At 42.0% G+C, this 72,089-nt stretch overlaps 3 protein-coding genes across 3 annotated transcripts; 2 read left to right on the forward strand and 1 right to left on the reverse strand.

Moving 5' to 3' along the window:
* The first annotated feature begins 16,841 nt into the window (after positions 1–16,841).
* LOC126443028 (uncharacterized) lies at positions 16,842–18,880 on the forward strand. Its single transcript, XM_050090875.1, has 3 exons — positions 16,842–16,946; positions 17,150–17,275; positions 18,425–18,880. Exons 1-3 carry the CDS (start codon positions 16,938–16,940, stop codon positions 18,878–18,880), a joined length of 591 nt encoding a protein of 196 aa, XP_049946832.1. The 5' UTR covers positions 16,842–16,937.
* Positions 18,881–28,328: 9,448 nt separating this feature from the next.
* Positions 28,329–29,268, reverse strand: LOC126443029 (uncharacterized). Its single transcript, XM_050090876.1, has 4 exons — positions 29,136–29,268; positions 28,893–29,027; positions 28,644–28,791; positions 28,329–28,559 (listed from the first exon to the last, which is right to left on the reverse strand). Exons 1-4 carry the CDS (start codon positions 29,153–29,155, stop codon positions 28,329–28,331), a joined length of 534 nt encoding a protein of 177 aa, XP_049946833.1. The 5' UTR covers positions 29,156–29,268.
* Positions 29,269–55,393: 26,125 nt separating this feature from the next.
* LOC126443045 (uncharacterized) lies at positions 55,394–59,312 on the forward strand. Its single transcript, XM_050090888.1, has 3 exons — positions 55,394–57,226; positions 57,302–57,465; positions 58,721–59,312. Exons 1-3 carry the CDS (start codon positions 57,046–57,048, stop codon positions 58,772–58,774), a joined length of 399 nt encoding a protein of 132 aa, XP_049946845.1. The 5' UTR covers positions 55,394–57,045; the 3' UTR covers positions 58,775–59,312.
* Positions 59,313–72,089: the final 12,777 nt, after the last annotated feature.

Genomic DNA, 72,089 nt, shown 5'->3' on the forward strand with positions numbered 1-72,089 from the left:
AACTCGCAAAAAATGCAAGGGCAAAGCCGTTTCAGTAGGTTAAACATAGTGACTTATAAACTGGATTTATGTTAAGTAATTGTTAATGAAGTTGAATACCTATTTAGATGTAAGTAATGCTCTTTTTGAAATTAAAGTTCTGATGGTAGCGTACAGCCAGCGCAAACAGTTGAAAATAATTAGCACCTAATAGCACAAGGGCAAGAATTTATTTGGAGACTGCTGTAGGATATACTATCAAGTACTGTATGTGGGTTGTTTATAATGCAAAAGGTGAACGTTGAATCCTTACAGAATCTGTTCCACATACAAGTGTCGTACTATCTTCTCACTTGTGAAACTTTGCAGATCTATCCGATTGCACAATTGAAGGTTTTAAACACACGTCCCCGTTCTTCCACGAGGAAGTCGTTTTGCTAGCAAGTCCAAAGTTGGCAGCAGTGCAAGTCGAGATGCACTCCACTTTGCAGCGCTGGAGTCGTGGCGTGTTTACCAGGGCAGTACAGCCTCGTATAAAGGGAAGTATGGCCATCGTATTCTGCTGCGTTGGCCGCCATCCACAGTTGGCTGAAATCACATCTTGTAACATTAGCAGCCATTGTGGGCCCAAGCATCGTGTGTGAAGCATGGGACGTGTTGTGTATTTTCGAAGTTTTAAGTAGAATACTGCCTCAGTGCTGTGCTTTTGGCTTTTTGTTCTGAGGCAGAAAGGGAGGTAAACTGTACAGAATTCCTTCTGAAGGTAGAGATGCAACAAGAAGGAGAATATGGCCGATGAAAACCAGCAGAGCCAACTGGCGGCCCACATGAGACTCTCGCTTCTGTATGGAAAGAACAGTTTTCATTCATTAGTGCAAATAATCTTTAGGTTTAACATTCGCTGTGTAACAGACTTGCTGTATTTCGACTCGCTTAGTGATCAGATTTGGTGTGTCACTACATGTGGTTCGTCTCAAACCGGTCACATTTGTTTATAAAAGGTACGTTGTGTGCAAGTCCGTCTTTTTGGACAAACCACAGTGAAAGCTACACGTTTCTAGTTAATCTGTAATGTACCGACTGCTATAAAGACATATTTTTTGCAACACGAAAGGTGTAATAGGTAAACACGGTTTTCGTTTCGTATTCAGTGTGTAGGCCCAATTGTTGAAGATGGGAAGTACAGTATTTGGATGTTTTAATGTATGTTGTTGGCTATGGCTATGTGTACTTCAAAGATCAATTAACAGTGCCTCATTTTCAGTAAATTTTGTGAAAATAATTGGCATGATACTGACGTGCCTCTGTAAAGTACCTGTTACTTGCATTTAATAGTGTAGGCCTACCCTTTCGACAAACATTGAAATAAATAAAAAGAATAGCATAGTTGAATTGTATCGTCAGTCGTAACAGTACAGTATATTTATAATTAACTCTTTAAATACGGCATCTTGTATATTCAACAGTCTCAGATACAAATACTACACTATGTGATGAAAAGTATCCGGACACATGCCTGAAAATGACTTAAAAGTTCCTGGCGCCCACTCTTAGCCTTGATGACAGCTTCCACTCTCGCTTGCATACGTTCAATGAGGTGCTGGAAGTTTTCTCGGGGAATGGCAGCCCATTCTTCACGGAGTGCTGCACTGAGGAGGGGTATCGATGTTGGTCGGTGACGCCTGGCACGAAGTCCGCATTCCGAAACGTGCCAAAGATGTTCCCTAGGATTCAGGTCAGGACTCTGTGCAGGCCAGTCCATTACAGGGATGTTATTGTCGTGTAACCACTCTGCCACAGGCCATGCAATATGAACAGGTGCCCGATCGTGTTGAAAAATGTAATCACCATCCCCGAATTGCTCTTCAACAGTGGAAAGCAAGAAGGTGCTTAAAACATCAATGTAGGCCTGTGCTGTGATAGTGACTCGCAAAACGACAAGGGGTGGAAGCCCACTCCATGGAAAACACGACCACAGCATATAACACCGCTGCCTCTGAATTTTGCTGTTGAGACTACATATGCTGACAGATGACGTGCACCGGGCATTCGAAATACCCACACCCTGCCTTCGGATCGCCACATTGTGTACCGTGATTTGTCTCTCCACACAACGTTTCTCCGCTGTTCAATCGTCCAATGTTTACACTCGTTCCACCGTGCGCTCAACCTTGAAATCCAGTATTTACTGTCAAAAACAGTCTTGATCACAATTTATTTATTACGGTGAGTACCGATTGGTGGTAGTGATTTACCACCAGAAGGAGGTTCTTACTCATTGCTCTAAAGATGACCACAGTAGTGGTCGAAACCGGACACCGTAATAAATAAATCGTGATCGAGACTGTTTTTGATAGTAAATATTTGTAACACATTGACCACTGTTCACTCCCGTAATGTACTCAAAAGTAACTTGAAATCTAAGTTTCCCAAGTGTCATAGTACTTGCATTGGATTCTGATGCAGTTTGGAATTCCTGCGTGACGGTTTGGACAGACCCTCTTCAACTGTCGGCGGTCTCTGCCAGTCAACAGACGAGGTCGGCCTGTACGCTTTTGTGCTGTACGTGTCCCTTCACGTTTCCACTTCACCATCACATCGGAAACAGTGGCAGTAGGTGGCAGGACTATGCACCTAATATGAAAAACTGATATTTTTAGTGGTTTTTAGTGGTGTCTGGATACTTTTGATCACACAGTGTAGGCAGGCGTAGACAACGTGCATCGTACAATATTTGTTGTTACACAGGAAACCTAAACCTAATGAAAATTAAACTTGAATGAAGATACATTCCCTAAAAGATGTTAGTCGTATCATGTAAAATGAAATTGTTTCAGTTAGTTTGTAGATAGAATCTGAGTGTTACAATGTTTGTGTATAGCTACTGTACCTAACTCATACGTCTCTTGATTTCTTGCACTTTACGTAGTTACGAGTAGCATGTGCTGAGTTCTATTGATATTACAGATTCATATATTTTATGTTACAAAATATAGTTATAACGTATAGTCTTGATATTTTTATATCGCTTAAATAACGAAGTTGGTAACTAAACTGACTGATACCACTGTTTGTGTTTACCAGAATCACTTTACTCCAGACCAGTTTGAACCGACAGACTTGGTGGAGTGGTAAAACGTAAACCAAATGCTGTGCCAACAATTTTTGGTGATCGTAAAGCTCCTGCCGAGAGGAAACCTGTTGGCCTACTGGAGAAACGTACTGAGGATACAGGTAACTGGAAAATAAAGCTCACAGCTTCAGTTGCTATATGCATACGTCATGCTTTCACTTGCTCCTGAATTATGACACTCTGAAAATCTCGTTTGACTGCTAACAGCTCACATTTGCTGTTTTTGATCAGTGGGACACACAGAATTTCCCTTTACAGCATTATGCTTGCAGAAAGTAGGCTTACTAGTATCGTAGTAATTGTCGTAGGAAACACTTTTGTCAGTTGAGTACAGTAAGCATATACCTTTTTAAAGTTGTTGTAAATGTGTTGCTTAGAGTTCCTTCTTTAGAAGTTATATTTTGTACACTCATTTTAACCCTGAGTTGTGTACAGAAGAAGACTAAAACATTTCATTTGCAACAGCTGTATATTTTTGAAACTGACATGTCCAGGGTCTGTTGATGGAAGGAACAAAATACTTCACCACAAGGTAATTTAGTGAACAGGACCACATCTCTCACACACACAGTCCACTTGTATTGGTATCTGATGAAATATAAAGTAATGTAATTTCTCGTACCTTTGTGCTATATCGTTTCTACTGCTTGCCATTGGATACTGTATATACCGTATTTCTAATTTACAGTTAAATGTTATACACAAATGGGAAAACTGATGCTTTGATTTGTTACCACAGCTGGCTAAAGTTTCCTTAAAAGCCTGTGGTGTTTTCCATACCATTTGTGTTTTTCAGACTCTATATACAGAGCTTTGCCTTTATTGGTAGTATGTAGCACAATAGGTGCTAAGGTGTCCAATGTTGTGGTTCGGTCTGGTCCTCATTATTTAATCTTTTATTGTAAATAATAATTACTTGCCCTTAAAGGTAATCTCCACTAAAACCCACATCGGGAAGTAACACTTGCCGCACAGCTCTTGTAATTTAAGTATTCAGTTCTCACGTGCTGCGTTATTATTGAAGTGTTGTATAGTGAAGCTCTTTTACATTCTATTGCCGTCAGGTTCCTGTGATGCCTAGCAAAGAGCCTACAGGTTTTTGGAAACACTATAGTAGCGTTTGTTGAGAATTAAATACAATTGATCAACTACAATTGCACTGTAGGATATGACATTACTTTACCATTTCATAGTATTAAGAGCATACTGGGAATATTACCACTCAGATTGTCATAGACTTGCTTCAGTCCTTTGAAACTAAGATTTTGGCATCTTACGAATCTTTAAATTACATACCACAGCCTACTGAGAAACAATTACTGGTTACCTAAAAACATATTACAGTATTAAATGCTTTTTATGTTTGAAGATTGTAATATTGCAAATATGTGTTCCAGAGGTTGGAGAGCCTTCGAATGTGACCAATGACGTCAGTCCTGCAGCGAACTTGGACACGACAGAAGATGAAGTCACCACCCTGAAGAACCTAGCTTCAGGCTGGAACTGAAGCTTTCAAGAGAAAACTCACCCTCTCTCAGAAAAGGGAGAGAAGAGTGTCTTTAGAAAAAGACAGCCTCTTAGCGAGTCTGCACGGTTTATTCGGTGCAGATCAGTTTGTAGTATGAGTGAAGGGGACACGTGAAGGTAGCAAATGGTCAGTGGAAAGGGCTAAAAATTCGACCACCTTGTAGTAGTAAGGGGTACAAAGTCCTGCTGGAAAATAAATTACCATTTCCTTCAGATAGAACCCCAATATGTTCGCTACAGAGCATAAAAGTTAGACCTGGTGTGCCGAGGGAGCTCGTGAGTTTCCTGAGAGTCAAGCTTGCCCTCATGTTACCAGTGGAGATGCATGCTGTTCTCCTGATGGATGAGGTTAGTATCACTCACCATTGGAATGTGGTTGAGCATTGGCTGCACCATTGATAATGATACGACACCTCCACCAGAACTCGCGCTTGCAAAAACTATAGCTTCTAATGCATCAGTTGTTATGCTGGGTGGTATTACCTCAAGATGGAAACAAACAATAGGTTACCATTACACAGGGCCATCTTTTTCCAGTTCTCACCCCAGACATTACTATAAGCTTTATTAGGGAATCTTAGGCACTCGTACAATGTTCGCTGCATCGCGTCAGTGACGGGAGGGCAGAATTGAGCTGTATGGCGAGAATTTGGAATTGTTGTCGAAAGGTTTTCAAAATTAGTTTCTGCCAGTGTCTTTGTGATGATAATTGGAAACTAATTTTCCTCACAGATACACCACACATTTTGAAAAACGAGGATTCACTTAGTCAATGGGCAATCGGTCTTCCTCTGACGAAATGTTGTCAAGGGACATGATCTGCCTTGTAATGAGGTACATATAAATCGTGTATAACAGTGGCTTGAGGTAGACAGTGGTTTAAGTCTTAAACTGGCACCAAAACTGTGTGAGGGATGTCTGAGGCCAAACCATCACGAGAAAATGAAAGTTGGCTCATCTACTGCCATAATTAACAGCCAGACTGCAGCAGCCAGTGAGTGTGCTGTAAAGACAGAGAAACTGCAGAAAAATACTTTAACCACAGCACGGTTGCTAAAGCACGTTCGTGAGTGGTCTTGCCTCATGACATCCAGAGCTCCAGTTATGCCTCTGAGTCGTTCTGATGAACAAACATACAGTGAGGCTCTCTGTCATCTTTAGGACACTCTGTGATTATTTGGAAACTTGAAAATTGGGCTGAGCAGTGCCTGGAAACCAGTTCAGTGTGGTGTAGTTTTGACAGCTGGAGGTATTTTGGGATTGCAGAACACATTCCTGAATGAGAAGAAATTAAAATTTTTGCTAATAAGTAGATTTACACAAGATACCTTGGAAAATCTGTTAGCAATGCTCCACTTCAAAAATCCAGTACCAACGCTACGAGAAGTAAAATCGTCACTGAGGGTTATTACTCTTTCTCAGTTCTTTAATACTGCCACTGATAATTATGAAAATGAAGGCAGTAGTTTGCAGTCAGAACTAGTGAAGATGGGGATGTCTGTGCTGAGGAAGTTGGTGAGCCACTTTGTAACATGGTGTGTGACGAAGAGCAGCAGTCCCAATACTATTTGTGTGGTCACACTGTCAGGCAGGTTATGAAGCGTCACGCACTTTGTTAATTTTTCGAGGAGCGCCTAATAGCGTGCAAAGAAAATCTCTGTACCTGTGTGAACGTGCTTTTACATATGAAGTCCTTCACGGATACCTCACTTATTGAGCCATCAAGTGAGGTTTTCAGTGTGTTGCAAAAGGCAGAGATGTGTTTGAGAAGCAACAAGAAGAAATTACTCTCAGGTGAATTGTTGCTCTGTGATGTAGCCACTGCCGTGCCTGCATCAGTGAAGGAGAAAGTAGTTTTCCCAGCCTGCCACAGTGTACAGGAGAAAATAATTCACAGTTTCCTGGCAACAAGAATTCATCTGGTTGCAAGGGAGGGAAATAAAATATATCAGGGTGTAGTGACACAAGGCAGTAGAAGCAGGCCATGAGAAAGTTACTGCAGAAACTGTGATTTCCAAAATCACTCTTTAGTAAATGATTTGAAAAATTGACATTTAAACTTCTTTTGCTTGCCTTATTCTTTTCAAATGGTCTCATTTTTGTTTTAATTACAGTGATTTTTATAAATTGTTGTTCTATGTTTCTTTCTGAGCCTTGAGTGTATAATATTTGCAAGCATTGTATAATATTTGCAATCTTGTATATTATTTGCAAGTAAACTATGTCACTCTCCAGGTTTCAGATTGATGCATATAAAAATAAAAACTTCACATTTCGACCTGTGTACCTATTTGACTTCTGTGCTTTGCCACCAACTATGTTTCTTCCTTGTGCTTCATTTATGTCGTTTATTTTTTTCTCTGGATTTTAATAGGTTTTTATTCATACAATGTACCCATATTTTATATAATATTGTAGAGAGGAAAAAAGTATACATTCACTCAGTAAGAACATTAGCTTGTACTCTATACTCTTTTCTAGCTCAGAATGAAATAGCACATATGCAAAATCTGCTGAACAATACTTTTTGAAGAATACTTGTTTCCAAACACGGTAAAAAGTAAACGTCATTACAAGTAAATGTCGTGCATATTTTGTATTGTAACTGCTATTTTTATTTATTATCAAAATTTAGCGTTTTATGTTGAAGACTGGGAATATGTGAATGGAAATGCAGTCAACTGGGGAACTTTGCCCCCCATGAGACCATTTTTTGAAAATACTGCCCACAAAATATGTTACTTGTTGCAACACATGTTGTAGTTACAGTTACTGAGCATTTTTTATAGTAAAAATATAGACAAATTGACTGTTTGCTGTAATATTTTAATATTTATACTGATAAAGTTGCTCTGCTATTCTGGCTAAGTTTATGTCAGTCTTGGACAACACATTATTTTACCTACATAAAATACTCTGGGTAATTTTAAGCCATTCCAAAAGTAAATCGGTGGTTAATAAGAAGCCTAAATAAATTGTTCTATTTCAGTAATGCAGGTTTACTTTGAAATTTAAAGATATTTATATAGACCTGTTATTAACAGTTTTTAGGCTAAGGGGTTGTAAATGTAAAAATAACACATTCGTTAAGGATATTTTTGATAACACGTGTTACAAATAATAGTGCACACATTGTCTTCAAAGTAGAACAACACTTTCAGTAATACCATATATTAAATACATTCCATCAAACATTTTCAGTTATTTAGCGTAAATGTTCACTGCTATTATGGACCACGCCCCTTTCTGGTAACAGGTATTGGGCGAGATTAAGCTTTTCTGTTAATACACTGTCTTTACAGTACAAGACTCCACCTTAGCTTTGAAGCCAAAACCTATTTCTTTTCCCCTTTCTTGATCCTGCAATTGCAACTTATTTTAAACGAGATATACTTGCATTACATATCTGCTACAGTGACATTTCCAGCGTATGATTTACCTTCATACAGTGTAATGACATATTTATGTGAAAGCCATACTCAAAGATAAATGTAAATTTAATGAACAAATCTATCAGCAAGCCTAGAACCATGTTCCCTTATTGGTAGTGACAGAAATGATGATTATAAGTTCCCTGTGAGACTGCTGTTTACACCTAATTCAGCTAACTTCGTGCTACTATCAGCAGCATCTCCAGGCTCATTATTTTAATTTCAATTTCTGAACACTGCAGCTAGAGTTTTTATACATTTACTTGGTTTTGGGTTTATCTTGGTCCCAATGGGAAAGGTTGCAGGAACTTGATTTAACCATTCAGTTAATTTCATTCATTTCTGGTCTTTTGTCTTATTTTACATTTATGTTACTTAGTTTCCAATCCATCTGAACAGCAAAGAAAAGTCAGAAGAGGTAATAGGATGGTTTAAAGGTAGTCTAATTACAAAATAGAAATCTTGGAGACAAAACTGCCTCTGTTAGCAGATAAAACGAAAAATAGTGAGTGGTGGTGTACAAAGTTATAATGACTGGTAAAAAAATTTGACCTGGTTGACTGTAGATTATGGTTTAAATGTATATTTAGGATGCTCACGACAAGAAATTGTTTTTGTTCAACACATTATAACGTAAAAAAAAAAAAAAAATGCACGATGCACGTACGGAACCTACAACCTTATATTCAGTGAATATTGATGTTACTGTCAGACTATTATTTCTGATGGAACCTGGCCAAAAATTTGTAGTATACTAATAAGAGTACAGTTGTTACAGTTCCCTACAGCCTACTTTTGATCATACGACTAGTTTTACCTCAACACATTTGAAACATATTGTATTCTCCTGTACTTTCGTCATCATTCTCCTAATGCTATGAAGAATTTGCAGAAAAAATTTTGTGGGATAGGCCTGACAAAGATATAAAGCATGCCTAATCATAAAGCCTCGTTTGTCAATTCTATTTACTAGGGTACCGCGCATATATATGTGAATGCAATGCTTCATTTCATATAACAAGAGACATTGGGCGAATTTTCGTACTACGAAGTAGCAGGAACAAGAGGTAAGCTGATATAGAGCTTTAAATTAGCGACTTGGTTTTCCCTGCACTTGCGACCTAACATTGGTCTTACTAACAGTTGGACAGGACCGATTTAATGCTAATTACGAAAACAGGTGTTCAAACTCGATACCGCATCAAGAACTGCGATACCTGCTTTCGCTACTAATAAAGAATAGCAGGCAAAAAACTGTTGTGCTCCCAGCAGCAAATGCTTTTCGACTCATTTAGCTTTAATTTGTTGATTTTTTGTTGCAAAATATCCGACATGTTCCGTTTGTAGCCACTGATTACTCTTAGCAGTGTATTGGAGAGCTGAGTGTACTCCTTCAGTAAACACTGCTAAACACGCTGCAGCAGTTAATGTATCACCATCGGCGCAGTCGTTCGAAAATGGCGCCCAATTTCAAGTTGGCCATAATTTCCCTTTACAGAGATTTATGCACTGCAGTTCGCACCTGCCATCTGTCGGTGGCAGTCCGTACTATGCGTGTCGGGCTACGCTGCTGCTCTCTCGCGTCACTCCTCTACACTACGTGCAGCTGGCTGGGTTAGCATCGCCATTACATCTCCTGCCGTCTTCTGCTTGCCTGGACTTCCACTGGGTAATACGAAACGTGGGAAGAATTTTTACGTGAAGCACCCTGCTTTGGCTCACGACATTGTGCTGTCTGTTTACATCTAGTCCACATAAACCTGGAGACACTCGAAGTAAGACCCTATAACAGCAAGTTGGAAAGTATGCTTGAAATTCGATACAAAAACTTAACTAATATGCAGCGAACAAATCGATAAAGTTGCGGGTTGGGCAGAGAAGAAAATTAAACGGGATAATAAAAGTAACCTGGGCTGCTTTACTGTAAACTCGATATAGGTTTCCCATAACGAAATTTCCTGCTGTTTCGAAAGGCGAAGTTAAGAAATGTTAACCTTTTTCAGTTTCGTGTATGTATTGTGTGTGTGTAGCCAAGCACATAGATGATAGATCATTTATCGACCGAGGAAGTTCCAGGCTGTAGTCGCAAGTACGGCTAACGAATGGAAAATTATGGGTACAGCAATTCCGATGATATGTCAAATCCCACTGCGCGCTGTGCTGTTAGAACACGAGCCCTTACGCCGCCCATACTACTGCATTTAGAGCATGTACTCGGATAATATTATCCGAGCCCCCCAAAAATTGATTCCACGTTCTAAATAAGCAAACACTAATCACGACACATTGTTCCAAGTTATCATATCTAAAGAACGCCTTACCAAGAAACTTTGTGGGCGTGAAGTATACCCTTCACAAATAATGAAAAGATGTTGGCACTTATTCCTATTTTGTTAGCAAACTGTAAATAAGAAATTGATATACCTGCAAAGATGTGTCTTACTTCCAACGTTTTCGTGCTAAACTTGCCAATGCGAAGTAAAATACGCATCGCTTGAGTACTGTAGTGTTGCTCGGTGTTGCCAACAGATGTCAGCTCAACACGCTGCCTCAGAACTGGGCTAGTTCGTTCGGGCGAAAACAAGGTCTCCCATCTTTTACCGCCATCTACAGTTCGTGATTGGCTGAAAACTTGTTGGATTGGCGGCGTACGGTTAGGTTCGTTCGAGCAGTCGCTGGCGGTCCCACGCTCTAGCGCAGAGCTGAGGTGAAATTTACAGAATGCTATTCTTTGTTAAACTACGGACTAGCAGCACACCGATTTTTTTTGTCATTTTAGCTCCTCACATGACTTTACGTTGATACCTACAGAAGGAGATCCATATTCGGGGAAATATAACGTAGTCGCGTGCATTTCTTTCATGAAGATCATTTAAAAGGCATTATTGTGCAGGTTTATTTACAGGACAGTGAGTGGAACCCTTTATGGCTACTTACAAGACGCCATTTATATTCGAAGATACTAAAAGTACTCCATACGCCGAGGTCTAGCCCCCTCCCCCCAAACTGTCATAAATAACTTATTATCCTTAGTTTTGGTATACATAGGCAACTGCTTTATTACATTTTCAATTATTGCTAGAATTTCGTATTCCTTCTTACTAGATTTTTGTAGCGTTGCATAGACATCAACCTGACGGGTATTGCTACATAACAGTACTACACAGTAAGAATTAAAAAAAAAAGTCTATGTTAAAGTGAGCACAAAGCAAAATACTAGCGTACCCTGAGCATTAGAGTAGGCGATGAATAGGAAGAAGAAACACGTAATACTCGGAAACAGAATTAATAGCGTCCTGCTTGACACAGTCAAATCGTTTAAATGTTGTTGTTGTTGTGGTCTTTAGTCCTGAGACTGGTTTGATGCAGCTCTCCATGCTACTCTATCCTGTGCAAGCTTCTTTATCTCCCAGTACCTACTGCAACCTACATCCTTATTTTATTTATTGTTCCGTGGGACCACATTTAGGAGAAGTCTCCAGGGTCATGGAACGAATCAATACATGAAATTATAACACGATTGTAGAAACAGATGAAATGAAATATAAGAAACATATTCAGGCGACAAATCGTTAGTTTAAATGAAGAAAATCAAGAATGTAACACTGGAATTTGCTTAATTTTTTAGCTCTTCCAGGAGCTCCTCGACAGAATAGGAGTGGGCCATGAGGAAACTCTTCAGTTTAGACTTAAAAGTGTTTGGGCTACTGCTAAGATTTTTGAGTTCTTGTGGTAGCTTATTAAAAATGGATGCAGCAGAATACTGCACTCCTTTCTGCACAAGAGTCAAGGAAGTGCATTCCACATGCAGATTTGATTTCTGCCTAGTATTAACTGAGTGAAAGCTGCTAACTCTTGGGAATAAGCTAATATTGCTAACAACAAACGACATTAAAGAAAATACATACTGTGAGGGCAATGTCAAAATTCCAAGACTATTGAAAGGGGTGGACAAGAGGTTTTAGAACTTACACCATACATAGCTCGAACAGCCCGTTTTTGAGCCAAAAATACCCTTTTTGAATCAGAAGAATTATCCCAAAAAATAATCTGCTTAGTGTATTCATCTCTTGGTCTCCCACTACGATTTTTACCCTCCACACTGCCCTCCAATGCTAAATTTGTGATCCCTTGATGCCTCAAAACATGTCCTACCAACCGATCCCTTCTTCTAGTCAAGTTGTGCCACAAACTTCTCTTCTCCCCAATCCTATTCAATACCTCCTCATTAGTTACGTGATCTACCCACCTTATCTTCAGCATTCTTCTGTAGCACCGCATTTCGAAAGCTTCTATTCTCTTCTTGTCCAAACTAGTTATCGTCCATGTTTCACTTCCATACATGGCTACACTCCATACAAATACTTTCAGAAACGACTTCCTGACACTTACATCTATACTCGATGTTAACAAATTTCTCTTCTTCAGAAACAATTTCCTTGCCATTGCCAGTCTACATTTTATATCCTCTTTACTTCGACCATCATCAGTTATTTTACTCCCCAAATAGCAAAACTCGTTTACTGCTTTAAGTGTCTCATTTCCTAATCTAATTCCCTCAGCATCACCCGATTTAATTTGACTACATTCCATTTTCCTCGTTTTGCTTTTGTTGATGTTCATCTTATACCCTCCTTTCAAGACACTGTCCATTCCGTTCAACTGGTCTTCCAAGTCCTTTGCTGTCTCTGACAGAATTACAATGTCATCGGCGAACCTCAAAGTTTTTACTTCTTCTCCATGAATTTTAATACCTACTCCGAATTTTTCTTTTGTTTCCTTTACTGCTTGCTCAATATACAGATTGAATAACATCGGGGAGAGGCTACAACCCTGTCTCACTCCTTTCCCAACCACTGCTTCCCTTTCATACCCCTCAACTCTTATAACTGCCATCTGGTTTCTGTACAAATTGTAAATAGCCTTTCACTCCCTGTATTTTACCCCTGCCACCTTCAGAATTTGAAAGAGAATATTATAGTTAACATTGTCAAAAACTTTCTCTAAGTCTACAAATGCTAGAAACGTAGGTTTGCCTTTTCTTAATCTGTCTTCTAAGATAACTCGTAGGGTAAGTATGGCGTCACGTGTTCAAACATTTCTACGGAATCCAAACTGATCTTCCCCGAGGTCCGCTTCTACCAGTTTTTCCATTTGTCTGTAAAGAATTCGCGTTAGTATTTTGCAGCTGTGACTTATTAAACTGATAGTTCGGTAATTTTCACATCTGTCAACACATGCTTTCTTTGGGATTGGAATTATTATATTCTTCTTGAAGTCTGAGGGTATTTCGCCTGTCTCATACATCTTGCTCACCAGATGGTAGAGTTTTGTCATGACTGGCTCTCCCAAGGCCATCAGTAGTTCTAATGGAATGTTGTCTACTCCCGGGGCCTTGTTTCGACTCAGGTCTTTCAGTGCTCTGTCAAACTCTTCACGCAGTATCTTATCTCCCATTTCATCTTCATCTACATCCTCTTCCATTTCCATAATATTGTCCTCAAGTACATCGCCCTTGTATAAACCCTCTATATACTCCTTCCACCTTTCTGCCTTCCCTTCTTTGCTTAGAACTGGGTTGCCATCTGAGCTCTTGATATTCATATAAGTGGTTCTCTTCTCTCCAAAGGTCTCTTTAATTTTCCTGTAGGCAGTATCTATCTTACCCCTAGTGAGACAAGCCTCTACATCCTTAAATTTGTCCTCTAGCCATCCCTGCTTAGCCATTTTGCACTTCCTGTCGATCTCATTTTTGAGACGTTTGTATTCCTTTTTGCCTGCTTCATTTACTGAATTTTTATATTTTCTCCTTTTATCAATTAAATTCAATATTTCATCTGTTACCCAAGGATTTCTATTAGCCCTCGTCTTTTTACCTGCTTGATCGTCTGCTGCCTTCACTACTTCATCCCTCAGAGCTACCCATTCTTCTTCTACTGTATTTCTTTCCCCCATTCCTGCCATTTGTTCCCTTATGCTCTCCCTGAAACTCTGTACAACCTCTGGTTTAGTCAGTTTATTTAGGTCCCATCTCCTTAAATTCCCACCTTTTTGCAGTTTCTTCAGTTTTAATCTACAGTTCATGACCAATAAATTGTGGTCAGAGTCCACATCTGCCCCTGGAAATGTCTTACAATTTAAGACCTGGTTCCTAAATCTCTGTCTTACCATTATATAATCTATCCGATACCTTTTAGTATCTCCGGGATTCTTCCATGTATACAACCTTCTTTTATGATTCTTGAACCAAGTGTTAGCTATGATTAAATTATGCTCTGTGCAAAATTCTACAAGGCGGCTTCCTCTTTCATTTCTTACCCCCAATCCATATTGACCTACTATGTTTCCTTCTCTCCCTTTTCCTACCGACGAATTTCAGTCACCCATGACTATTAAATTTTCGTCTCCCTTCACTACCTGAATAATTTATTTTATCTCGTCATACATTTCATCTATTTCTTCATCATCTGCAGAGCTAGTTGGTATATAAACCTGTACTACTGTAGTAGGCATGGGCTTTGTGTCTATCTTGGCCACAATAATGCGTTCACTATGCTGTTTGTAGTAGCTAACCCGCACTCCTATTTTTTTATTCATTATTAAACCTACTCCTGCATTACCGATATTTGATTTTGTATTTATAACCCTGTAATCACCAGACCAAAAGTCTTGTTCCTCCTGCCACCGAACTTCACTAATTCCCACTATATCTAACTTTAACCTATCCATTTCCCTTTTTAAATTTTCTAACCTACCTGCCCGATTAAGGGATCTGACATTCCATGCTCCGATCCGTAGAACGCCAGTTTTCTTTCTCCTGATAACGACGTCCTCTTGAGTAGTCCCCGCCTGGAGATCCGAATGGGGGACTATTTTACCTCCGGAATATTTTACCCAAGAGGACGCCATCATCATTTAATCATACAGTAAAGCTGCATGTCCTCGGGAAGAAATACAGCTGTAGTTTCCCCTCGCTTTCAGCCGTTCGCAGTACCAGCACAGCAAGGTCGTTTTGGTTAATGTTACAAGGCCAGATCAGTCAATCATCCAGACTGTTGCCCTTGCAACTACTGAAAAGGCTGCTGCCCCTCTTCAGGAACCACACGTTTGTCTGGCCTCTCAACAGATACCACTCCATTGTGGTTGCACCTACGGTACGGCCATCTGTATCGCTGAGGCACGCAAGCCTCCCCACCAATGACAAGGTCCATGGTTCATGGGCCTCGTCTTTTTACCTCTTGGTTCAAGAATCATGAAAGAAGGTTGTATACCTGGAAGAATCCTGGAGATACTAAAAGGTATCAGATAGATTATATAATGGTAATACAGAGATTTAGGAACCAGGTCTTAAATTGTAAGATATTTCCAGGGGCAGATGTGGACACTGACCACAATTTATTGGTCATGAACTGTAGATTAACTGTATAGTACTGCTTTAAAGAGTGTGCAAGGCTTCTTGAAAGTTAACTCTCATTTAAACATTCTGACTTGTGAAGCGAGTTCTTGAACTTCATTTACAAAGTATTTAATGATGAAACTCGCCAACAGCAGAAGGAGACATGCGGCAGAACTGAAGATACAGTGGGAAATTTGCATTTGCAAATCAAGATGCTGAAGAAATAGCAGGTATGTCTTCATGCGAATGTCTCGACTGACATTATGAAAATTCGCAAATCAAATCAGTGTGTACTAAACGCACCCCTTATTATTAATCACAATTACGATTAGGGAGTAAATGGTTTAGGGTGTAAGTATAACAATTTCAGTGTTAGAATGTACAATTTTATATCCTAGCTGTGGCACATAAAGAGAAAATGCTGTAGGACAGATTGAATAAAATTATGCTGTGAGTCCTGTTTGTGGGCCAGTACAGTGAGAAAGATTTCCAAGTGCAAAGCAGCCAGTACTGATATTCTTGGATTGTACCAAAAGACTCACACTCTGAACAAAAGTTCCAACAGCATTTAAGCTTCATGCTAGATAATTTGTTCCCGTTTTCTTGCCAATTGGCACTCATTGTCACCATTTGCTATGTGGGGATAACGTAAGGTTATTCGCACTCGGTCGGGTCTGATGCTACACCCATCTGCTTAGGCCCGTGACGTAAGCGTGATGTGGTGTGTGATGTCATGGTGAGATTTGATGTTTTTGTCTCTGTTTGTGTTTGTAGATGGTGTGCTGTAGCATTTGGTGGCCCTCTCTTGAGTTGGATGTTGGTTAGTGAATTGGTTGACATGAATTGAATGTTTCAGGCTGCATTTGGAAGAATTTGTGCTGGTTTACTGGTGAGATACTTTGAATTTACATATTACGGCTGATGGATTAATTTTTATGTTTGGAACAATCAGTGATATGTGTGTCTTATGGTCGGAGATATAATATTAATTTTCTTTGTGTTTATGGCTACATACCAGCTTCTTACGGATTACTGGATGGGTCCGGTGCTATTTTTCTTGCAAGGTTCCCTGCATGTTACCTGCGTTGGCCAATCATGATACGTTTCGTTTGTGACGTCAGACGCGGAAAGCTTGAGCTGGAAGCCTTTGTTCGTAGTTGCTTTTCTGCTGTTGTGAGGTGCGGTAGGAAGTTATTATAATTATTAAATAATGGCACCGCAGTGGTCCAAGGAAGCGACTGAAACTTTGATATGTGCTTATAGGGAAGAACAGTGTCTGTACGTCGTGAAAAGCGCAAATTATTACAATAAACACTTGCGTGCAGAAGCACTCGAAAGAGTTGCAAGTGCCGTGTGTCTTGTTTGACCATACACGACGAGCAAGGAGTGCTACAGCAAAGTGCACAATCTACGAACTCAATTTAAAGTGGAGCACGCCAAAGTAAAATCAACGAAAAGCAGTGGCGCTGGGATGAACGACGTAAGTACAAAACTATGAATTTTGTGTTGAATGTAGAAACCTACTACTTGCAAACATCGGACACATTTAAGACTATTTCATAGAAATATCACACTGAATATTTACCCGATTTTTGAAAGCACATAATCTTGAATGGTAATGGATTACAATGTAGCTTTCCCACGTACATTTTACTATGTTAATATGAACTTACAATTTTTCAGATATACAAACCATCTTTATGGTATTACGAGAAGTTAATGTTTTTGGCGGATCATTGCTTGCCACGAAAGAGCACAGCCATAGGCCTGACTCAACATTCCATGACTGAGTACAATGAAAGTGAAGAGGTAAGTTACCTATTTACTTAAGACAAAAACTGAATTTCATGGGTCTTAGACACATTACAAATGCAATTAGAATACTGTGCTCCACTGTCGTAGTTATTCATACAAAATCATGTAGTGGGTAGTAGTTTTGTAAAATTACTTTTGAAAATGAGGTTATTCTGTTCGAAGCTATTTAAGAACCATAGTAAACCCTGAAGGGATTATTTTTTTAAATTTTTTAACCTTTTAAAAACTGGAGCAAAGTAGCCCTAGTGTGGATTAGGCCTAATTTGCTTGTGGATAGGTGTCAGTTTTCTCTGTGGCTTTGATATGGTTTTATTTCTTCTGTATGATTCCCAGTCTTCATCTGAATTTCCTCATCTGCAATTTGTTCTTATGATAGGTCTTCATCACTAGAATAATCAAGCACTGCCTGGTTTCTTCCTTCTATCAGGTTGCTTACTAGTACCTTTTACTGATTCACAAGCATTTTGTGACATTTTTAGCAAATGTTCCATTTGTTATGGATTACTGGAATTCTTTCAGATTTTGTGTGCATTGTAATTTGCATATTGGTGTGCTCTTGGCTTTTGTTTGCATTCATACCCACTGTAATAACACTAATCTCTTAAGCAGTATTCCTTTCAATGTGTTAAGTTCATCCCAAGTTGCTTCAGGTATGAAAGACAGCAATGAAAATATTGTGGAGCTATTTTGATCAAATTTGTCAGAGGGAACAAGTTGCCTCAGTTTCCCTGAAATTGGGGCAAAGAACACCCCCCCCCCCCCCCCACTTTTATAATAACAAAATGTAATTTAAATAGAAGTTACCCCTTATGTAGTAACTGTCTTACACTATTTACAAAACTTCAGTATGCTCAACTGTTCATTGGTATGTTATGCATTTCATTCAGTTACAGTACTGGAGCCGGCCGCGGTGGTCTCGCGGTTCTAGGCGCGCAGTCCGGAGCCGTGCGACTGCTACGGTCGCAGGTTCGAATCCTGCCTCGGGCATGGATGTGTGTGATGTCCTTAGGTTAGTTAGGTTTAAGTAGTTCTAAGTTCTAGGGGACTGATAACCACAGCAGTTGAGTCCCATAGTGCTCAGAGCCATTTGAACCATTTTTTTACAGTACTGGAATAAATTTCAGAACGTTTTGCAATTTACAGACATGCAGTCTCTCTTCTCAAAGTGTGGATATACAACCATCACCACATCAAAACATCGAAGGCTGTTATAGTCTTGATGTGGATGTGCTGAACGATGTATGCATTGGGGAACAATGTGAAGAAGCAGCAGCAACGTCACCACCACCACCACCACCACCACCACCTACCCATGCCACTCAAAGCAAGGATGGAAGAAGAAAGAGGCCTGGTGACGGGTACATGAGTGCTATTGAGGTAATAGCTAATAAAATATGTGCCACCCAAGACCGCCAACAACCCTCGGCAGAGCTCACTATGGATAGCTGCATGATATTCATTGGTAACCTTGCAAAGGAAATCAAGAGCAGTGAAATCAAAATGCAGTTAATAAGAGATCTTGTTAATGTAACAACAGAAGCAAAACTGAAAGATCTACAGATACAAATGCAGAACTCGAGTGAAAGTGAAATTGTGTAAGTTCGTGATTTTCATGATGTACAGAAAATAAATGGTATTTAAAATTATTTACTTTATTCCTTTCTTCCAAGTTCCCTTTAATTTCCACTAACATCTTGGCCAACAATATCTTTATTTGTTGTGCAACATACAGTAAAGAAATATACCAGTCATTGAATTACTTCATTGATGTCATTTACTTATAGCACATCATTCCACTGCCATATGAAATATTGATAAAATAAACGTTTTTTCCCTGCTGTAAGACTTCTATTTATCTCGAACCTGAAATTTTATGAAAGGCTTAAGAGAGAAAATTTTAATTGTCTCTGATAAACAAATTTCAGCCTTTTTTTCAGCAATGGTATGAGTAGTTACAAATAATTAATCTTCTACTAATGACATAAATTCTATTGAGGTGGATTGATGTAGATATTTGTATAGTTCTTCTGAGATTTTATTTATACATATGTTTACAATGCTTTGTTGAACTGCTTTGAGAAGTCTATTTTAAGGGTAATGAGAAACAAATGCGAGAAGTGTTATAAGGTCCTTTGTCCACTTACTGCACTTAACATGAAAATGAAGCTTCAAATTTAAAGGTAATATTTCTGCTAATTGAATCAGAAATCAGTTGTTTAGCAAGATCATTTTTATGATTTATGTGCATATCCTCATGGAGCTGAACAGCAACTTTACCAACAGTAAATGCACTCTCAAACATTTAATGGAAATTAATGGTAAAAGTCTAATGACAGATGCAAAAAGGGAAATGTAGATAAAGAAAGCTGTAGTGTTGACTCGTGAAGTTTCTAATTATCCTAATGCAAGCTGTACTACCAACATATTTCATATTAAACCATTTTTTCAGTTTTGAAAGCAATTTTCCAGGAAGGTAAATTAAATGCAATACTAAGAAATCAAACCTTTGTTCATGAAGTATTAGCATCTTCACAATAAGAAAGTGATGTATAAGAAATAGCTAGAACAATTATCAATACCAATTTCGAAATTAAACCGCTAATATTGTTACATTCGCTGCCATGGGGTTCCACTAGCCGAGGCAGAGCCTTGGCTATTTCTGCTAGTGGCCACATTGCAGTCAACATAAGAGACTGCCAAAGAAACCATATAAGCTATGTCTAGTAAGGAGAATTGTAAAATAGTTCAAAGAGTAAGTAAAACAGTACACTGATGCAGGAAAGAGGACATTTATTGAAATAGAACTTTCTCATTGTCTGAAAGGAATGAGTAAAGTAAAATCCCTGTAACATAATTATATACTAGCAAACCCAGGAATGCTGGACAATTGTAAAATATGTGTGGGAATTGGATACACATCTTTAGCACCCCTCTCTCCCCCTCCTTATCTTACCACTGTATGATCTTGAGCCTTGATTGGAATGTCTCAATATGAGTAAGTGCATCCATTGAGATAACTGGTATACAGGGTATTCTAAAGACTTCTGCTACTGAATTTTTGAGGACAATAATTTCAATGACATTTCACAATTTTAATCTGCACAGGAATAGGATTACAAAGTTTTCTAATCATAACCCACAAGTGCAACTGGCCTCTTTCCTGTAAATATGATTGCTATGATGAAAACTTAGCAGCACATTTTGTATACAATTTGATTATATATAAGTAGGAAGAATTATGATAGGGGAAACAACTTGAATAACTGTAGACATGCCAGACTATGTTGGTTGAAACAGTGTGTGAATAGGTTAAGCTGTACATTTTCACAGCATAGCAATTTCTTTCTTGCAGTAACTTTATGCAGAAATCCTTAAGACATTTATAAAAAAGAGAAAAAATAGCCTATGTCAATATGAATGAGAGTATCAGATAAAAATACAAAACATATTGGTAAAGATCTTGCTATAGACTTTTGGTAACACCCCCACCCCCTATCTATGCAGATGTTCATTAGACAGTGTAAAAATTTGAAGCAAATGACCCAAGTACTTCGAGATATTAGGTAACAACATTATGCAGACTTGCCTATGTAGTAGCATAGCCTGCATGAAAGCTTTGCACTCAACTGTACATTTAGATCAGGCTGTTTCACGAGAACAAATTAAAATATGCCGTTTTGAATCCACTCGATAGTAAGGATTTCTAAATCTCTGAGTAGGTAAATTACTTCAAGAGTATCACCCATAAATGCAGTAGTTGAGATTTGTAGCCAATCATAGTATGAATTCCAAAAGAAGCATGTACTTATGTGACAAATAATAGCAGTTGGAATCTTGTGATATCTAATGATATAATTGTATTTAAGAAATTGAATACAGTTACAATATCCTGGGATATTTAAATAATACACAGAGATACAAGTCGTCTGCATGATAAGTAATTACAATAGGAATTTAACATGATAGGAAACAGGAGTAAAATAAGCAGTAACATTTTAACCAGTTCTGTTTATGCATTGTATTTGCCTATTAAAATTTAACAACTGTATCAGAGAAATACATAATGTGACACTCGTGAATGAAGTCGGCCGTGGCATTTTAGACACATCATCCCGGTATTCACCTTAGCGACAAGGGGAAACCATGAAAACCCAAGTCAGGATGGCTTGATATTTACTTAATAAACAAATAATCCCATAACATATATAATGGCTACAGTTAGCTCAATCCCAACACACACACACACACACACACACACACACAGTAAAAATGTCTTTTTACATGGCTGCTTTGTTCTGTACACTTTTTAAATATGGACACATGAACTGCAACAGTATTTTCTTCAGAACACTTCACAAGCATTCTTGAACGTGAATCCTATCATGTAGTTGGTGTATCAGCAGCTGCATCTGGAACAGAAAACCAGAAACGAACAGCAGAAAATCTCTTACACACAAAAACAGACACCTATTGTCTGAATAGAAATATAGACAATATTCTTGAATACATGCATACTGATTAAGAAAGTTTTATGCAACTGATAAAAAAATGCACATACTTTGTAGCAGCCATCTATGACAACATTGAGACCTCATAAATGCCTAAATATATTCTCAGAGTTGTACATAGTTCTCTTAACCATATATTGCTTCATTATTCTCTTTGCAGTTTCAAACATACATCAAAATTAATAGAAAGTAGGTAATAGTTCTTACATTGCTAAAGGAGGCTAGTGATAGTGTGCCTGAAAACAGGAAGCAAAATTTAAGGCTGTTCAGACCACAAAAATTTTCAGTTAGCCTTCAGTGTAGCACTCCCCTTTCAGTGATGTGAGGAGCTGCCAAAAATGACATGTCCCATCTTGATAACAGTATTAGATTTGGAATATGCAAGTTGCCGAAGTGGCATCACATCAAAAGAAAGGCACTTTGCCATTGTGCCACACAAATTATTATTATTATTATTCAGTTCTCACGCAGAACAGTAGCAAAGTGGTGTCTTCTAGTTACTGGTATTTCAAACGCAAGGAGTCTAAAAATCAAGTGGCTTACGAACAGGAGTACAATGAACCAATTTTAACATGTTGTTCTGAGACTACCACCATCATTCTATAAAAAAAAGAGGTTATCAAAAAGTAGTAGCAACAAAAATTAATGTGCATGGGTAGTAGCTAATATCTGACTCCATGCAGAAACATTGTTTCACAAAGGTTGGGAATCACTGATAAAGTGTTAATGGAAGTGGTTAATAGTAATATGGGATAACATCATCATCCCGACACCGTAAAATACTGTAATCCTGTGCCAATATCTGAAGTGAATGACAGGGGATGAAGACTCAGGACAGAGGTGGGAATAGAAGTATGTCTACCAGTGTGGAGCCAGTTTTCCAAGCAGACTAAAGTTAGAGCACGGTGTAAAGCAGCAAATTTGTGATCCAGAGTTATCACTAAATGCTGTTCCGTGTCCAAAAGTGAACAGTAAAACCACATTTGTATTATAAGCTATCTGGAACAGACAGTACTTAAATCAAAGAACATTGTACAATAGGGGCTAAACAGATGAGCCAATCCAACTGTTAAAATAGTAACCTCATATTTTAGAGGTTGGAGCAGGCCCTATTTGGCCATCCTGATTTATGTTACCCCCCATCAAGGTTGTGTCAAGGCCACAACCAACCAGCTGTCCTATCCCAAAAGCATACTTATATGTACACATATATGTATATTTACAAACTATGTCTTTCCATTGTATTATGGTGACAAATACCAGATAATTGTTAGATGATCCTTCAATGAATGAATAAATAAATAAGTAAAATAAAAATAAGCATATACATCCAAGTGCTATCAATCAGAAAAAAATATTGTGCAGTACCTTACTACCACAAATACAGTCAGCACAAAATTATCTTCCAAAACTGTTAATTTGGGATTCATAAATGTTTAGTAGGTCTTTCCATACCTTCTTCATAACCATCAAAGAAAAATATTATTTCATAATAGTGGCTCTCTACATGTCCCAGGTAATTAATTGTGGAGCTGTTATACAAAATAAGATCAGATTTTTGCAAGGTCTTGCACAGGTTCCAATCATTGCTTGAGATACATATAAATTTATATTTATCTCTCTCTCTCTCTCTCTCTCTCTCTCTCTCTCTATATATATATATATATATATATATATATATATATGTCTAAAAAGAAAGATGATGAAACTTACCAAACAAAAGCGCTGGTAGGTCGATAGACACACAAACAAACACAAACATACACACAAAATTCCAGCTTTCGCAACCAATGGTTGCCTCGTCAGGAAAGAGGGAAGGAGAAGGAAAGACAAAAGGATATGGGTTTTAAGGGAGAGGGTAAGGAGTCATTCCAATCCCGGGAGCGGAAAGACTTACCTTAGGGGGAAAAAAGGACAGGTATACACTCGCACACACACACATATCCATCCACACATACACAGACACAAGCAGACATTTGTAAAGGCAAAGAGTTTGGGCAGAGATGTCAGTCGGGGCAGATGTACAGAGGCAAAGATGAAGTTGAAAGACAGGTGAGGTATGAGCGGCGGCAAATTGAAATTAGAAATTAGCGGAGATTGAGGCCTGGCGGATAGCGAGAAGAAAGGATATGCTGAAGGGCAAGTTCCCATCTCCGGAGTTCTGACAGGTTGGTGTTAGTGGGAAGTATCCAGATAACCCGGACGGTGTAACACTGGGCCAAGATGTGCTGGCCGTGCACCAAGGCATGTTTAGCCACAGGGTGATCCTCATTACCAACAAACACTGTCTGCCTGTGTCCATTCATGCGAATGGACAGTTTGTTGCTGGTCATTCCCACATAGAACGCTTCACAGTGTAGGCAGGTCAGTTGGTAAATCACGTGGGTGCTTTCACACGTGGCTCTGCCTTTGATCGTGTACACCTTCCGGGTTACAGGACTGGAATAGGTGGTGGTGGGAGGGTGCATGGGACAGGTTTTACACCGGGGGCGGTTACAGGGGTAGGAGCCAGAGGGTAGGGAAGGTGGTTTGGGGATTTCATAGGGATGAACTAAGAGGTTGCGAAGGTTAGGTGGACGGCGGAAAGACACTCTTGGTGGAGTGGGGAGGATTTCATGAAGGATGGATCTCATTTCAGGGCAGGATTTGAGGAAGTCGTATCCCTGCTGGAGAGCCACATTCAGAATCTGATCCAGTCCCGGAAAGTATCCCGTCACAAGTGGGGCACTTTTGGGGTTCTTCTGTGGAAGGTTCCGGGTTTGAGGAGATGAGGATGTGGCTCTGGTTATTTGCTTCTGTACCAGGTCGGGAGGGTAGTTACGGGATGCAAAAGCTGTTTTCAAGTTGTTGGTGTAATGGTTCAAGGATTCCGGACTGGAGCAGATTCGTTTGCCACGAAGACCAAGGCTGTAGGGAAGGGACCGTTTGATGTGGAATGGGTGGCAGCTGTCATAATGGAGGTACTGTTGCTTGTTGGTGGGTTTAATGTGGACGGACGTGTGAAGCTGGCCATTGGACAGGTGGAGGTCAACGTCAAGGAAAGTGGCATGGGATTTGGAGTAGGACCAGGTGAATCTGATGGAACCAAAGGAGTTAAGGTTGGAGAGGAAATTCTGGAGTTCTTCTTCACTGTGAGTCCAGATCACGAAAATGTCATCAATAAATCTGTACCAAACTTCGGGTTGGCAGGCGTGGGTAACCAGGAAGGCTTCCTCTAAGCGACCCATGAATAGGTTGGCATACGAGGGGGCCATCCTGGTACCCATGGCTGTTCCCTTTAATTGTCTACTGTCCTACACCCGTACTCTCTGCTGGAAATATCACTTTGCCACGAAGAAAAATGATCCTAATCCTACTCCTAATGATCCAATTCCCCAAGACACTATCCAAATTGAACCATGCCTGGAACAGTTCCGTCCTCCGTCACAGCGGGACCCACCTCCTCTTCCTCAAAATCACCCTCTCCTAACCTTCCAGGAATTTCTGACTTCCAGCCTTGCCTCTCAATCCTACTTAAAAAACCTTAATCCTACTCCCAACATCACCACTGCTGAAGCCCAGGCTATCCGTGATCTGAAGGCTGACCGATCCATCGTCATTCTTCCGGCGGACAAGGGTTCCACAACTGTGGTACTTGATCGTCGGGAGTATGTGGCTGAGGGACTGCGTCAGCTTTCAGACAACACTACTTACAAAGTTTGCCAAGGCAATCCCATTCCTGATGTCCAGGCGGAGCTTCAAGGAATCCTCAGAACCTTAGGCCCCCTAAAAAACCTTTCACCCGACTCCATCAACCTCCTGACTCCACCAACACCCCGCACCCCTACCTTCTACCTTCTTCCCAAAATTCACAAACCCAATCATCCCGGCCGTCCCATTGTAGCTGGTTTCCAAGCCCCCACCGAACGCATCTCTGCCTACGTAGATCAACACCTTCAACCCATTACATGCAGTCTCCCATCCTTCATCAAAGACACCAACCACTTTCTCAAACGCCTGGAATCCCTACCCAGTCTGTTACCCCCGGAAACCATCCTTGTAACCATTGATGCCACTTCCTTATACACAAATATTCCGCATGTCCAGGGCCTCGCTGCGATGGAGCACTTCCTTTCACGCCGATCACCTGCCGCCCTACCTAAAACCTCTTTCCTCATTACCTTAGCCAGCTTCATCCTGACCCACAACTTCTTCACTTTTGAAGGCCAGACATACCAACAATTAAAGGGAACAGCCATGGGTACCAGGATGGCTCCCTTGTATGCCAACCTATTCATGGGTCGCTTAGAGGAAGCCTTCCTGGTTACCCAGGCCTGCCAACCCGAAGTTTGGTACAGATTTATTGATGACATTTTCGTGATCTGGACTCACAGTGAAGAAGAACTCCAGAATTTCCTCTCCAACCTTAACTCCTTTGGTTCCATCAGATTCACCTGGTCCTACTCCAAATCCCATGCCACTTTCCTTGACGTTGACCTCCACCTGTCCAATGGCCAGCTTCACACGTCCGTCCACATTAAACCCACCAACAAGCAACAGTACCTCCATTATGACAGCTGCCACCCATTCTACATCAAACGGTCCCTTCCCTACAGCCTTGGTCTTCGTGGCAAACGAATCTGCTCCAGTCCGGAATCCTTGAACCATTACACCAACAACCTGAAAACAGCTTTTGCATCCCGTAACTACCCTCCCGACCTGGTACAGAAGCAAATAACCAGAGCCACATCCTCATCTCCTCAAACCCGGAACCTTCCACAGAAGAACCCCAAAAGTGCCCCACTTGTGACGGGATACTTTCCGGGACTGGATCAGATTCTGAATGTGGCTCTCCAGCAGGGATACGACTTCCTCAAATCCTGCCCTGAAATGAGATCCATCCTTCATGAAATCCTCCCCACTCCACCAAGAGTGTCTTTCCGCCGTCCACCTAACCTTCGCAACCTCTTAGTTCATCCCTATGAAATCCCCAAACCACCTTCCCTACCCTCTGGCTCCTACCCCTGTAACCGCCCCCGGTGTAAAACCTGTCCCATGCACCCTCCCACCACCACCTATTCCAGTCCTGTAACCCGGAAGGTGTACACGATCAAAGGCAGAGCCACGTGTGAAAGCACCCACGTGATTTACCAACTGACCTGCCTACACTGTGAAGCGTTCTATGTGGGAATGACCAGCAACAAACTGTCCATTCGCATGAATGGACACAGGCAGACAGTGTTTGTTGGTAATGAGGATCACCCTGTGGCTAAACATGCCTTGGTGCACGGCCAGCACATCTTGGCCCAGTGTTACACCGTCCGGGTTATCTGGATACTTCCCACTAACACCAACCTGTCAGAACTCCGGAGATGGGAACTTGCCCTTCAGCATATCCTTTCTTCTCGCTATCCGCCAGGCCTCAATCTCCGCTAATTTCTAATTTCAATTTGCCGCCGCTCATACCTCACCTGTCTTTCAACTTCATCTTTGCCTCTGTACATCTGCCCCGACTGACATCTCTGCCCAAACTCTTTGCCTTTACAAATGTCTGCTTGTGTCTGTGTATGTGTGGATGGATATGTGTGTGTGTGCGAGTGTATACCTGTCCTTTTTTCCCCCTAAGGTAAGTCTTTCCGCTCCCGGGATTGGAATGACTCCTTACCCTCTCCCTTAAAACCCATATCCTTTTGTCTTTCCTTCTCCTTCCCTCTTTCCTGACGAGGCAACCATTGGTTGCGAAAGCTGGAATTTTGTGTGTATGTTTGTGTTTGTTTGTGTGTCTATCGACCTGCCAGCGCTTTTGTTTGGTAAGTTTCATCATCTTTCTTTTTAGACATATTTTTCCCATGTGGAATGTTTCCCTCTATTATATATATATATATATATATATATATATATATATATATATATATATATATATATATAAAATCACACACACACAAAATCATTGTCAATATGCGAAAGGACTGAAAATGAAACAATGAATAAGGTAATGTTTCAGAAACATAGTAAACCATTATCTGTTACCTTCCTGAACACACCTTTCCTGCCATGGAACTCTGCCAACAGTATTGAAATACCATGTCAGATGTTGTCTCACTTCTCTTGCACTGGCTGCACTATGATTTGCACCCTGAGTAGCAATGCCAGGAAGACATGGTAATTCATCTACATTTGGAGGGATATATCCTTGAGAGTTTCTGGCAAGTACAAAATTATGTAGCAAGCAACACACTTTTGTAATGAGCTCTACTTTGGAAACAGATAGTGGAATAGTCTGCAGCAAAATTCTGAATTTGTTTGACATTATGCCAAAGGCATTTTCCACAACTCTACGTGCTCTACAAATTCTGTAGTTAAAAATTCTTTTTTCAGGTGTCATGTCACGTTCAGGATATGGTTTCATTAAATTTTCCTTTAACGCAAAAGCATCATCTGCCACAAACATGTAGGGAACACAGATGTCACTACCTGGAAGTGGAGACTTGGTGGCAAATTTAATGAACCATCCATGAGTTTCATGAACAAGGCACTCTCTCTGAATATTGCACCATCATTCATTCTTCCATTTCTGCCAATGTCCACAAACAAAATTTATAATTAGCATCTACTAGAGCTAAAAGAACTATGCTGTCGTGACCTTTGTAGTTTCTGAATGATGAACCATCAGAGCGCAGAGGCCTAAACTTGACATGTTTCCCATAAAGTGCTCCAATGCAATGCGGGAATTGCCAGAGGCTGTGGAACCCATCTTCTATTACTTTCCACTCGGCAGGATCACGTGGACACTGCAAATTACATTTTACTTCACAGTCGTGCCGTACCAAGTAGAAAATCGTAGCAAATACTTATAGCATTTATCTTGAGCTTACCTGTGTCGCATTATCTCCTAACACGCTTGCTATGGCCGTCAAAGTCTCTGGTATCATACGGGAGAGCGTGTTGTTCGCTATTCGTGTAGAATAGGCCAAATCTTTGTAAGTGTTTCCGGTCGCTAGGAAACGCAGTGTGACAGCAAGCCTAGAGACGCATATTAAACATGTCTCAGATTGATCGTAAAATTACAATGGATTACAAATAAAAATTAACTTTCTGTTTCGAACATATAATAATGCACTTACCTTTCCCGCGCCGTAATTGCCTGACGCATCACAGTGTCTTTCTTCTGAATCAAAGGCGAAACCATTCGAAGCAGTTCTTCAAATACCAATACATCCATTCGAATAAAATTTGCAAAGGATGTGCGATCTTCTATCCTATAAAATAAAGTCGTATATAACAGTCATTATTTGTATATTTATAAAGTCAAACAGTAATGAAATGGTGATATTTTTCAAAGAAAAGTAGGTATTATGCGAACTAACCTCAACTCTTTATGAAGCATGGAGAGCACACCTTTCCCAGCGTTTCTCCTCTTAATCCAGTTTTTCGTCCATTCTTTCTTTCTTCTTCTCTCAGTAGCATGTATTTCTGCATCGTTTAGCACCAAAAGAGCTAATAATGCCAGTTTGCTCAGAACATCTGTACCTGAAGCATCTTCGTTCGATACAACACGCAGCTGATCACAACACAACTAGCAGCCGATCTTGCACCGTGGGAGAGCTTCGGCATGGAATATTGCCGGCTCCCTTGCCTGCAAGCCGGCAGGCATGCACGCCATCTCGCAAACTTGCGGCGAACCTTGCTCCGTGTGAGACGGGCTTTACCGTTCCTTAACCTAGCTTCTAAGATAAGTAGTAGGGTCAGAATTGGCTCGCGTGTTCCTACAATTGAACAGAACCCAAACTGATCTTCCTGAGGCCATCTTCTACCAGTTTTTTCATTTGTCTGATTTGCAATGGTGACTTATTAAAACGATAGTTTGGTGGTTCACGCACCTGTCAGCACCTGCTTTCTATGGATACGGAATTATTATATTGTTCTTGAAGTCTGAGGATACTTCGCCTGTCTCATACGTCTTGCTCACCAGATGGCAGAGTTTTGTCAGGGCTGGCTCTCCCAAGGGTATCAGTAGCTCTAACGGAATGATGTCTACTTGCGGTGCCTTGTTTCTACTTAGGTGTTTCAGTGCTCTCACCAATTCTTCACACAGTGTCATATCTTCTACCTCATCTTCATCTACGTCCTCTTCCATTTCCATAATAATGCCCCCCAGTACATCGCCCTTGTACAGACCCTCTATATACTCCTTCCACCATTCTGTTTTCCCTTCTTTGCTTAGAACTGGGTTTCCATCTGAGATCTTGATATTCATACAAGTGGTTCTGCTTTCACCAAAGGTCTCTTTAATTTTCCTGTAGGCAGTATCTATCTTACCCCTAGTGAGATAAGCCTCTACATCCTTACATTTGTCCTCTAGCCATCCCTGCTTAGCCATTTTGCACTTCCTGTCGATCTCATTTTTGAGACTTTTGTATTCCCTTTTGCCTGCTTCATTTACTGCGTTTTTATATTTTCTCCTTTCATCAATTAAATTCAATATTTCTTCTGTTACCCAAGGATTTCTACTAGCCCTAGTCTTTTTTTACCTACTTGATCCTCTCCTGCCTTCACTATTTCATCCCTCAAAGCTACCCATTCTCCTTCTACTGTATTCCATTCCCCTTTTATTGTCCTCTAATGCTCTGTCTGAAACACTTTACAACCTCTGATTTTTTCAGATTATCCAGGTCCCAACTCCTGAAATTCCTACCATTTTGTAATTTCTTCATTTTTAATATATACTCCATAACCAGTAAATTGTGTACAGAGTCCACATCTGCCCCTGGAATATGTCATAGAACTTAAAACCTGTTTCCCAAATCTGTCTTACCATCATACAGGGTGTTACAAAAAGGTACGGCCAAACTTTCAGGAAACGTTCCTCACACACAAATAAAGAAAATATGTTATGTGGACATGTGTCCGGAAACGCTTACTTTCCATGTTAGAGCTCATTTTATTACTTCTCTTCAAATCACATTAATCGTGGAATGGAAACACACAGCAACAGAACGTACCAGCGTGACTTCAAACGCTTTGTTACAGGAAATGTTCAAAATGTCCTCCGTTAGCGAGGATACGTGCAACCACCCTCCGTCGCACGGAATCCCTGATGCGCTGATGCAGCCCTGGAGAATGGCGTATTGTATCACAGCCGTCCACAATACGAGCACGAAGAGTCTCTACATTTGGTACCGGGGTTGCGTAGACAAGAGCTTTCAAATGCCCCCATAAATGAAAGTCGAGAGGGTTGAGGTCAGGAGAGCGTGGAGGCCACGGAATTGGTCCGCCTCTACCAATCCGTCGGTCACCGAATCTGTTGTCGAGAAGCGTACGAACACTTGTACTGAAATGTGCAGGAGCTCCATCGTGCACGAACCATATGTTGTGTCGTACTTGTAAAGGCACATGTTCTAGCAGCACAGGTAGAGTATCCCGTATGAAATCATAACTGCTCCATTGAGCGTAGGTGGAAGAACATGGGGCCCATTCGAGACATCACCGACAATGCCTGCCCAAACGTTCACAGAAAATCTGTGTCGATGACGTAATTGCACAATTGCGTGCGGATTCTTGTCAACCCACACATGTCGATTGTGAAAATTTACAATTTGATCACAGCCCCATCCATAAAGAGAACATTTGCACTGAAATGAGGATTGACACATTGTTGGATGAACCATTCGCAGAAGTGTACCCGTGGAGGCCAATCAGCTGCTGATAGTGCCTGCACACGCTGTACACGGTACGGAAACAACTGGTTCTCCCGTAGCAATCTCCATACAGTGACGTGGTCAACATTACCTTGTACAGCAGCAACTTCTCTGACGCCGACATTAGGGTTATCGTCAACTGCACGAAGAATTGCCTCGTCCATTGCAGGTGTCCTCGTCGTTCTACGTCTTCCCCAGTCGCGAGTCATAGGCTGGAATGTTCCGTGCTCCCTAAGACGCCGATCAATTGCTTCGAACGTCGTCCTGTCGGGACACCTTCGTTCTGGAAATCTGTCCGATGCAACGTACCGCGCCACGGCTATTGCCCCGCGCTAATCCGTACATCAAATGGGCATCTGCCAACTCCACGTTTGTAAACATTGCACTGACTGCAAAACCACGTTCGTGATGAACACTAACCTGTCGATGGTACGTACTGATGTGCTTAATGCTAGTACTGTAGAGCAACGAGTCGCATGTCAACACAAGCACCCAAGTCAACATTACCTTCCTTCAGTTGGGCCAACTGGCGGTGTGTCGAGGAAGTGAAGTACATACTGATGAAACTAAAATGAGCTCTAACGTGGAAATTAAGCGTTTCCGGACATATGTCCACATAACATCTTTACTTTATTTGTGTGTGAGGAATGTTTCCTGAAAGTTAGGTCCTACCTTTTTGTAATGCCCTGTATAATCAATCTGAAATCTCTTGGTGTCTCCAGGTCTCTTCCACACATACAACCTTCTTTCATGATTCTTAAACCTCCATATTCACCTACTACTTTTCCTTCTCCTCCTCTTCCTACTACTGAATTCCAGTCCCCAATGAGTATTAAATTTTTTTCTCCCTTAACTATGTGAATAATTTCTTTTATCTCATCATACATTTCTTCAATGCATCATGTGCAGAGCTAGTTCGCATATAAACCTGTACTACTGTGCAAAAGCATTAACCCTGCTGTTTGTAGTAGCTTATCCGCATTCCTAATTTTTATTCATTATTAAACCTACCCCTGCATTACCCCTATCTGATTTTGTATTTATGACCCTGTATTCACCTGACCAGAAGTTCAGTTTCTCCTGCCAATCAACTAACTAATTCCCATTATATCTAACGTTAACCTATCCATTTCCATTTTTAAATTTTCCAACCTATCTGCCGAGTTAAGGGGTCTGACATTCAACGCTCCAATCCATAAAACTCCTGTTCTGTTTCTCCTGATAATGATGTTCTCCTGAGCAGTCCCTGATCGGAAATCCAATTGAGGAAGTATTATGCCTCTGTAGTGTTTTACCCGAGAGGATGTCATCATTATTTAACCATACAGGAAAGCTGTATGCCCCCAGGAAAACTTATGGCTGTAGTTTCCCCTTGCTTTCAGCTGTTTGCAGTACAAGCACAGAAAGACCATTTTGCGTGATGTTACAAGGCCAGTTCAGTCAATTGCCCAGACTGTTGCCCATTGCAACTACTGAAAAGGCTACTGCTCTTCTTCAGGAACCACACGTTTGTCTGACCTCTCAACAGATACCCCTCTTTTGTGGGTGTGCACCTACAGTATGGTTATCTGCATCTGTTTCACGCAAGCCTTCCCTAATGGGAAGGCTTGCTTGATACAGATGCAAGGTCCAAGGTTCACGTGGGGGGGGGGGGGGTTAGTAGTGCAGAGCTACATAATTACAATAGCTGACAGCAGTCATTTTGAACACAGCCGAGAGTCATGTGAAAACACTCACATTCAGTTCTCTCAGGAAGTAATAAGGGTTTAGTTTATTTCCAAGACAGCGATCAAATTTTGTTTAAATAGTGTGCATACACATAACACACACAGTTTACTGATGTGCTACAGTGGTCTTGCTCAATGCCTTCTAATTGATTTCACAAACTGATGGCAGATATTTTATGAAACTGCCCACATTACCATTCTCATTTTGTTTCAGGGTATCTGCGCAAGTAGTTGCGCTGCACGAAAATAGCGATCTTTAGTCTCCTTAGATTTTGTTGGTGTGGATTGGTGTAGCAATTCCTCCTGATTCCACGTCGCTTGTGGTGGCCATAGCTGTTCCATTATTCAGTCTGATTCACCCAGAAGCCTCCATGTCATTTCCCTCCTGCAGCACTATTGGTGGAAACTGCTACAGCATCACTTTCTTGTCACGAGGTTGCATCTCTCTCAAATGTACAAAATAATGATTTAGACGTAGGAGGTCATTAGAGATGGATCAAAAGCTCAGATTAGCGAAGGATGGTAAAGGAAGTAAGGCCTTGCACTTTGAAAGGAACCATCCCGGCATTTCGCTGAAGTGATTTAGAGAAATAACGGAACATCTAAAATGGGATGCCTGGACACGGGTTTGAACCACTGTCCTTCCGAATACGATTCCATTGTGCTATCCACTGCTCCATCTCATTAAGCATAATTTAGATATAGTAGCCTGTTTGGTGTTGTGGGTAGTGAAGAAAAAAAAAATTAGTTACATAGTATCTGCACGTCACAATAAATGCACACGTGAAGTTCTGATATCTATGGTTCTATAACTTGTAGCTGCAGCAGTAGATTTAGCAGTAATACTAGCAGTTGCAAAAATTGCATTTCTGTAAATTATATTTAGCCTTAACAGCAATAAACTAAGATACTGAGATGTTTAATTGAATTGAGTAATCTGTACATTCCTGCTGCTGGTAATTATTAAAATCAGTGCTCAAACATACTGCCATCAATTAAAGATTGTATTTACTTAGTAGGTCACAAAGAGACATACACAAAGATGAAAACTTACCTGAGAGATACAGATACTGGGGCAGCAGAAGTGAAGAGACATACAAAGTTTTCACTTTGACACACTAAGTGCTGATTCAGATAGCAAGGTTGGATGGGATTTCTGGATGAATTATATTTTTACAGAATGACACTCCCATCTTGAATTAAGGTCATGAAGTATCACATTTATGTGTTACATATAAGCCTTGCAAAACACTAATTCCAAAAGCTGCAAAGAATCCACAACCTGAATGGTGCATAAATAACTCAAGAGTTCATGGATGCAATTAACTCGCAAAAAATGCGAGGGCAAAGCCGTTTCAGTAGGTTAAACATAGTGACTTATAAACTGGAATTATGTTAAGTAATTGTTAATGAAGTTGAATACCTATTTAGATGTAAGTAATGCTCTTTTTGAAATTAAAGTTCTGATGGTAGCGTACAGCCAGCGCAAACAGTTGAAAATAATTAGCACCTAATAGCACAAGGGCAAGAATTTATTTGGAGACTGCTGTAGGATATACTATCAAGAACTGTATGTGGGTTGTTTATAATGCAAAAGGTGAACGTTGAATCCTTACAGAATCTGTTCCACATACAAGTGTCGTACTATCTTCTCACTTGTGAAACTTTGCTGATCTATCCGATTGAACGATTGAAGGTTTTAAACACACATCCCCGTTCTTCCACGAGGAAGCCATTTTGCTAGCAAGTCCAAAGTTGGCAGCAGTGCAAATCGAGATGCACTCCACTTTGCAGCGCTGGAGTCGTGGCGTGTTTACCAGGGCAGTACAGCCTCGTATAAAGGGAAGTACGGCCATCGTATTCTGCTGCGTTCGCCGCCATCCACAGTTGGCTGAAATCACATCGTGTAACATTAGCAGCCGTCGTGGGCCCAAGCATTGTGTGAGAAGCATGGGCAGTGTTGTGTATTTTCAAAGTTCTAAGTAGAATACTACCTCAGTGCTGTGCTTTTCGCTTTTTGTTCTGAGGCAGAAAGGGAGGTAAACTGTACAGAATTCCTTCTGAAGGTAGAGATGCAGCAAGAAGGAGAATATGACCGATGAAAACCAGCAGAGCCAACTGGCGGCCCACATGAGATTCTCGCTTCTGTATGGAAAGTACAGTTTTCATTCATTAGTGCAAATAATTTTAAGGTTTAACATTCGCTGTCTAACAAACTTGCTGTATTTCGACTCGCTTAGTGATCAGATTTGGTGTGTCATTACATGTGGTTCGTCTCAAACTGGTCACATTTGTTTGTAAAAGGTACGTTGTGTGCAAGCCCGTTTTTTTGGACAAACTAAGTGAAAGCTACACATTTCTAGTTAATCTGTAATGTACTGACTGCTATAAAGACATATTTTTTGCAACACGAAAGGTGTAATAGGTAAACACGGTTTTCGTTTCGTATTCAGTGTGTAGGCCCAATTGTTGAAGATGGGAAGTACAGTATTTGGATGTTTTAATGTATGTTGTTGGCTATGGCTATGTGTACTTTAAAGATCAATTAACAGTGCCTCATTTTCAGTAAATTTTGTGAAAATAATTGGCGTGATAATGACGAGCCTCTGTAAAGTACCTGTTACTTGCATTTAATAGTGTAGGCCTACCGTTTCGACAAACATTGAAATAAATAAAAAGAATAGCATAGTTGAATTGTATCGTCAGTCGTAACAGTACAGTATATTTATAATTAACTCTTTTAATACGGCATCTTGTATATTCAACAGTCTCAGATACAAATACTACACTATGTGATCAAAAGTATCCGGACACATGCTTGAAAATGACTTAAAAGTTCGTGGCGCCCTCCGTCAGTAATGCTGGAATTCAGTGTGATGTTGGCCCACTCTTAGCCTCGATGACAGCTTCCACTCTCGCTTGCATACGTTCAATGAGGTGCTGGAAGTTTTCTCGGGGAATGGCAGCCCATTCTTCACGGAGGAGGGGTATCGATGTCGGTCGGTGACGCCTAGCACGAAGTCCGCATTCCGAAACGTGCCAAAGATGTTCCCTAGGATTCTGGTCAGGACTCTGTGCAGGCCAGTTCATTACAGGGATGTTATTGTCGTGTAACCACTCCGCCGCAGGCCGTGCAATACAAACAGGTGCTCGATCGTGTTGAAAAATGCAATCACCATCCCCGAATTGCTCTTCAACAGTGGAAAGCAAGAAGGTGCTTAAAACATCAATGTAGACGTGTGATACTGCCACGCAAAACAACAAGGGGTGGAAGCCCACTCCATGGAAAACACGACCACACCATATAACACCGCTGCCTCAGAATTTTGCTGTTGACACTACATATGCTGGCAGATGACGTGCACCGGGCATTCGGAATACCCACACCCTGCCTTCGGATCGCCACATTGTGTACCGTGATTTGTCTGTCCACGCAACGTTTCTCCGCTGTTCAATCGTCCAATGTTTACACTCGTTGCACCGTGCGCTCAACCTTGAAATCCAGTATTTACTGTCAAACACAGTCTTGATCACAATTTGTTTATTACGGTGAGTACCGATTGGTGGTAGTGATTTACCACCAGAAGGAGGTTCTTACTCATTGCTCTAAAGATGACCACAGTAGTGGTCGAAACCAGTCACCGTAATAAATAAATCGTGATCGAGACTGTTTTTGATAGTAAATATTTGTAACACATTGACCACTGTTCACTCCCGTAATGTACTTAAAAGTAACTTGAAATCAAAGTTCCCAAGTGTCATAGTACTTGCATTGGATTGTGATGCAGTTTGGAATTCCTGCGTGACGGTTTGGACAGACCCTCTTCAACTGTCGGCGGTCTCTGCCAGTCAACACAAGAGGTCGGCCTGTACGCTTTTGTGCTGTACGTGTCCCTTCACGTTTCCACTTCACCGTCACATCGGAAACAGTGGCAGTACGTGGCAGGACTATGCACCTAATATGAAAAACTGATATTTTTGGTGGTGTCCGGATACTTTTGATCACACAGTGTAGGCAGGCGTAGACAACGTGCATCGTACAATATTTGTTGTTACACAGGAAACCTAAACCGAATGAAAATTAAACTTGAATGAAGATACATTCCCTAAAAGATGTTAGACGTATCGTGTAAAATGAAATTTTTTCAGTTAGTTTGTAGATAGAATCTGAGTGTTACAATGTTTGTGTATAGCTACTGTACCTAACTCATACGTCTCTGACTTCTTGCACTTTATGTAGTTATGAGTAGCATGTACTGAGTTCTATTGATATTACACATTCATATATTTTATGTTACAAAATATAGTTATAACGTACAGTCTTGAAATTTTTATATCGCTTAAATAACGAAGTTGGTAACTAAATTCACTGATAGTACTGTTTGTGTTTACCAGAATCACTTTACTCCAGACCAGTTTGAACTGACAGACTTGGTGGAGTGGTAAAACGTAAACCAAATGCTGTGCCAACCATTTTTGGTGATCGTAAAGCTCCTGCCGAGAGGAAACCTGTTGGCCTACTAGAGAAACAGACTGAGGATACAGGTAACTGGAACATAACATTCACAGCTTCAATTGGTATATGCATACGTCATGCTTTCACTTGCTCCTGAATTATGACACTGAAAATCTCGTGTGACTGCTAACAGCACACATTTGTTGTTTTGATCAGTAGGACACACAGAATTTCCCTTCACAGCATTATGCTTGCAGAAAGTAGGCTTACTTGTATCGTAGTAATTGTCGTAGGAAACACTTTTGTCAGTTGAGTACATTAAGCATATACCTTTTTAAAGTTGTTGTAAATGTGTTGCTTAGAGTTCCTTCTTTAGAAGTTATATTTTGTACACTCATTTAAACCCTGAGTTGTGTACAAAAGAAGACTAAAACATTTCATTTACAACAGCTGTATATTTTTCAAACTGACATTTCCAGGGTCTGTTGATGGTGGGAACAAAATACTTCACCACCAGGTAATTTAGTGAACAGGACCACATCTCTCAGACACACAGTCCACTTGTATTGGTATCTGATGAAATATAAAGTAATGTAATTTCTCATAACTTTATGCTATTTCGTTTCTACTGCTTGCCATTGGACACTGTATATACCGTATCTCAAATTATAGTTAAATGTTATACACAAATGGGAAAACTGATGCTTTGATTTGTTACCACAGCTGGTTAAAGTTTCCTTAAAAGCCTGTGGTGTTTCCAATACCATTTGTGTTTTTCAGTCTCTGTATACAGAGCTTTGCGTTTATTGGTAATATGTAGCACAATAGGTGCTAAGGTGTCCAATGTTGTGGTTAGGTCTGGTCCTGATTATTTAATCTTTTATTGTAAATAATAATTACTTGCACTGAAAGGTAATCTCCACTAAAACCCACATCAGGAAGTAACACTTGCCTCACAGCTCTTGTAATTTAAGTATTCAGTTCTCACGTGCTGCGTCATTATTGAAGTGTTGTAAAGTGAAGCTCTTTTACATTCTATTGCTGTCAGATTCCTGTGGTGCCTAACAAAGAGCCTACAGATTTTTGGAAACACTATGGTAGTGTTTGTTGAGAATTAAATATAATTGGTCAACTACAATTGCACTTTAGGGTATGACATTACTTTACCATTTCATAGTATTAAGAGCATACTGGGAATATTACCACTCAGATTGTCATAGACTTGCTTCAGTCCTTTGAAAGTAAGATTTTGGCATCTTAAGAATCTTTAAATTACATACCACAGCCTACTGAGAAACAATTACTGGCTACCTAAAAACATATTACAGTATTAAATGCTTTTTATGTTTGAAGATTGTAATATTGCAAATATGTGTTCCAGAGGTTGGAGAGCCTTCGAATGTGACCAATGACGTCAGTCCTGCAGCGAACTTGGACACGACAGAAGATGAAGTCACCACCCTGAAGAACCTAGCTTCAGGCTGGAATTGAAGCTTTCAAGAGAAAACTCACCCTCTCTCAGAAAAGGGAGAGAAGAGTGTCTTTAGAAAAAGACAGCCTCTTTGCGAGTCTGCACGGTTTATTCGGTGCAGATCAGTTTGTAGTATGAGTGAAGGGGACACGTGATGATAGCAAATGGTCAGTGGAAAGGGCTAAAAATTCTACCACCTTGTAGTAGTAAGGGGTACAAAGTCCTGCTGGAAAATAAATTACCATTTCCTTCAGATAGAACCCCAATATGTTCGCTACAGAGCATAAAAGTTAGACCTGGTGTGCCGAGGGAGCTCGTGAGTTCCCTGAAAGTCAAGCTTGCCCTCATGTTACCAGTGGAGATGCATGCTGTTCTCCTGATGGATGAGGTTAGTATCACTCACCATTGGAATGTGGTTGAGCATTGGCTGCACCATTGATAATGATACGACACCTCCACCAGATCTCGCCCTTGCAAAAACTATAGCTTCTAAAGCATGTTCGTAAGTGGTCTTGCCTCATTACATCCAGAGCTCCAGTTATGCCTCTGAGTCGTTCTGATCAACAAACATACAGTGAGGCTCTCTGCCATCTTCAGGACACTCTGTGATTATTTGGAAACTTGAAAATTGGCCTGAACAGTGCCTGGAAACCAGTTCAGTGTGGTGTAGTTTTGACAGCTGGAGGTATTTTGGAATTGCAGAACACATTCCTGAATGAGAAGAAATTAAAATTTTTGCTAATAAGTAGATTTACACAAGATACCTTGGAAAATCTGTCAGCAATGCTCCACTTCCAAAATCCAGTAGCAACACTACGAGAGGTAAAATCGTCACTGAGGGTTATTACTCTTTCTCAGTTCTTTAATACTGCCACTGATAATAATGAAATTAAGACAGTAGTTTGCAGGCAGAACTACTGGGGGAATCTGTAAGTGAAGATGGGGATAAGTGTGCTGAGGAAGTTGGTGAGCCACTTTGTGACATGGTGTGTGATGAAGAGCAGCAGTCGCAATACTATTTATGTGGTCACACTGTGCAAAGAAAATCTCTGTACGTGTGTGAACGTGCTTTTACATCTGAAGTCCTTCAGATACCTCACTTATTGAGCCATCAAGTGAGGTTTTCAGTGTGTTGCAAAAGGCAGAGATGTGTTTGAGAAGCAACAAGAAGAAATTACTCTCAGGTGAATTGTTGCTCTCTGATGTAGCCACTGCCGTGCCTGCATCAGTGAAAGAGAAAGTAGTTTTCCCAGCCTGCCACAGTGTACAGGAGAAAATAATTCACAGTTTCCTGGCAACAAGAATTCATCTGGTTCCGAGGGAGGGAAATAAAATATATCAGGGTGTAGTGACACAAGGCAGTAGAAGCAGGCCATGAGAAAGTTACTGCAGAAACTGTGATTTCCAAAATCACTCATTAGTAAAAGATTTGAAAAATTGACATCCAAACTTCATTTGGTTGCCATTTTCTCTTCAAGTGGTCTCATTTTTGTTTAAATCACAGTGATTTTTATAAATTTTTGTTCTATGTTTCTTTCTGAGTATGGAGTATTTTTATTATATCATATATTATTTGCAAGTAAACTATGTCGCTCGCCAGGTTTCAGGTTGATGCATATATAAATAAAAACTTCACCCTTCTGACCTGTGTACATATTTGACTTCTGTGCTTTGCCACCAACTTTGTGTCTTCCTTGTGCTTCATTTATGTCGTTTATTTTTTTCTCTGGATTTTAATAGCTTTTTATTCATACAGTGTACCCATATTTTATATAATATTGTAGAGAGGAAAAAAGTATACATTCACTCAGTAAGAACATTAGCTTGTACTCTATACTCTTTTCTAGTTCAGAATGAAATAGCACATATGCAAAATCTGCTGAAGAATACTTTTTGAAGAATACTTGTTTCCAAACACGGTAAAAAGTAAATGTCATTACAAGTAAATGTCGTGCATATTTTGTATTGTAACTGCTATTTTTATTTATTATTAAAATTTAGCATTTTATGTTGAAGACCGGGAATACGTGAATGGAAATGCAGTCAACTGGGGGAACTTTGCCCCACTTTAGACCATTTTTTGAAAATACTGCCCACAAAAGATGTTACTTGTTGCAACGCATGTTGTAGTTACAGTTACTGAGCATTTTTTATAGTAAAAATATAGACAAATTGACTGTTTGCTGTAATATTTTAATATTTATAAAAGTTGCTCTGCTATTCCAGCTAAGTTTATGTCAGTCTTGGACAACACATTATTTTACCTACATAAAATACTCTGGGTAATTTTAAGCCATTCCAAAAGTAAATCGGTGGTTAATAAGAAGCCTAAATAAATTGTTCTATTTCAGTAACACGTTTACTTTGAAATTTAAAGATATTTATATAGACCTGTTATTAACAGTTTTTAGGCTAAGGGGTTGTAAATGTAAAAATAACACATTCGTTAAGGATATTTTTGATAACACGTGTTACAAATAATAGTGCACACATTGTCTTCAAAGTAGAACAACACTTTCAGTAATACCATATATTAAATACATTCCATCAAACATTTTCAGATATTTAGCGTAAATGTTCACTGCTATTATGGACCACGCCCCTTTCTGGTAACAGGTATTGGGCGAGATTCAGCTTTTCTGTTAATACACTGTCTTTACAGTACAAGACTCCACCTTAGCTTTGAAGCCAAAACCTATTTCTTTTCCCCTTTCACGATCCTGCAATTGCAACTTATTTTAAATGAGATATACTTGCATTACGTATCTGCTACAGTGACATTTCCAGCGTATGATTTACCTTCATACAGTGTAATGACATATTTATGTGAAAGCCATACTCAAAGATAAATGTAAATGTAACGAACAAATCTATCAGCAAGCCTAGAACCATGTTCCCTTATTGGTAGTGACAGAAATGATGATTATAAGTTCCCTGTGAGACTGCTGTTTACACCTAATTCAGCTAATTTCGTGCTACTATCAGCAGCATCTCCAGGCTCATTATTTCAATTTCAATTTCTGAACACTGCAGCTAGAGTTTTTATACATTTACTTGGTTTTGGGTTTATCTTGGTCCCAATGGGAAAGGTTGCAGGAACTTGATTTAACCATTCAGTTAATTTCATTCATTTCTGGTCTTTTGTCTTATTTTACATTTATGTTACTTAGTTTCCAATCCATCTGAACAGCAAAGAAAAGTCAGAAGAGGTAATAGGATGGTTTAAAGGTAGTCTAATTACAAAATAGAAATCTTGGAGACAAAACTGCCTCTGTTAGCAGATAAAACGAAAAATAGTGAGTGGTGGTGTACAAAGTTCTAATGACTGGTAAAAAAATTTGACCTGGTTGACTGTAGATTATGGTTTAAATGTATATTTAGGATGCTCACGACAATAAATTGTTTTTGTTCAACACATTATAATGTAAAAAAAAATTATGCACGGTGCACGTACCGAACCTACAACATTATATTCAGTGAATATTGACGTTACTGGCAGACTACTATTTCTGATCCCCCCCATGAACCATGGACCTTGCAGTTGGTGGGGAGGCTTGCGTACCTCAGCGATACAGATGGCCGTACCGTAGGTGCAACCACAATGGAGGGGTATCTGTTGAGAGGCCAGACAAACGTGTGGTTCCTGAAGAGGGGCAGCAGCCGTTTCAGTAGTTGCAGGGGCAACAGTCTGGATGATTGACTGATCTGGCCTTGTAACATTAACCAAAACGGCCTTGCTGTGCTGGTACTGCGAACGGCTGAAAGCAAGGGGAAACTACAGCCGTAATTTATCCCGAGGACATGCAGCTTTACTGTATGATTAAATGATGATGGCGTCCTCTTGGGTAAAATATTCCGGAGGTAAAATAGTCCCCCATTTGGATCTCTGGGCGGGGACTACTCAAGAGGACGTCGTTATCAGGAGAAAGAAAAATGGCGTTCTACGGATCTGAGCGTGGAATGTCAGATCCCTTAATCGGGCAGGTAGGTTAGAAAATTTAAAAAGGGAAATTGATAGGTTAAAGTTAGATATAGTGGGAATTAGTGAAGTTCGGTGGCAGGAGGAACAAGACTTTTGGTCAGGTGATTACAGGGTTATAAATACAAAATCAAATAGGGGTAATGCAGGAGTAGGTTTAATAATGAATAAAAAAAAATAGGAGTGCGGGTTAGCTACTACAAACAGCATAGTGAATGCATTATTGTGGGCAAGATAGACACAAAGCCCATGCCTACTACAGTAGTACAAGTTTATATGTCAGCTAGCTCTGCAGATGATGAAGAAATAGGTGAAATGTATGACGAGATAAAAGAAATTATTCAAGTAGTGAAGGGAGACGAAAATTTAATAGTCATGGGTGACTGGAATTCATCAGTAGGAAAAGGGAGAGAAGGAAACATAGTAGGTGAATATGGATTGGGAGGAAGGAATGAAAGAGGAAGCAGCCTTGTAGAATTTTACTAACACTTGGTTCAAGAATCATAAAAGAAGGTTGTATACCTGGAAAAATCCTGGAGATACTAAAAGGTATCAGATAGATTATATAATGGTAAGACAGAGATTTAGGAACCAGGTTATAAATTGTAAGACATTTCCAGGGGCAGATGCGGATTCTGACCACAAACTGTTGGTTATGAACTGCAGATTGAAACTGAAGAAACTGCAAAAAGGTGGGAATTTAAGGAGATGGGACCTGGATAAACTGAAAGAACCAGAGGTTGTAGAGAGTTTCAGGGAGAGCATAAGGGAGCAATTGACAGAAATGGGGGAAAGAAATACAGTAGAAGAGGAATGGGTAGCTCTGAGGGATGAAGTAGTGAAGGCAGCAGAGGATCAAGTAGGTAAAAAGACGAGGGCTAGTAGAAATCCATGGGTAACAGAAGAAATATTCAATTTAATTGACGAAAGGAGAAAATATAAAAATGCAGTAAATGAAGCAGTCAAAACGGAATACAAACGTCTCAAAAATGAGATCGACAGGAAGTGCAAAATGGCTAAGCAGGGATGGCTAGAGGACAAATGTAAGGATGTAGAGGCTTGTCTCACTAGGGGTAAGATAGATACTGCCTACAGGAAAATTAAAGAGACCTTTGGAGAGAAGAGAACCATTTGTATGAATATCAAGAGCTCAGATGGAAACCCAGTTCTAAGCAAAGAAGGGAAGGCAGAAAGGTGGAAGGAGTATATAGAGGGTTTATACAAGGGCGATGTACTGGAGGACAATATTATGGAAATGGAAGAGGATGTAGATGAAGATGAAATGGGAGATAAGATACTGCGTGAAGAGTTTGACAGAGCACTGAAAGACCTGAGTCGAAACAAGGCCTCCAGAGTAGACCACATTCCATTAGAACTACTGACAGCCTTGGGAGAACCAGTCCTGACAAAACTCTACCATCTGGTGAGCAAGATGTATGAAACAGGCGAAGTACCCTCAGACTTCAAGAAGAATATAATAATTCCAATCCCAAAGAAAGCAGGTGTTGACAGATGTGAAAATTTCCGAACTATCAGTTTAATGAGTCACAGCTGCAAAATACTAACGCGAATTCTTTACAGACAAATGGAAAAACTGGTAGAAGCGGACCTCGGGGAAGATCAGTTTGGATTCCGTAGAAATGTTGGGACACGTGAGGCAATACTAACCTTAAGACTTATCTTAGAAGAAAAATTAAGAAAAGGCAAACCTACATTTCTAGCATTTGTAGACTTAGAGAAAGCTTTTGACAATGTTAACTGGACTACTCTCTTTCAAATTCTGAAGGTGGCAGGGGTAAAATACAGGGAGCGAAAGGCTATTTACAATTTGAACAGAAACCAGATGGCAGTTATAAGAGTCGCGGGGCATGAAAGGGAAGCAGTGGTTGGGAAAGGAGTGACACAGGGTTGTAACCTCTCCCTGATGTTATTCAATCTGTATATTGAGCAAGCAATAAAGGAAATAAAAGAAAAATTCGGAGTAGGTATTAAAATTCATGGAGAAGAAGTGAAAACTTTGAGGTTCGCCGATGACATTGTAATTCTGTCAGAGACAGCAAAGGACTTGGAAGAGCAGTTGAATGGAATGGATAGCGTCTTGAAAGGAGGATATAAGATGAACATCAACATAAGCAAAACGAGGATAATGGAATGTAGTCAAAATAAGTCGGGTGGTGCTGAGGGAATTAGGTTAGGAAATGAGGCACTTAAAGTAGTAAAGGAGTTTTGCTATTTGGGGACCAAAATAACTGATGATGGTCGAAGTAGAGAGGATATAAAATGTAGTCTGGCAATGGCAAGGAAAGCGTTTCTGAAGAAGAGAAATTTGTTAACATCGAGTATAGATTTAAGTGTCAGGAAGCCGTTTCTCAAAGTATTTGTATGGAGTGTAGCCATGTATGGAAGTGAAACTTGGACAATAAATAGTTTGGACAAGAAGAGAATAGAAGCTTTCAAAATGTGGTGCTACAGAAGAATGCTGAAGATAAGGTGGGTAGATCACGTAACTAATGAGGAGGTATTGAATAGGATTGGGGAGAAGAGAAGTTTGTGGCACAACTTGACTAGAAGAAGGGATCGGTTTGTAGGACATGTTTTGAGACATCATGGGATCACAAATTTAGCCTCGGAGGGCAGCGTGGAGGGTAAAAATCGTAGAGGGAGACCAAGAGATGAATACACTAAGCAGATTCAGAAGGATGTAGGTTGCAGTAGGTACTGGGAGATGAAGAAGCTTGCACAGGATAGAGTAGCATGGAGAGCTGCATCAAACCAGTCTCGGGATTGAAGACCACAACAACAACATTATTTCTGATGGATCCTGGCCAAAAATTTGTAGTATACTAATAAGAGTACAGTTGTTACAGTTCCCTACAGCCTACTTTTGATCATACGACTAGTTTTACCTCAACCCATTTGAAACAAATTGTATTCTCTTGTACTTTCGTAATCATTCTCCTAATGCCATGAAGAATTCGCAGAAAAAATTTTGTGGGATAGGGCTGACAAAGATATAGAGCATGCCTAATCATAAAGCCACGTTTGTCAATTCTATTTACTAGGGTACCGCGCAATGCTTCATTTCATATAACAAAAGAGACATTGGGTGAATTTTCGTACTACGAAGTAGCAGGAACAAGAGGTAAGCTGATATAGAGCTTTAAATTAGCGACTTCTTTTTCCCTGCACTTGCGACCTAATATTGGTCTTACTAACAGTTGGATAGGACCAATTTAATGCTAATTACGAAAACATGTGTTGAAACTCGATACCGCGTCAAGAACTGTGATATCTGCTTTCGCTACTAATAAAGAATAGCAGGCAAAAAACTGTTGTGTTCCCAGCAGCAAATGCTTTTCGACTCATTTAGCTTTAATTTGTTGAGATTTTTTGTTGCAAAATATCCGACATGTTCCTTTTGCAGCCACTGATTACTCTTAGCAGTGCATTGGAGAGCTGAGTGTACTCCTTCAGTAAACACTGCTAAACACGCTGCAGCAGTTAATGTATCGCAACTCCTGACTTGACCCGGGGTCTACCATTCCGTCTGAGCACCAAGCTAGCGACCAATGAGTGTTCATAAGTGGGCGAAACCGAGTATCCAATCACATAGCGCCTTATAAAAGCTGTATTGCCGTTTGCCGGGCTGCATCAGAGGGTTGGATCCCCTCATTCGAAGGCGCCAGATTCCAAATCCTGGGCTACTCTCTGGTTGGAATCTCCGCTTTCGAAGATTGTGTCCGTCTGTCTGTCTGTCTGCCCGCCCGTCTGCCCGCCGCTTTCTGTTGTAGCTGTTCGTTCGTTCGTCCGTCCGTCCGCCTGCCTGCTCGCTGTCCGTCTCGCCTGCTGTCCGTCCGTCCGTCTGTTCGCCGCCGCCGCTGCCAGCCGGTGCTCGCCGCCGCCGCCGCCGCCGCCGCCGTCGCCGTCGCCGTCCGCCCTGGTCGTCCGACCCTGGTCTTCGTCCGTCTGCGTCTTCGCCTGTTCCCAGTTTGTGTCCTTTCCTTTTCGTGCTGTGCGTTTTTTCTTCCTGTCGTCATGTCCGCCCCCACCAACACCGTCGCTACTACCACCACCGCCATCGTCTATACATCCCCTTCCGCCGCCTCCACCACTATAACTTGGTGTGCCCAGTCCCACCCCCCTCCTTCCATTCCACCTCTCCTCACTCTCCCTTCACCCTCTATCTTTGTCGCCCCCTCTCCCGCTTCTTCCTCCCGCTCCTCTCGTTCTGATCCCTTCGACCCACTCCCCCAGCCTGTCACTGCAGCTCCGGCTCGGGTGGTGGCCCGTCGGGCCACTGCCCACGCCCAGCTCTCCCCGTCATCTTCGCCATCACCGCCGCCATTCACCATCGCCGTCACCATCTCCGGCGCCAACTCCAGCCCCGGGACCTGCCACTCCCCGCCACATTCCAGTTGTTCCCATCCCCCACACCTCATCCGCCGCCGTCAAGCGCCCCAGTGGCACTCCTGTCTCGTCTGCTCCAAAAAAGGTTCCACCTCGTCCCCCTTCCCCCACCCCTGATGCCATGGATGGCTCCCCGCCCGTCCCTGCCCCCTCCTCCTCCTCCTCTACCCCCTCCTCCTATCGCTCCCTCCTCTCCCGTCCGGATCCCTCCCTCCTTGAAGCCCGGAACCTCACCCTCTTCCTTCGCCAGAATTGTCCTGGTGGCCCCATCTCCCTCCTCACTCCTCGCCGTGATTTGGTACTCATCTCCTCCCCCAGCCCTACCCTCCACACGGACCTCCTATCCCGCATCCCTGTCAACCGCTTTGGCCCTCATGCCTCTCTCACCCCTGCTCCCTCGCCACCTCCCTCCCGCCAACCCCGTAATGCTGCCGGCCCCACCCGCCTTATGCACGTTTCTTCTGAGCACGCACCCTCCATAGACCGTCTCCTGAAGGATGGTGCCCTCCTTTTTAACCAGCGTTATAAAGTTGACCCCTCCCGTTCCCCTCCTCAATCCCTCCGCTGCCAAAGGTGTTTGCGATATAATGTGCACCCAACATCTGAGTGCCGCGAGGCCCCCACCTGCCCGCACTGTAGGCAAGCCCACTTTTTACGGCAGTGCCCCAATCTCCAGTCCCCCCCCCCCCTCCTGTAATATCTGTAACCTCCCTCATCCCACCTACTCCCAGAAGTGTAAGGCCCGACCCCCTCCTACCACTCCTGAACTCACCGTTCCTGTCTGCCCTCTGGACGCCCCCACCCCTCCCGGCAACTCCCTTCGCCCACCCCCTACCGCTGAGGACATCATCCGATTCCTCACCATTGTCCTGCAGAATGTACATCCTTTTCAGCACCCACACACCCTCCAACAGATCTCCCTCGCCACCCGATCCGTTTTCCACCTCAAAATGTACGCCACCTACTCCAACAACCAGGCCCATTTCACCTTCTCCCGTCTTGACACCCTCGTTTAAATCCCTGTCATGGCGCGACAGCAGCGTATCCTTTTCAACAACATCCGCTCCCTTCCCGCCAACAAGAACCTCTTTCTCCATACCCTTGCCACGCACCGCGTGGACGCCTTCCTCCTTAATGAAACCTTCCTCCAACCCCACCACACCGTCCACACTTCGCCCTACGTCCTCCACCGCTCCGATAATCCCCTCCCAATTGCGCGTGGCGGAGTTGCCATTGGGCACCATCGCCAGATCCCCGTTCGGCTCCAACCTCTCCTTCCCGACCCCACCGAACACCTGATCCTTAGTCTCTTCTTCCCTGGCCTTACCGTTACCTGCGCCACCATCTATGTCCGCCCTAACGCCCCTATTCCCTTCGACTTCCTCTCCCACATTGACCGTACCTTCTCCTCCTACGTGATCGCCACCGACCTCAACATCCATAGTCGTTCCGCCGCCCAGTTACGGCGGTGGCATCGGTTCCTCTCCTCCCTTCAAGGCGACCTCATTCCCATCCCCCAGCACACCCATCCCGAATCCAACTCCACTCCTGATGTTATCCCCTCCTCCCCCAACCTCCTTGGCCGCATAACGGTGGATGTCCTGGAGCCTATTGGTAGCGACCATCTCCCTGTCCTCCTCACTGTTTCAGACGGTCGTCGCCCTTGCCCCGACCCACGTACTGACCCTCCCCCTAAGTATGTCCATGACTATTCCCGAGCCGACTGGAATGCCTACCGGGATACCCTTTCCACCCAGGTCGATAGCCACCCTCTCACCTACCACCACCCTGACGATGTCACCCATGCCGCCTCCTTTCTCCAGCAGACCTTGTCTGAGGCCGTGGAGGCCCACGTCCCTACTGTCGCCATCCACCCCCACCGTCCTACCTTACCCCCACAGGCCGTTCTCCTCCTCCGTGAATCCCGTCGTCTCTACCGTGCCTTCCTCCGCATGCGTGACCCGGACACACTATGACGCCACCGGCAACTCCAGCGACACATTCGTAATATGCTCGCGGCTAAGAAACACCGGGACTGGCGACAGACATGCACCCGTTTAAATGCTACCCTACCAATCAACTCGTCCAAGTTCTGGTCGGCCTTCCGTCGCCTTACCGGAACTAAACCCTCCCCCTATTATCCTCTTCTCCATGATGATCACCCTTTCCCTGACTCCCTTAGTAAGGCCAATCACTTTGCCTCCTACCTCTCCGATGTATTTTCCATCCCCGATGATCCCCAGTTCGATTACTCCCTCTTCCTGGATATCCGTGATCGAACTGACACCTCTTCCCCTCCCCTCGCTCCTGGTTTCCAGTACTTGGACAACATTGCACACACGGAACTCAATGCCCCTATCACCACACAGGATCTCATTGCTACACTCTGCACAAAACCCAACACCGCTCCTGGTCACGATTGTGTCACCTAGAGTCACCTTCGTGAAGCTCCTGTCTCTTTCCTCTCCACCCTGGCCAGGCTCTACAATGTAGTCCTGTCCACCGGTTACTACCCCGACCTGTGGAAAACCTCCCGTATCCTCATGTTCCTTAAACCCGGCAAACCACCATCCGCCGTCTCCTCCTACCGCCCCATCAGCCTTACCTCGGTCTTCAGCAAGGTCCTGGAATCTATCCTCACCCGCCGCATCCACCAGCGTCTCCGCCAGCACCGCCTCCTTCCCGTCACCCAGTGTGGCTTTTGGCCGTCCTTCTCTTCCGACGACCTTCTCCTTCACCTCACTCATCTCCTTTCCGATCAGCTTAATTCCCGCCGCTCCGCACTCTTCCTCTCCCTGGACCTCGAACGTGCCTATGACCGCGTATGGCATTCCGGTCTCCTCTTCAAGCTCCAAACCTTCGCCCTTCCCATTAACTACGTCCGTTTGATCGGCTCCTTTCTCTCCCGGCGTCCTTCCTATGTCACCGTCCATAACTCAGATTCCTACACCTTTTTCCCCTCTGCCGGTGTGCCCCAAGGCTCCGTCCTCTCCCCCCTTCTGTACCTGTTGTACACGGCGGACATGCCGCCGCTGTCACCCCCCGTCCACCTTCTCCAGTTTGCCAATGATACCGCCTTCCTTGCCCTTGCCCCCACCCTACAGCGCTCCCAACACCTTCTCCAATCCCATCTTGACCGGTTCACCGCTTGGTGCAACCAGTGTTTGCTCAAGGTCAATCCCTCCAAAACCCAGGCGATCATTGTAGGCAAAACCACCCCTTCCTTCCGCCTCCTTGATTTCTACATCACCATCTATGGCCGTCCTATCGCCCTCACTCCCACCCTTAAGTACCTTGGCGTCACCCTCGACCGTCGCCTCTCCTGGACTCCCCACCTCCGGACAATCCAAGCCAAGGCACGCTCCCAACTCAGTCTCCTCAAGCTCCTCTCCGGCCGTACGTGGGGTCTAGACCCCTCCACCATCCTCCACACCTATAAATCCCTCATCCGCCCTATCCTTTGTTACGCCCACCCGGCTTGGATCTCTGCCCCCCCTCCCTTTTATAAATCCCTCCAAATCCTTGAACGCCATGCTCTCCGCCTCGCCTATCGCATCCGTCTCCCCTCCCCCATGCGGATCCTGTACGATCTCATCCCCTTCCCCCACCTCCTCCTTTTCCTTGAAAGGATACGGATCCTGTACACCTGCCGTAAACTCGACCCTCCTCACCTGCTCGGCTCCCCGATCCTCACCCACCCCCGCCCGCTGCCGCGCCTGTATTCCCACATCCCACCCGGTCTCCGTCTCTCAACCCTCCTTACCCTCTCCCAAGGTGGCTTCCGCCAGCTCCCCCTCCCTGATGATATCCTCCTCCACTGCATCTACCCCTCCTATCAACTTTGATCGTCTCCCCCCCCCACCTCCTGTGTCCTTTCCTTTAGGCACCCTCCCTCCCCCCTTTCCCTTCCCTTTCCTTTCCCCCCTCCCTCCTACCCTCTCGCCCGGGCTTCCCCTCCCCCTTCCTCCCTCCCCCTCTCTCCTTTGCCCGTGGCATCTCTGCTCTCCCCTCTCCCATTTCCCCTTCCTCCTCCCCCTCCTTCCTTGGCAGGTCCCCGGACTCGCACACGCATAGTGAACATTCGCGCGCCGGAGATCATCGCCATCAGTGTCTAGTGTGTGTGCTTCGTTTTGTGTTTCGTGCAGTTACAACTCAACTGTTCACATGTGCCGTCACCGTTCTCCGTGTTTTGTGCGCCGTGTCTACAAGTGTTAGCGTTTTTATCGTCCAACGTGAACGGCTTCTTGTTTATTGTTTTTTGTATCTCCAATTTTTGCCCGCCGTTTTTTGTACTGTCTGTATCACCTCTGTCATGTTATTGTTCCACTTAAGGCTGAAGAGCAGCGTACTATGCTGCTGACAGCCCGCCTGTATAGGTGATTAAAATTACAATAAAGGAAAAAAAAATGATGTGTATTATCATTTGGGTAAGAGATGGAATCAATTTTTGAGTGGCTCGGAGAAGTATTCTCCGAGCACATGCTCTAAATGCAATAGTATCGGTGGCGTAAGGGTTCGTGTTTTAACAGCACAGCGCGCAGTTGGAATTGATACGTCACCGGAATTGCTGTGCCCATAATTTTCCATTCGTTAGCCGTACTTGCGACTACAGCCTGGAACTTCCTCGGTCGATAAATGATCTATCATCTATGTGCTTGGCTACACACACACAATACATACACGAAACTGAAAAAGGTTAACATTTCTTAACTTCGCCTTTCGAAACAGCAGGAAATTTCGTTATGGGAAACCTATATCGAGTTTACAGTAAAGCAGCCCAGGTTACTTTTATTTTCCCGTTTAATTTTCTTCTCTGCTCAACCCGCAACTTTATCGATTTGTTCGCTGCATATTAAGTTTTTGTATCGAATTTCAAGCATACTTTCCAACTTGCTGTTATAGGGTCTTACTTCGAGTGTCTCCAGGTTTATGTGGACTAGATGTAAACAGACAGCACAATGCCGTGAGCCAAAGCAGGGGGCTTCACGTAAAAATTCTTCCCACGTTTCGTATTACCCAGTGGAAGTCCAGGCAAGCAGAAGACGGCAGGAGATGTAATGGCGATGCTAACCCAGCCAGCTGCACGTAGTGTAGAGGAGTGACGCGAGAGAGCAGCGGCGTAGCCGAACACGCGTAGTACGGACTACCACCGACAGATGACAGGTGCGAACTGCAGTACATAAACCTATGTAAAGGGAAATTATGGCCAACTTGCCAGTGAGCAACATTTTCGAACGACTGCGCCGATGGTGATACATTAAGCGAGTACTGACTTGACCCGGGGTCTAGCCATCTCCCCTCCACACTGTCTGAGCACTGTAGCTAGCGACCGATAAGGAGATACCAGACGACTACCAATGAAAAAGTGCTGTGCATCAGGCACGCGCGCGCGAAATTTTGTGTTAATCACTACTCACTATTGTGTTTGTATCGAGGCCAACGAGCCCGTTGGCCTCGGTTTGTATGTGTGTGCGTTTCCTGCGTCAGCGTGTCCTCCATACTGTATTTTGGAAATTATTTCGTTCGAAGATAGTGTTGTGTACAAGCGAAAGGCTGAAGTATTTGTAAGTACCATATTTAGTATGAATTTTCTGCACTTAATGTTTTTTTTAAGCGTTGAAATTCATTGCTTTCAATGATAATGCTGCCGGCGAACGAAAGGCAGAGTGAAATAGTTAATACTATTTCTCAAGTGGGTGTATTCTCTGCTTGCTTTTTGAAGCTATTAATCCAGACTGCTCACTTGACAGTTGTTATTGGCAACTTGGTAATGTTGGCTACTTAAGATTATAGAAGTACGGGGATCAAATAAAACATGAAAGATAAGGGTATTGGTAGGGTAAAAATAAAATAAGCACGATCGGGTAAAAATAGCTATTACTAGAGTACATTATGGAAGGAAATAAGATGAAGGTACAGCCAACTTGTTTACCTGATCAGAAATCCTCATTTAAAAATCTTGCTGTGGACTCCAGTAATTTAAATGGTGTGATAGTAAGCAGGAGATTTAATAACTGTATGAAACAGCGCGCGCAAATCGTAATATAAAACAGCGGTATACCTATTTTGACAGATTGTCATTTCTCGGTACTGGAAAATTACCATTTAATACATGTTTCTGTACGAATTTGGTTTTTATGTTTCTTGTTACCCACATAGACTTTTAATGATCCTTTAAAAGAAGGCTTTTTTCGTAGGCCATTTTTTCTTTACGTTTCACATATATGTGAAACATGTGTATGTGTAAGAAGTTTCATAATCAGCTAAAACTTATTAACATTGTGTACTGGAATTATAAAACACATTTGTATACTAAATTGTGAGTTGTTTTTTCCATTGTTTGGAAAGGTGGAGGAAAAGTGGAGTAAACAGAAGGCAATCATATCTTGAACAGCTGACTGCGTCCTAAGTTCAGATAAATTACAGATAGTGTTTGCTTTTTTTTTAAACTAGTAACTTTTTTGTTTACTCTCTGTATTTCAATTTGGAAATTATTAGCCTGTCATTAGTGTTGAATGCCTAGAAATTACATTAAACTGCAACATTTAAGAGAAAGACACAGAGTATGCTGTGGTAGTTTAAAATTAATGCCAGGTGTAAATAAAAGCTGTTACTCAACTGTAATTTAAACATACCACTGGCATCTGAGAGTAATACTAAAAAGTTCTGAATACACAAAGATCTGTTCTCAGTAAAGATGAATATACTTGCTTGGCTACATGGGCCTTCCTGTAACTTCATTCAAGGTAAAACAGTTTGTTGCTGAGTTTGTTCAGGTACTACAGAAAGCATATTTACCAGTGAAAAGAAGTTTTGCCAGTAAGGATTGGTTTTCAGATTTTACCAAACACCCAGCTCTAATCACCCAGAAACTTCAGAAATTTTAAATAATCTATAGGAGCACACCAACATGTCCATTTGTCTTTCCCTTAAAAACATTTCCCTTAAGATTTGGAATTGGAACTATCAGACTGAAGTGTCTAGAAAAATTTGTTTAGGCCAAAACTATTAGTTTAAATACTGTTTGTAACATTAATGGACATAGTTAATGTTTCCTATGTATAAAAATCTACCCTTTTCCTCAAAGCTTATACTACATTAATTTGTTTGACATAGATATGTCTAATAGACCATTATATGAATTCTTTTTATCTTGCCTCATACTTTTATTGTCCTGTCACCTGTGTAGGCACTTTCTTCAATTTAGTCACTAGGTCTTTTTTTGTGCCCCCCAAGTATTTTTTTCTTTTTTCAGTGAAATGTTTGTGTGAATATGAAACATTTTTAACCATATTCTGACGAGTACAAAAGCTTTTCACCCAAAATTTCGAAAGTTTAAATATTATTTTATTTTTACCACTCCCTACCCAAGGTAAAATGTGTACTTATTGGTGGTTTTTATGAAATTGTGGTCTGGTCTACCATGTGTCTACATACCTGCTGCACTTCTTATATCAAATGTATGTTACTGTAGAGAGGAAAATTCTGACATAATTTCAATGAAGCCAAATACAGAAGTGATAGTAATACATGCTCTTCTCTCTTAACAGGAAATTCTCCCGCAGTGGAAAACACGTGTGTTGGAGCTGCACAGAAATGATTGTAATGTGCAAGAAATTAAATCTTTAAACATCCTTGTTGATGTTAAATCAAGGGATGAGTTTGGACAGTGGTTGGCACAGTTTGAAAACACAACAAAAACAACTTATACAATAAGGTGCACTGAACCTGCATCAGGAAAGTATGTTGTTTGCAAACAAAGGCTGGTCTGTCACCACAATACTCGCAGTATAAAAGTTCATGGTTCAGTGCAAAGGGCAACAAAAAACACTAACTGTCCATCAAAAATGACAGTGACTATTCATGCCATGCATGATAGATACAGAGGTAAGTCTGTAGAGAAAGCAATGCTCTACAAGGAAATGCCGTGTGAGGTTAACTTGGTGTTGGGTCATAACCACAGTGTTGAGAGTGCTGCTGCTTTAAGATTTAGACAACCATCAAGTGATGTCAAAGAAAAATTAATATCCCTGTTTGAAAGAGGTCATTCACCAGCCACTGCTCTTGAGTCAATAAAGGTTGAAATTCAGCTGAATTGTTCAGATTACCCTTTAGTCCTTGCAGACAGAAGCAGGTGTCCTGATTACAACTTTTGCCACTATTTGTTCAACAAAGTTTTTAAGAAAAAGTATGGGCCAACAGACTTGAACAAAGATGGAAAGCAGCTGTTACAACAGAGGTTAGAGGAATACAACAGCGAAGTTGGAGCTGTGTGTGCCAAGATGATTCAGTAAGATGATGATTATATAGTATGGTAAGAGTATATTTACAAATTTGTAGTCTGATGAAAACTTTATGCATATACATTTAGCTACTATTAATATTTGTATAATTGTTTTTCAGCATTTGCTCACCACTGATGCAAAAAGTCCATACTCGTGTAAAAGCTGCTTCCAAACTTGTATTTATGGATTCCACTGGTTCTCTGGATCATGACAGCAGCAGAGTGTTCGTTTTACTTACTCACAGTGAGTGTGGAGGTTTACCACTAGGAGTTCTGATTATGTCTTCAGAAAGCTGCGGAGTTATAGAAATGGGACTAGAGTTGCTGAAAGAGATAGTGGGGGAAAATATTTTGGGGGAAACATCAATGGCCCAAGTGTGTTTCTGACTGACGACAGCCAGTCAGAACAAAATGCAATTAGAAGGTGCTTCCCAAACACAAAAGCTTTGTTGTGTATATTCCATGTCCTGCAGGCAGTGTGGCGCTGGCTTCTCAAAGCAAAAAATGCTATACCACAGCAAAAACAGTGCGAGTTCTTCCAGAATTTCAAAAAAATAATGTTTGCGCAAACAAAAAATGAAGCAGTGGTAAACTATAATGTAACAAGAGCGAACATCGGTGAAAATAATCAAAATTTATTGAAATACTTGGAAGGGTGTTGGGATAGGCGAGGACTGTGGACCCTTTCACATCGGCGAGGTATGCTTATAGAAGGGCACAACACAAATAATATAACTGAGGCCTTCACGAGAATTTTAAAGGATAGGATTATTGAGAGAGTGCGTGCCTTCAATGTGGTTCAGATGGTGGACTTTTTTCTCACAAAGGTGAATTTGTATTTTCAGAGGAGACTTCTTGATGCTGCTAATGGAGCAAGTCCTAAGTCTTTCTGTAGGCCTAAAAAGGCTCCTTCACAGGAGATTCTAGCAAAAATCAGACAAGTCAATGAGGATGTTCTGCTCATTCCCAGTGAAGAAAGGGAGAATCATTATTACATTGTTAATATGGCTGTTCTTGTTTGCACTTGTTGCCAAGGCAATACAGGGAAGATCTGCAAACATATAGACTGGGGAACTACAGGGAGGTGACGGATAGTGACAGTGTACGTAGACTGTATTATTTTATTGCTACAGATGAGGAGCCTCCTGAAGGGTGGCTAGAGCCTCTGTATTGCTCTCAGAATGCAGGGGCTTCAAGTTCTTCGGAACGTTTGGAGCAAACGGACACAGGTTTGCTCTGTGAAAGCCAAGAAGAGATGCCAGAGACACTTCACATGGAGACAGTTCCAGACAATACAAATAATGATTTAATCGACGAGATAAAAGCTCGTCTCATAGATTTTTCAAATAAATCCCCTGAGGAAATGAGGACAGGCCTTGAAGTCATGTGCGAAAAATTGAGAAAGCTTGCATCTTATTTGGCAAATTTTGGTGAAGGTAAGTAAAACATACTTTTATATAAATGTTATGGCAAGTAATTCAATATTGTATGAATTCTAATTTTTGTTACAGGAAAATCTAGAAAAAATCGCGGTAACTATATTCCCGTTCAGTCCACTGCAATAAGCAGAAGAAAAAACAAGTTGGCAGGTCGCAGATGTCATCCGGGGGGAAGACAAAGACCACGCTCTAAGCAAAGCGAGGAATTTGTAAAGACAGTAGAAATTTCTGAAATGGTAAGTATTGCATTTCTAAAGTCATGTATGGCATTTTGAAATTTATCTAGCAACTTTCCTTTCCCCAAAGGGCATATTAAGGAATAAAGTAATTATTATTTATTTAACATTTTTAAGTTTGAGGGAGCACTGCTGGACATACAGTGCTATTGGCTAACTTGCATATATTTAATACTGTGTGCTAATGGTGGCATAAAGACCAAAACAATCCACAAAAGAAATAAGAAATTGCAACTGAAAACTGCCTCCAGACTGACCTCACATCCAGTATTGATAAAGGCTATGGCATGCAAGTTTCTGGCACCATTTTTAAAATAATTCTTATTTTATCTGAAGGTAGCTCTGTTAGTATAATTAAAGAAAATACTTAATTATGATTTGATGTGACTGTCACGTGGAATAATTTGTAGACATTGCTATTGAAAAAACTGAAGTCACTCCACACCTTGAACTTGGTGTGGATAATTCCATTACACAGCAAGCCAGCTGAATGATACACTGCAAATCAGTCATAAAGTGTTTACACATTTTGTTTCATTCGAAAAAAAATTGATGTATGTACAGCAGCATTGCATATTTCCATTGGCTTGTGACTTTCTCATGCAAATGTGAATGTTCCAACATAGTTCACAACACGTCTTGTTCCAAAGCAGTGGCATTAGTACATTATGGAATAATTGCTGATGGGTAAAAGTGCTCATATCTTGTGTTAACACAACTTCCTGATTGACAGTTGCCTCAAGTTCCCCATTAGCTTAAAATCTCAGTCCTGACTATAACACCACAGAAAAACTACATCTGGTATTATCACCCATATTAATATACTCACGTTAAACTGTTTGCTAATCTTGTTTACATGTTAGGTTATTAACATCATGGCATTTCGTTTCTTTGGTCCAATATGTCTTGCATGTACAGTAAAATTCTCATTACATGACATCTAAATTGTAACAATTAACTAGGCCTATATTTTTTATTATTAGTTATCTAATTGTTTTTTTAAGGTGTGGCATATACATATTATGACTTTAAGTAGCTAATTACAATATAAAGATGTAAATACACACAAATGTGTAGCCACTTTGAGTTTCATTCAGTCATTGAATATTTCGGTACAGAAATGGATAAGAAAAGCCATGTTACATAAACATTTTTCCCCAACATTAACCCAGTATTAGTGCAACAAACTTAGTAATCCATAATTTAGAAATAAAGGTTTTCAGTAATGTTAATGTGGATTTTAATTTCTTTTCAGGCTACCTTTCCACCACCAGCTACGCAGTCATCCCAGTCAGCTTCAGACTTTTGAAGGTGCGCGACTGTTTACTGCAGCATAGTGTGTAGGATTTTCTTAATCTGAGATCCAACGTAATGGAACTATTAAGGGAATGATTCTAGTAAGTTTTTTCTTAAAGCTCAGGCCTAGCCTGACTGCTGAAATATATTAAGTTTTTTTGTTGTAGCTAGGGTCTGACCCGATTATTCCCGGCGGAGTCAGGGATTTTCTCTGCCTCGTGATGACTGGGTGTTGTGTGATGTCCTTAGGTTAGTTGGGTTTAAGTAGTTCTGAGTTCTAGGGGACTGATGACCATAGATGTTAAGTCCCGTAGTGCTCAGAGCCATTTTCTAACCCGATTATTGAAATAAGTTTTTTCTTAAAGCTCAGACCAAACTTACTATTGAAATATAGAAGTTCTTCTTTAAATTGGGATATCCCAACAATGTGGATACTTATTGTGTATGTTGCACAAGTTTCAGGGAAATGTGAATTATCTTTTTTTAAAATGTAAACTACATTTTATATTCTGCATATGACTCTTTTTTATTTACATCTGTTCCTTCAGGTTACATGTAGCTTATTTAATTTGTCATATTATGTCTGCTTTCTGAAGTAGTTCTGTCAGCTGATAATGAAAAATGTTTCCTGCATTTTGATATATATTGGCAATAATAAACTGTAATATTGGCAGGAACGAACTGTTATTTTATTAATTGGTATTAAAACTTTATTTTTGAAGATTAAGTGAAGATATTTTGCAATGTTAATATAAGCATCACATTTAAATAGGAATTATGAACAGATTGCCCCCATTTACACCAAGGTTGGCATAAAGGAATTGCTTATGATGATAGCTTCCTCTGGCATGTAGAGTCTAAACAAAAATTTTCCATCTCAAATTAACTAAAAGGGAAGTAAATTATTTTTTTGCTGGGAGAACACACTTTCAGGCAACCATCCTAAACTAAACAAAAAATGCATTAATGTTGTAAAAAACTTAATTTTTTCATTAAATGCCAAGCCAACTAGTCAGACTGCATGTCTTCATATCACAGTTTGTGACTTCATTCTGAAAATGAAAGGACAATGAATCTCTTTAAACTTTTATTTGAATAGCAGATAGAAAGCTGAACTAGGTAAGTGTACTCGCCATGAATGTTTACGTCCAGCTTTTGGTGACGCAATGTTCTGCTTCTGGTAAGTGAAGACAAAGGGGAAAAGCAAAGGAGTGTGGAAAAATTGTGAAATATGTGAGAAAGTAATAAGACAGAATCAGGGTCCAAAGAGACCTATGCTTGTGTGGTAAAGAACCTGCAGATGAGGGTTGGCATGAGTAGGTGGATGAAAGCCAGATTCTTGTAATTTAACTGTGTGTTTCAAATCACTGCCTAGTCTACAGAGAGCTATTAACTGGACAGGAGAGAGCAATGATTTGTTTAATTTTGTATATGTATTAATGTCCAACTGCATGCATCGATGACAAAGACTAAGAATATAGATATAGCACTGGCACACATTTACTAAATTCAAGAAACCAATTTAAGAAAGGTATTGACTATAATGATTACAATTTGTACACAACTGCCACAAAACAACACTGGCAGTAAAACACAATTTGGGGTTATTCACATTACAGCATTTTTAAAAAATGATACTGTATTGCTATACAGACTGTTGTGTTATTTAAACTAATTGGGATTTCATGTAATGTACTGTAGTGTTTCTGTCCTAACCCATACCAAGCTCACTTAGACCTAGATGTCTGGTGCTCTTAAAACCCCACTCAGTGCTGCCTTCAAATTGCCAGCAAGCGTATACACACATCTCTCACTGCCATTTGACTAGTGGAGTTATGTTCAACTTTAGTGGTATTACCATCAACAAAAATGCAAAATTAAAAATGTTGAGAATGCAATCATATGTCCAAATTAATTTGTGATTTGTTGCACATCACTACAATCTATAATGCAAAGTAATCCCTGGAACATATTACTAACGAACTGACAGGCTATATAGTTCACACACACACACACACACACACACACACACACACACACACACACACACACACACACGCGCGCGCACGCACACGTGGAAGGGTCCAGACCCCACGTACGGCCGGAAACGAGCTTGAGGAGACGGAGCCGGGAACGTGCCTTTGCTTGGATTGTATGGAGGTGGGGAGTCCAGGAGAGGCGACGGTCGAGGGTGACGCCAAGGTACTGAAGGGTGGGAGTGAGGGCGATGGGACGGCCATAGACGGTGAGATAGAAATCAAGGAGGCGGAAGGAAGGGGTGGTTTTGCCGACAATGATCGCCTGGGTTTTCGAAGGATTGACCGTGAGCAACCACTGGTTACACCAAGCGGTGAATCGGTCAAGATGGGATTGGAGAAGGCGTTGGGAGCGTTGCAGGGTGGGGGCAAGGGCAAGGAAGGCGGTGTCATCGGCAAACTGGAGAAGGTGGACGGCATGTCCGCCGTGTACAAAAGATACAGGAAGGGGGAGAGGACGGAGCCTTGGGGCACACCGGCGGAGAGGAAAAAGGTGTAGGAATCCGTGTTATGTATGGTGACATAGGAAGGACGACGGGAGAGAAAGGAGCCGATCAGACGGATGTAGTTAATGGGAAGGGCAAAGCTTTTGAGCTTGAAGAGGAGACCGGAATGCCATACGCGGTCATATGCACATTCGAGGTCCAGGGAGAGGAAGATTGCGGAGCGACAGGAATTAAGCTGTTCAGAAAGGAGATGAGTGAGGTGAAGGAGAAGGTTGTCGGAAGAGAAGGACGGCCGAAAGCCACACTGGGTAATGGGAAGGAGGCGGTGCTGGCGGAGATGCTGGTGGATGTGTCGGGTGAGGATAGATTCCAGGACCTTGCTGAAGACCGAGGTAAGGCAGATGGGACGGTAGGAGGAGACGGCGGACGGCGGTTTGCCAGGTTTAAGGAACATGAGGATACGGGAGGTTTTCCACAGGTCGGGGTAGTAACCGGTGGACAGGACTACATTGTAGAGCCTGGCCAGGGTGGAGAGGAAAAGGGCAGGAGCTTCACGAAGGTGACGGTAGGTGACACGATCGTGACCAGGAGCGGTGTTGCGTTATGTGCGGAGTGTAGCAATGAGATCCTGTGTAGTGATAGGGGCATTGAGTTCCGTGTGTGCAATGTTGTCCAAGTACTGGAAACCAGGAGCGAGGGGAGGGGAAGAGGTGTCAGTTCGATCGCAGATATCCGGAAAGAGGGAGTAATCGAACTGGGGATCATCGGGGATGGAAAATACATCGGAGAGGTAGGAGGCAAAGTGATTGGCCTTACTAAGGGAGTCAGGGAAAGGGTGATCATCATGGAGAAGAGGTAATAGGTGGAGGGTTTAGTTCCGGTAAGGCGACGGAAGGCCGACCAGAACTTGGACGAGTTGATTGGTAGGGTAGCATTTAAACGGGTGCATGTCTGTCGCCAGTCCGGGCGTTTCTTAGCCGCGAGCAAATTATGAACGTGTCGCTGGAGTTGCCGGTGGCGTCATAGTGTGTCCGGGTCACGCGTGCGGAGGAAGGCACGGTAGAGACGACGGGATTCACGGAGGAGGAGAACGGCCTGTGGGGGTAAGGTAGGACGGTGGGGGTGGATGGCGACACTAGGGACGTGGGCCTCCACGGCCTCAGACAAGGTCTGCTGGAGAAAGGAGGCGGCATGGGTGACATCGTCAGGGTGGTGGTAGGTGAGAGGGTGGCTATCGACCTGGGTGGAAAGGGTATCCCGGTAGGCATTCCAGTCGGCTCAGGAATAGTCGTGGACATACTTAGGGGGAGGGTCAGTACGTGGGTCGGGGCGAGGGCGACGACCGTCTGAAACGGTGAGGAGGACAGGGAGATGGTCGCTACCAATAGGCTCCAGGACATCCACCGTTATGCGGCCAAGGAGGTTGGGGGAGGAGGGGATAACATCAGGAGTGGAGTTGGATTCGGGACGGGTGTGCTGGGGGATGGGAATGAGGTCGCCTTGAAGGGAGAAGAGGAACTGATGCCACCGCCGTAACTGGGAGGCCGAACGACTATGGATGTTGAGGTCGGTGGCGATCACATAGGAGGAGAAGGTACGGTCAATGTGGGAGAGGAAGTCGAAGGGAATAGGGGCGTTAGGGCGGACATAGATGGTGGCACAGGTAACGGTAAGGCCAGGGAAGAAGAGACTAAGGATCAGGTGTTCGGTGGGGTCGGGAAGGAGAGGTTGGAGCCGAACGGGGATCTGGCGATGGTGCCCAATGGCAACTCCGCCACGCGCAATTGGGAGGGGATTGTCGGAGCGGTGGAGGAGGTAGGGCGGAGTGTGGACGGTGTGGTGGGGTTGGAGGAAGGTTTCATTTAGGAGGAAGGCGTCCACGCGGTGGGTGGCAAGGGTATGGAGAAAGAGGTTCTTGTTGGCGGGAAGGGCGCGGATGATGTTGAAAAGGATACGGTGCTGTCACGCCATGACAGGGATTTAAACGAGGGTGTCAAGACGGGAGAAGGTGAAATGGGCCTGGTTGTTGGAGTAGGTGGCGTACATTTTGAGGTGGAAAACAGATTGGGCGGCGAGGGAGATCTGTTGGAGGGTGTGTGGGCGCTGAAAAGGATGTACATTCTGCAGGACAATGGTGAGGAATCGGATGATGTCCTCAGCGGTAGGGGGTGGGCGAAGGGAGTTGCCGGGAGGGGTGGGGGCGTCCAGAGGGCGGACAGGAACGGTGAGTTCAGGAGTGGTAGGAGGGGGTCGGGCCTTACACTTCTGGGAGTAGGTGGGATGAGGGAGGTTACAGGTATTACAGGAGGGGGGGGACTGGAGATTGGGGCACTGCCGTAAAAAGTAGGCTTGCCTACAGTGCGGGCAGGTGGGGGCCTCGCGGCACTCAGATGTTGGGTGCGCATTATATCGCAAGCACCTTTGGCAGCGGAGGGATTGAGGAGGGGAACGGGAGGGGTCAACTTTATGACGCTGGTTAAAAAGGAGGGCACCCTCCTTCAGGAGACAGTCTATGGAGGGGGCGTGCTCAGAAAAAACGTGCATAAGGCGGGTGGGGCCGGCAGCGTTACGGATCCGGCGAACCGCACGCACCTCCAGATGGGGATGGGCCTGAAGCTCCGCCAACACCTCCTCCTCCGTGATCACTGGACTGAGCCGAGTGATCACGGCGGTGAGGGTCGGCGGGCGACGTGGAGGTTGGGGTTGGCGGGAGGGAGGTGGCGAGGGAGCAGGGGTGAGAGAGGCATGAGGGCCAAAGCGGTTGACAGGGATGCGGGATAGGAGGTCCGTGTGGAGGGTAGGGCTGGGGGAGGAGAGGAGTACCGAATCACGGCGAGGAGTGAGGAGGGAGATGGGGGCACCAGGACAATTCTGGCGAAGGAAGAGGGTGAGGTTCCGGGCTTCAAGGAGGGAGGGATCCGGACGGGAGAGGAGGTAGCGGTAGGAGGAGGGGGTAGAGGAGGAGGAGGAGGGGGCAGGGACGGGCGGGGAGCCATCCATGGCATCAGGGGTGGGGGAAGGGGGACGAGGCGGAGCCTTTTTGGGAGCAGACGAGACAGGAGTGCCACTGGGGCGCTTGACGGCGGCGGAGGAAGTGTGGGGGATGGGAACAACTGGAATGTGGCGGGGAGTGGCAGGTCCCGGGGCTGGAGTTGGCGCCGGAGATGGTGACGGCGACGGTGAATGGCGGCGGTGATGGCGAAGATGACGGGGAGAGCTGGGCGTGGGCAGTGGCCCGACGGGCCACCACCCGAGCCGGAGCTGCAGTGACAGGCTGGGGGAGTGGGGGGAAGGGATCAGAACGAGAGGAGCGAGAGGAAGAAGCGGGAGAGGGGGCGACAAAGATAGAGGGTGAAGGGAGAGTGAGGAGAGGTGGGATGGAAGGAGGGGGGTGGGACTGGGCACACCAAGTTATAGTGGTGGAGGCGGCGGAAGGGGATGTATAGACGATGGCGGTGGTGGTAGTAGTGACAGTGGTGGTGGGGGCGGACATGACGACAGGAAGAAAAAACGCACAGCACGAAAAGGAAAGGACACAAACTGGGAAACAGCGAAGACACAGACGGACGAGGACCGGCGAAGACGCAGACGGACGCAGACCAGGGTCGGACGACCAGGGCGGACGGCGGCGGCGACGGCGACGGCGGCGGCGGCGGCGGCGAACAGACGGACGGACGGACAGCAGGCGGCGGCGGCGGCGAACAGACGGACGGACGGACAGCAGGCGAGACGGACAGCGAGCAGGCAGGCAGGCAGACGGACGGACGGACGGACGGACGAACGAACGAACAGCTACAACAGTAAGCGGCGGGCAGACAGACAGACAGACAGACAGACACAATCTTCGAAAGCGAAGATTCCAACCAGGGAGTAGCCCAGGCCTTGGAAACTGGCGCCTTCGAATGAGGGAATCCAACCCTCTGATGCTCCTGACCGTTCTTGCCGCTTGTATTTATAACATTGTCAAAGAATTACTAAAAAGAGATATAGTTTACAAGTCACATGTACATTTGTGCAGAAAAGTTATTAATTTGCATCGAGTGACATAATTTAACATGTTATTAAAATGACAGACAGATTTGTAGACTTGACAGAATAATTCTTTGTTACAAAAAGGCCGTTTTTTAGAAGTTTGTCAATTGACTTCTCTAATTTGCATAAATAAGTAAGTAACATGAATTATTAAGAATTACATTGGTTTTCGTCTAAAATAGGATTGATTACGTGAATACTGAGTGAAAACTCTCCTAGTGAACAAATAGGTTTCACTGGGTGATTTTTATTTAAGGGGATCCAAAATACCTAAGTTGGCTACTATTTTTCGTACTTCATATTAATTATTTAAGATAAACTTAGTGTTTTTACATGATGACATTTGCTGTATCAGTGATCAAGTGATATTAACTTTTGTGTGGGTCAGTTATTCAGTATAATTTAATGGGTTGACTGTTTATGGAGACATGTTGTGCAATCATTGTTAACATACACAATAACTCTTCTATAATCATAAATACTCGTTAAACTGGTTGAATTTGGAGGGTATCACATACTTCATTAAAGTAAAGCTTTTAATATGTTCCGTTACAGGTTTGACTAATAGTTAACAAAGATCGATTAAAACATGTGAGAGTAAATTTGTGGGCATTAATGTGTTGCCAGCTGGAACAAGGAGAACATGTGAAAATTTTAGCAGAGCACATGTTACACTACTCTGAGAATTCTCAAAGTGATCTACTTTGTAAATAAACATTCAAACATCAGTTATGTGATAATATTTTAGGATACCAGAGCTTGGAATGTATAGATTGTCTTCAAGGCATACACAAACAGAAAAAAGCACTATTGCCCACAGAAAAAACTTTAACTGTATGGAGTAATACTAGACAATTTTTTCCAGATAGATGTAACTTTTAAATCGGAGACAATATGTGGAACAACCCCCCCCACGAACCACGGACCTTGCCGTTGGTGGGGAGGCTTGCGTGCCTCAGCGATACAGATAGCCGTACCGTAGGTGCAACCACAACGGAGGGGTATCTGTTGAGAGGCCAGACAAACGTGTGGTTCCTGAAGAGGGGCAGCAGCCTTTTCAGTAGTTGCAAGGGCAACAGTCTGGATGATTGACTGATCTGGCCTTGTAACAATAACCAAAACGGCCTTGCTGTGCTGGCTCTGCGAACGGCTGAAAGCAAGGGGAAACTACAGCCGTAATTTTTCCCGAGGGCATGCAGCTTTACTGTATGATTACATGATGATGGCGTCCTCTTGGGTAAAATATTCCGGAGGTAAAATAGTCCCCCATTCGGATCTCCGGGCGGGGACTACTCAAGAGGATGTCGTTATCAGGAGAAAGAAAACTGGCGTTCTACGGATCGGAGCGTGAATGTCAGATCCCTTAATCGGGCAGGTAGGTTAGAAAATTTAAAAAGGGAAATGGATAGGTTGAAGTTAGATATAGTGGGAATTAGTGAAGTTCGGTGGCAGGAGGAACAAGACTTCTGGTCAGGTGACTACAGGGTTATAAACACAAAATCAAATAGGGGTAATGCAGGAGTAGGTTTAATAATGAATAGGAAAATAGGAATGCGGGTAAGCTACTACAAACAGCATAGTGAACGCATTATTGTGGCCAAGATAGATACGAAGCCCACACCTACTACAGTAGTACAAGTTTATATGCCAACTAGCTCTGCAGATGACGAAGAAATTGAAGAAATGTATGATGAAATAAAAGAAATTATTCAGATTGTGAAGGGAGACGAAAATTTAATAGTCATGGGTGACTGGAATTCGAGTGTAGGAAAAGGGAGAGAAGGAAACATAGTAGGTGAATATGGATTGGGGGACAGAAATGAAAGAGGAAGCCGCCTGGTAGAATTTTGCACAGAGCACAACATAATCATAACTAACACTTGGTTTAAGAATCATGAAAGAAGGTTGTATACATGGAAGAACCCTGGAGATACTAAAAGGTATCAGATAGATTATATAATGGTAAGACAGAGATTTAGGAACCAGGTTTTAAATTGTAAGACATTTCCAGGGGCAGATGTGGACTCTGACCACAATCTATTGGTTATGACCTGTAGATTAAAACTGAAGAAACTGCAAAAAGGTGGGAATTTAAGGAGATGGGACCTGGATAAACTGAAAGAACCAGAGGTTGTACAGAGATTCAGGGAGAGCATAAACGAACAACTGACAGGAATGGGGGAAAGAAATACAGTAGAAGAAGAATGGGTAGCTTTGAGGGATGAAGTAGTGAAGGCAGCAGAGGATCAAGTAGGTAAAAAGATGAGGGCTAGTAGAAATCCTTGGGTAACAGAAGAAATATTGAATTTAATTGATGAAAGGAGAAAATATAAAAATGCAGTAAGTGAAACAGGCAAAAAGGAATACAAACGTCTCAAAAATGAGATCGACAGGAAGTGCAAAATGGCTAAACAGGGATGGCTAGAGGACAAATGTAAGGATGTAGAGGCCTATCTCACTAGGGGTAAGATAGATACCGCCTACAGGAAAATTAAAGAGACCTTTGGAGATAAGAGAACGACTTGTATGAATATCAAGAGCTCAGATGGAAACCCAGTTCTAAGCAAAGAAGGGAAAGCAGAAAGGTGGAAGGAGTATATAGAGGGTCTATACAAGGGCGAAGTACTTGAGGACAATATTATGGAAATGGAAGAGGATGTAGATGAAGATGAAATGGGAGATACGATACTGCGTGAAGAGTTTGACAGAGCACTGAAGGACCTGAGTCGAAACAAGGCCCCCGGAGTAGACAATATTCCATTGGAACTACTGACGGCCGTGGGAGAGCCAGTCCTGACAAAACTCTACCATCTGGTGAGCAAGATGTATGAAACAGGCGAAATACCCTCAGACTTCAAGAAGAATATAATAATTCCAATCCCGAAGAAAGCAGGTGTTGACAGATGTGAAAATTACCGAACTATCAGCTTAATAAGTCACAGCTGCAAAATACTAACACGAATTCTTTACAGACGAATGGAAAAACTAGTAGAAGCCAACCTCGGGGAAGATCAGTTTGGATTCCGTAGAAACACTGGAACACGTGAGGCAATACTGACCTTACGACTTATCTTAGAAGAAAGATTAAGGAAAGGCAAACCTACGTTTCTAGCATTTGTAGACTTAGAGAAAGCTTTTGACAATGTTGACTGGAATACTCTCTTTCAAATTCTAAAGGTGGCAGGGGTAAAATACAGGGAGCGAAAGGCTATTTACAATTTGTACAGAAACCAGATGGCAGTTATAAGAGTCGAGGGACATGAAAGGGAAGCAGTGGTTGGGAAGGGAGTAAGACAGGGTTGTAGCCTCTCCCCGATGTTGTTCAATCTGTATATTGAGCAAGCAGTAAAGGAAACAAAAGAAAAATTCGGGGTAGGTATTAAAATTCATGGAGAAGAAATAAAAACTTTGAGGTTCGCCGATGACATTGTAATTCTGTCAGAGACAGCAAAGGACTTGGAAGAGCAGTTGAATGGAATGGACAGTGTCTTGAAAGGAGGATATAAGATGAACATCAACAAAAGCAAAACGAGAGTAATGGAATGTAGTCTAATTAAGTCGGGTGATGCTGAGGGAATTAGATTAGGAAATGAGGCACTTAAAGTAGTAAAGGAGTTTCGCTATTTGGGGAGCAAAATAACTGATGATGGTCGAAGTAGAGAGGATATAAAATGTAGGCTGGCAATGGCAAGGAAAGCGTTTCTGAAGAAGAGGAATTTGTTAACATCCAGTATTGATTTAAGTGTCAGGAAGTCATTTCTGAAAGTATTCGTATGGAGTGTAGCCATGTATGGAAGTGAAACATGGACGATAAATAGTTTGGACAAGAAGAGAATAGAAGCTTTCGAAATGTGGTGCTACAGAAGAATGCTGAAGATTAGATGGGTAGATCACATAACTAATGAGGAAGTATTGAATAGGATTGGGGAGAAGAGAAGTTTGTGGCACAACTTGACCAAAAGAAGGGATCGGTTGGTAGGACATGTTCTGAGACATCAAGGGATCACCAATTTAGTATTGGAGGGCAGCGTGGAGGGTAAAAATCGTAGAGGGAGACCAAGAGATGAATACACTAAGCAGATTCAGAAGGATGTAGGTTGCAGTAGGTACTGGGAGATGAAAAAGCTTGCACAGGATAGAGTAGCATGGAGAGCTGCATCAAACCAGTCTCAGGACTGAAGACCACAACAACAACAACATGTGGAACAAGCAACTGAAAGTATATTTCCACATTTTCTGTTGTTCTTAAAATTATATGTAGTATAATACAGTTAAAACAAATATTAGGGCCCATTTTTAGATTCAAAGTTGAGGTAAAAATAGAAAGTGAAGACAAAAGATGGACAGATGTAAAACCTCCATATCATTTAACAGCAATGGGGGTATAAAAAAAGCTGACACCCAACACCTTAATCTGCACTGCACACTCAGTCTGGCATATTTATTTTTAAATCAAAGTTGTTACCATTTGAAAAGTCTTAGCCTATTTTGTTTTGCTAGGATCCAAGGTAACTGGTGTTATCGTAACACGTTTCTTTACACTTAAACTAATTTAATAAAATTCTTTAATTTGTATAAAAATAACACAAGTAAGACTTTTGGACCCGTATGAATGTAGTTTTATGAGCTTAGCATATTTTACTGTGCCTTAAAAGCCTTTGAGGTCTGGTACTGGCAATTTACCTAATGTATCATGGCTGACTGTGCTACATTCAACTTCTATTGGGGCAAACAGATATATTAACAAACTGGAAGATTAATACATTTGTTAATGTGTCCACGTTTCATCCTACGTGCATGAAAATGATGTACAGTCCTAGAAACAATTAAAGAGGAAAGAGTCAGTTAAATAGTAACATTTAATACTGTAAAAAGGTCATGAAAGAGCAATACACTAATTAGATGCTGCCATGGAATCATTTTTAGCAAAATTGGGATAAAAAGTATTGTATTATATTCTACTCGTTTTTATCCAGGATAATGCCCCAAAAATCCCCATAGGTACTGTTGCATACTTACATATGTTGACCTCTCATACATATGTTGTGTGTGCTTCGGAAAATTTTTTTTTTGTGTAGGGTGGATAGAAGCAGTAAAGAAAGACGCCAACAAAATAGGTGTTACAGAAGAAATAATACATGAAAGGAATAACTTTAGGCCACTTATAGAAAACGCAAACTATGAAGAAGATGCGCCAAAACCTCGACCCAAGAGAGTGTGGACAGATGAGCAGAGACGAGCAGTTGGCGAGAAAATGAAGTAGTAGTGGGAAGAACGGAAGAAAAGGAAACACCATAAGTCTTAAGTTGTATGCGGCCCATAACTGGCCAAATTCGTAATAATAATAATAAAAAAATGTATGAGTAATACACCAAAATACTGGTCAGCAGCTGTGAAACTCTATGTATGGTTTTATTGAGCCTTGGTCAGTCTTTTCTGAAGAGATTACTTTTGCACAGTAAAAAGTTGAGTCATAAGATCAAAACATCTGCAATACAAACGCAACTTCGAAAAATACTTTTTTAAATGGGCACCTAAAAAAAAGAAAGTAAATTTAAGAAAACTTTGACCATATTTCATAAATGTCTGACAATAGAATGATGTTCTTATAGATCCGGATGTCTTAGTTTTCTCATAATAAACCAGCTCATAACTCTGTGCCATAATGACGTGTCACACCACAACACCCTTATGTTGCGAGTGAAGGCGCACAGGTGGGATCGGACGCTTCCATTGACCTCTAGTTTCTTACAGTTTTCAGTTTTCTGTAATTAGGCTGGCATTCCTGACTATGGCACATGTTGTTACATAGTACTGATGAATATGTGGTTGCCCACAGGTATTTCAAATACTCATTTACAGTGCAGTAGCCCAAATGTTAGTTAATAAATTTGTTGTATACCTTTGACCAAATGTGTGGGAATCATTTACACCAATAATGTTCTGTGGCATCCTTTGCACTCTTATAGACTCAAAACTAGTAATCTATGTGTAATTTAAAAAATAAACACGTACCATTTAATTAATATTTCTCTGCGGACACATAAATTTTAAAAATTAATAAAAATACCGCAATAATTAGATTTTATGCGTTCGACATGGCTTGTGAAAGCCAGCAACGACTGTGGAAACAATGGCTTTGTTTATAAATAACTGCTACCACACGATTTTTACCTTTATTTATATTTTTCACGACGCGTTTCGAGAAATAATTCTCATTTTGAAGTGCATTGTTCTGTATACTATGCCATTTTTTTCGTGGTGTTTGTGTGGGGTTCTGGTTCTTCTGTTGTCCTTAAATTCTTCTGTGGTCCAATTTTCTGAGCACAATACAGGCATACGTAAAAAAAATAACAAACGCACATATATGGTTACAAGCGAAAACACCACGAAAAAATGGCACAGGATGGTGAAGAATGCAATTGATAATGGTTATTATTTAGCACAACGCTTCGTGCAAAATATAAAGAACAGAAAAAATTGTGACTGGTAGCTTAGTTATTTATAAACAAACTCTTAGCGCAACAAAATTTGTGATTTGTCACGTTTTCTTAAGCTGACAGTTTTATTGTTCTATAGTAGAATGATTATTATATTTCACTGTGTTAATACAAAATCAAGAGTAAATTACATTCAAGGTTTATAGAAACAACCACACCAAAAGCTTTACGTTCTACGCGATAAATCGACAGTTCTCCGATTTTACGGCGGATAATCATCACTAAGGCACAACATATTCGTACTTGTAATCTTAGCACACTATTCATAAAGAAGCACATACATTTTCCGCGAAGAAATATAACTTTCACAGAAA

The sequence above is a fragment of the Schistocerca serialis genome, unplaced genomic scaffold (genome assembly GCF_023864345.2).
Source record: "Schistocerca serialis cubense isolate TAMUIC-IGC-003099 unplaced genomic scaffold, iqSchSeri2.2 HiC_scaffold_1420, whole genome shotgun sequence".
NCBI lineage: Eukaryota > Metazoa > Arthropoda > Insecta > Orthoptera > Acrididae > Schistocerca > Schistocerca serialis.

Bases quoted from the DNA above. Each gene is read 5' to 3' on its own strand.
- LOC126443029 (XM_050090876.1), bottom strand. From the start codon at position 29,155: ATGCTTCATAAAGAGTTGAG. The intron at 28,792-28,892 runs GTAAGTGCATTA...ATGCGTCTCTAG, and splicing joins GCAATTACGGCGCGGGAAAG to GCTTGCTGTCACACTGCGTT. The intron at 28,560-28,643 runs GTAAGCTCAAGA...TGTAATTTGCAG, and splicing joins TAGGAGATAATGCGACACAG to TGTCCACGTGATCCTGCCGA.
- LOC126443028 (XM_050090875.1), top strand. The intron at 17,276-18,424 runs GTAAGTTACCTA...TGCAATTTACAG, and splicing joins AGTACAATGAAAGTGAAGAG to ACATGCAGTCTCTCTTCTCA.
- LOC126443045 (XM_050090888.1), top strand. From the start codon at position 57,046: ATGCCAGAGACACTTCACATGGAGACAGTTCCAGACAATACAAATAAT. The intron at 57,227-57,301 runs GTAAGTAAAACA...TTTTTGTTACAG, and splicing joins TTTGGCAAATTTTGGTGAAG to GAAAATCTAGAAAAAATCGC. The intron at 57,466-58,720 runs GTAAGTATTGCA...ATTTCTTTTCAG, and splicing joins CAGTAGAAATTTCTGAAATG to GCTACCTTTCCACCACCAGC.